The following is a 72,089-nucleotide window of genomic DNA, read 5'->3' as shown; positions in this document are numbered from 1 at the left end:
GAATTGAGGGATTAAAAGGAGTTTACGGCCTAGACATATTCCAAGGCTGTAAACACCTCCAAATCAAGCCAAATGATGGTTTTAATCCCCCCGAATGGCCTCATACCTCATTATAAAGTACTAGGGTTGGAATAGGGACTTAAAACTTCAATGAAACCAAGAGGGTAGGAGTTAAACTCCCATATTGTCCCTTTAGAAGCCCTAAACCCACTCATACAACTTAGTTTTGGACCTAGCAAAATTCCATCAAGAAGTTAAAGCCTTAAAACACCCTAGAAACCCCTCACCGTGAGTTTACAGCCGTAAACTCATGGGGAGTATTCCCAGGGCCGTAAACACCCTATGGTGAGCTTACTCTTGGAGAGTAAACTCCATTCCTAAGTCATTCATGCCCTTAAATGTTACCCGGGACACCCCAAACACTTAACCAAAGTGTTTTCCACTCTTTAGGGTGCGTATACTTGTTTAATTGGTATTATATATATGCTAATTATGTGTAAACATATGTTATCATATGTTAAATAGGTCTCTAAGTGTGTCCAAGTCCTTACTTGACACCGAGCACCCAACTGGCGCCTTCGTCGAATCCACTTACACCAGGTGAGTTCATACCCATGAATGAACCTTTTAAATGTTTTTACATGTTTTATAGGAGGGGAATACAAGTTAAACATGCCAGTTATCATATCAATCACATGTGATTGATAACCCGCATGCACAAGGATTTACCAAAGTGTAAACTGTTTTACCGAGTAGGATACTGTAAATAGTTTTCTAAAATGTTTTCACTTGTTCAAGCTCTTACTTATACTGCTTTATCAAAGTTTATTTTAAACTGTTTTATGAAAGGTTCCCAAAGAAATTCTAAAGGTTACAAACTTATTTTACCGAAGAATACCCGGTTGTAATTTTCTTAAGGATAAAGGTTTTTCCAAAGGTTTTCATCAAAGTTCTCTTTCATGTCGTATACTTTTACTTTTACTTTTTAGGTACTGCTACTTCGTTTTTACCTAGTTTAAACTCCTACTCGATAACGTTTCCACTTCGTGATACACTTATACTTGTTAGACGCTTATACTTGTTCACACTCTTACTTAGTGATACGTTTCTACTTCACTTATACTTGATATCGCTTCTACTTCACTTATACTCGATACGCTCCTACTTCACTTGTTGTCGCTTCTACTTCGTGATACACTTACATTTGGTACGCTTATACTTCACGATTCGGTTATTCCACACTATACACTTATACTTCACGATATGAATCCACTTGTTACACACTCAAGCGTAGTTATATGTATGTCTGTGCTTGTTTAGATGCATATAAGTAATGATTGAAGGACTTAGGAAGGCTTGTCCGCCCTATTTCCTTTTCTTCGTTGAGATGTGGTCTGGTGGGATCGGATGGCCGTCCGAAGGTTGCTTGATTCATTAGTTATATGTTATGTGTATGAGCATAGACATATAGGTTTGCTCTAGTCAGTTCAGTTATGAGTCTCTACCTCTAGTTCAGCACTTACATATGAAACCCACTACCCACTCTTTGGGATGCATCTTTGGGACGCGGCCTTCTCCGTCGTCTAGTTGGTAACCAGAGTCTCCTGTAGGGAGAGCGGATATTGTGTGTATAGATCTATACGGGATTGACACCCCCGCACCCTGACTGCTAGCTACAGTCCACGGCCCACCAAACCAAGGGGTGACAAATGTCATATTTTATAGACGCTTGTAGGGCGTCAGGTACTCTAGTGTCGGTTAGTATGGTTACGAGTATCCCAGGTTACCTTATAATTCATGGCCTTAAGGTAATGGTAATTCACTAGCAATTTACACTGTATGCTGGAAACCCACTCTCGGAGTCACACTGTTTTAGACCTTGCTAGACATATCATTCATTTTATACTGTCTGGGGTCTGTATTCACTGTATCCACTGTATTCACTATATTCACTGTATTCACTATATTCACTGTATTCACTGTATCCACTGTATTCACTGTATTCACTATATTCATTGTATTCACTGTATTCACTGTTTTAGACCTTGCTAGACGTATCATTAAGTTGATACTGTCTGGGGCCTGTGTTCACTGTTTTAGACCTTACTAAATGTACCTTTCATTTGGTACCGTCTGGGTTCTGTGTCTCTTTCTGTTAGACTGAGCCAGGCGTGTCGTTCATTCGATACTCTTCTGGAGTCTATGATTCCTTTAGCCTTAGTCAGCAGTCCTCACTGCTGAGGCATATGTTATTTTCCCTGATATTCTCCGACTTTCTTAAAAACCAAATTCCGAATTTTTAAAAATGAAAGTGTTTAAGGGAAAACTACTTTTACCACATAACTCTGACCAGTCTTGGTAGAAGACTGTATTTTAAATAGAAAATATAGGATTTTCTGGAAAGGACACTATTTCACTGTATACTTGAAAACTACTACTTATATAAAGTTATTTGAATAAAATGTCACTAAATGCTTATGAACTCACCAGCATTTGTAAAAATATTGATACTCGCTTTTCAAATAACTTGTATTCTCAGGTCAGCATTAGACAGGTACAATCCAGGAGCTTCTGTTGAAGACTATTTTGTGCCAAGCTGCACTTATATTATTACTTGTATTACTTTGTTGTACTGTTATGTAAACTATGTAAAACTATTACTATTAATGTAATGTTTTGTTGTACTTTGATTACTATAATGCATGTGTTGTGATACTTGACATGACGTCATCCACCCCAGAACGTTTCAGCCATTCCGGTTTTGGGGTGTGACAGATTGGTATCAGAGCATTGTTTATAGTGAGCTAAGTATATCAATTCATAAAAGATATAGAGCCTATAAATATAAAAGGGATAAAACACTCTGACCAAGAATTATACTTTAAAATATAACCATATTTTACCAAAGTATTAGAACATCCAAAACCTAAACACTCGAACACAAGTATCACAAGAAGAACAATAATAAAAGTCTTCGGATGTTGAGCATTACCGTCAAACCTGGGCAGTTATGTAATCGTAAGTTGGAATAAATGTAACCTGATCAACTACATTTATTCGAGATGCGATGAATGTGTGCTTGGGAGTGATAGTGGTGTTGCAACAGGCCTGAAACTTACCAACTAGGAATGCTAGAGCCAAACATAAAGTCAAAATACTATAGGAGTATTTTGGAACACTAAAAGATTCACACTAATCCCAGAATCATAATCAGAAGGTAAGAAACAAACAATAAATTAAAATACCATAGAGGTATTTTAGGATACATAGATAACCTCGTGTGAAGAACTAAAAAGATCCTTATTGATATACCTACAACTACAGAGGGTATACTCCTAATGTTATATATAATAAGGATCCTATAGGCTAAGAATGTGTGGTTTCACCCTACTTCCTTTTCCTTGTTTGGATGTGGATATAGATTAGTATCACATATTCGAAGGCCTATCGGATCTAAGCTATATATGATTTGTATACCCTGTGTAATCGTAGCAGGACTCAATATGGATCACTCAGTGAAATGTTAATAATCTCTTAGGATTCTTTAGACATTTCCATTCTCGCACGAACCCTGTAGAAAACCCTATCCACTTCAGTGCTTGACAGCAGAGTTGATTCAGACCCAGAGGAGGTTCATTGAGAAGATTTCCTGTTCAGAAATAAATGAACTGGGTCGAGACTATTGAAGTCACCAAGTGCCTATATCTTCGTAGGGACATCGGTGAGAAATTCGCCTAAACTTCCGAGATTCCCAGTCACCCATCATGAGGTGATGACCCCCATAGTCAGAATTCGGAAGCAAGGCGGAGTAGAGATTCAATATGTCCATACGAGAAGAGAACCCTAGGTAACTATGCGGAGGAAACCAACGCTGATACCAGTCAAAGATACGAGGCAGACAGAGGGAGCCAGTACATGGAATCCGAGAAGTGTCTTACCCTTGTGTTCGTCACGCTAATACACCCTTAAAATAATACAATTTAGTGAGTTAGTGGTTACACTACTCATGCTATGTGTTAGGTAAATCGTCGTTTCCCGTTGCCAGTCACGCGATTAGAGCGGATCCCTGCACCTCCATTGAGAGAGTTTAGCCATAAGCCTTTGTGAGCCTCTCTTTCGCAGTTTCGTTCCGAACTGTTCTCAAATCTCTCCAGGTCGGAGAGTGAAACCTTTCCCAATATAAAGGTAACTTAGTAGGAACGACTCGCATCTTATAGCCTTTTTCCGGTACTCACACTCCTACCTTGTATACCAGGACTACATCATAGGGATGTAGGTCGACACTCAGACAACCAGTACCCAGGGCACGGGAAAAAGTTATGCCTAATACAGTCGGGACATATATGTCCAGGACTAGCCATCGTCTCTCATTCCTCTCCGTGTAGAAAACCATGCCACCGAAGAAGTGCAACCAGTCCACAAGCAAGAAACCTACTCTTTTATTCGATGAAGCTACGTTCCAAGTTGCAGTCTCAGCAGCCGTAGCAGCTGTCATGGCTCAACTGAATGCTAAAAACGCCAATGTTAGTAAGAGCCCTATCGGAAATTCCGATCCTAGTAGTGGACAGCAGCAACCAACCTCTGCATACCCAGCCGCCCAAGAACCCCACTCAAATCCACTAAAGAGAAAACTCAAGATCGAGGAGGGAAGTACCTCGGCTCAAGGACCTTCCGAAGGGCGACGAGCTGAGATGGTCAAATTCCCTGCCAACCCTTCCATCCCTACATCTAGGAGACCATACTTAGGAAACCTTCCCCATTGCAGCAAGTGCAGCTACCATCATCATGGTGTCTGCCGGGAGCTCTATTGTGCTAGGTGCCACATGTTGGGGCATACTGCTCACGTCTGTAGAACCCCGGTTGAGTTCATTACATCAACCACCAATGTGGCGACCCGTACAGTTTGCCACCTATGTGGTGAAGTGGGACACTTCAAGAAGGACTGCCCAACCGAAGGGAAAGACAAAGACACAGGAGGAGTCTAACTCTAATGCTTAGGGAGAAGCATCAAGGAACCTAGTAGATTTTGGTACGTCTCTCGATCTCGGATAACTAAACTGAAAACAATAAAATACTAATTCAAATGTAAATACTTCCCCATTAAGGCGAAAGTCGCAGCACTGTTATAAAATTTAAAATTCATTAAGTAAAACTATAATGGCTAAACATATACGTTACGGTCATGTATAGTTAAGATGGATAGACCTAGAGTGAGTGAATGTCGCCTCATTTCCTATTCCTCGTTTGGTTGTGGATTTAGGGCAGAGTCGCTCAGTCAACAATCCTCCCCACCTTAATTATACATGACTAGTATATGTTAAGCGATTATAGAAATGCCTCGTGAGAATCCATTCATGAAAAAGGTACCCTATTCAGAACACTTAGGACTCTCTATAGTTCCGCGTCGACTATATCGGTCCAAGTATCCGCGGCAGTGATACACAGGACGAAACCTGAGACGCCTAGAACTTGTGTGCCTGTCCGGCGCATGACTCTATCGATCTTCATTTTACATCATGTCGAGGTATGCCAACTTCGACGACTCTATCGATCATGGTTTGACGTAGTGCAACCATGTGTACATCCTTAGTGCTGTGTAAAAAGAACTTTCTCCGTAGCCATGTTGGAAAATAAAGGTTCTTCCGAACCTAATCATAACACAAATAAACAAACCTAATGCGATTCGTCAGTCGTCCCTCTTACCTCAAACTTTCTGAAGTACCCGAAGAAGGGTACCGCGCGCTGTCGACCGACCTCTCTTAGTCATATGGAAACCGAAGCGAAAGACACTGCAAGATACTCCAGAAGACAATGACCATCCGAAGCATACTTCGTAGATTCCCCAGAAAGACCTGATGTGTGTTAAACAAACTAGTTTTAATCCTAACAAACTCAAATGTAAACAAACACACGCAGGCAGTGTACCTATCGATAGTAGTTTAGTTTAAGCAAGTAGGGTATCGAACACAGGGAACGGTAACAATCAAATTAAATACTAGTATTACGTAACTAAAAACAATTAATAAAAGAGGGGGTTTTTCTCTAGTTTTGCAAGACTAGAAACTTAATCAATCAATTAAATTTCAAACAAAGACAATTAACAACTAAGAAGAACAAGAAAGGACAACCAGATTCAATGATAAAAGAGACTTCTGTTTAGATTCGATTCACTTATTCCTATGGTTGATTTCGTGGCAAATGCAATGAATTAATATGTCAATGGTTACCGATTCCTAATGTGATTGGGTTCATGTTCATTATTACCAATCCTTTAGTAGACAAGTTAATTCAAACAGTGATCAAGTGATTAAATTAACAAGTTTCCTAGTGTTCAGTTCGTATCAAGCAAGACTTATAATAATAGATAATTAAAATTTTTCAATTCAATCAACTCATGTATGGTTGTTCATCACACATGCTTACACATTGATTTACATATTTTATAGTTAACCCTAGTTTCATATTCACTATTCCTAGGCATACAATCTTATATTCATAAAACTATATGAATCAAGTAATCAAGAAGATGTTCATGCAACTCAATCACATATTTGTTAACTAAAAACATTTATCATCAATACATAAGGATCTTTAATAAGCTTAACAATATGAATAACCAAATTAATATCAATTCAACCACTCAATCAAACCATATTCCATAAGATTATCTCATCCAAACAGAAGTAAAAAGCTTTTAGCTCATATCTACAGCAAGTAATAACCTAAAATCAAAATCTAATGATTCAAACATGGTTAAAAACAAAGATTAAGAAAAGAAGAATGATTATTTGCCTTTGATTCTCTTCTAAATTGTTTCTTAGGTTGCAATCTCGAAAATAGCAGCTCCAAGAACCCTTCTGATCTTCAAAAGTCGCAGCTAGCCTCCAGCAAAAGTTAGGGTTCAAATGAGAAGAGTTTCTATATATAAATTCTGAAAACAGCATCAAATCGACGAGTTTTCACCAAAAACTCGTCGAGTTTTTTTCGATAATCCGCGTATACAGCGTGTACGGCAAGGCATCTTCGAATCTGGAACATTCTAACCAACTCGTCGAGTTTGTGCTAAAAACTCGTCGAGTTTCTTTTGGAATCAACATTTTCTCAAAACATGAAAGTCGTCCGAAATTGTGTCTAGTTTTCATAACATTTTGAATCTCGTCAATCGGAGTTACGGTTCATGAGATATGGCCAAAACACTGATGAGGGGTCAAGGTGTCCAGCAACATCCTTCTTTCTTCAAAATCCAAGATCCAAGCTTCCAATCACTCAATCCTCTTCCTTTCTCACCCGAGCATGTCTTTTATTGCTGAAATTGAAATATTAAGCTAATTAAGTATCTTTTGTTCATAAAATGATATAAAATCAACAATAATTAATAAGATAATGAATGATTTCTATGACTAAATAAGCCCATATCAAAATACCTTGCACTTGACTTTTGCTTGCCCCCAAGCAAAACCGAATTTTAGCACACTAATACCACATAAGACAATCCCAATCGTACCCAGCCATTATGCCAAGACCGCAACGCATGCATTTGTGTCTAAAATTTTCCTAAGGACCCCCCTCAATTCTAAATACTCACAATCCTCATAAACACTCGCCCACTTCTTTTGAACAACGCTCATTTTATGCATCCCTCCGAATCCATCCCCAGAAAACTTTCTTAACCTCAAATCATTTTTAGTTAAATCCCCAAGCACACATACGATAAAATAACCTAGAAAAGAAAATTACAAATAAAAGACAAATACAACATTTGATTTAATCTTCTGTAACTTTTCTTCATGATATTCTTCTTTGTCTTCATAGCTTTGTAGATTCTTTATTCAAACATTTCATCACTCTTTTTATTTCAACTTTTTTTTTGCAACTTTTTTTTGTTTTTCTTTTCTTTTTTTTTTCTCTTTTTTTTTCTTTTTTCAACCTACTTTTTCCACTCAACCTTCGCACCTCGCACAACAGGTTCGTGAACCCAAAGGATACAACTCATGGTACTAACCACTATAACCAGGTATATGCCTAAAGGTGGTATATAGTTGAGATCAAAAAGATTTAAGATGTGTGCTTCCCCCCTTACTCCCTGTTCCTCGTTGGGTTGTGGGTCTGGGGTGGAGTCGCACAACTAAACATCCTGCCGACCTCAATTATATACAGCCTGCATACACCAAGTATTAGTGGTTAAGCCAAGTATGAGCTCTACCACGAACCTCATAGTAAAGCTCTTCATCCTATTCCATAAAATAGGAGTTGGAGTCAAGAGAAGCATTACGGGTTGAGCCACTATAATGACCACAGATCCGAAATTTGTTGTCATACCGGTTAAGCCCACATAGTAACTAACACCCTCAGTTAGTAAAGAGATTAAAGTTCCGAGTGATGGGAACCTATACTCACTAGATTTGATCAAGACCGAGAAAACTCAGAACCTTCGGAAGAGTAGTTGCGGTAGATGCTCGCACTACTCAGACACTTCGTCCACCCTGTTGCAGACAAGTAGTGCCTATAACCCTCCACTCGCTCGCATGGAGGAAATCGTCGTCGCCCTGTAGACGATAGACTTCATTCTCCGAAGTAAACACTAGAATACTGAGAACTAAAGGATAACCTCCACGGCCAAGAATACTTGATTAAAGTGCGAAAGTAGTTGCGTTAAGCCTCATGACCCAGATCCCGAAGAGATTATAGACTTGACACCAGCCTTGGTGTTAGGCGAGGGGTTATGCAGGAGCATGCGCTTTCCGCACTATAATAAACCAAAGTCTTAGAGATTCATTGGACTACTAGGTGTTACATGAATACTATCTCACGCAGAAATAGTAGAACCACCTCCCGAGGTAGTCCAACACTCGTCTCGTGAAACCCTATCTCCCCGACCCGGAGGATTTCCGTATCTCAAGATTTATTCGTGCAGGTTCACTTTGCACAAGATTGAGATAGCCACTCTACCACAAAAAGATACCGTAGACACACAACCCATCCGATGATCTAGAAAGCCTCTACAAGCCAATGGACAGGAAACACGAAACCAAAGACAACCCGAGCTTCCTAAGAACCAACCTGAAGGACTACACTACCAGTAAGTGAGAGAACATTAGGAACTTCGTAATGACGATCACGCCAGTGATGATCTTGCCATAGAAGTACACTATGTTCTAAGTAATGAAAAGCTCTACCCTTCCGAGAGCTTAGGTCCATCTGAGAATCCTCATGGAGATTTGGTCCAACCTTTTTCAGACCGCTACTACTTTCGGATATTCCACAAGCTTAACACCCCGATCGATCCACTTCTTAGACTTGATATGTGTTTACCCGACGTCACTCTTCGTATCCCACTCATCTTGATAGAGACCATTGAGAACCCTAACCTCGTAGATACGCCAGTCGGAACCCACTTGCTACACGAGACAGAATCCGCATCCCGTACGTGAAGGTCTGTTGGAATGAAAAACACAGACTAGAATTCACTTGGGAATGCGAGGACAAACAGAATAGGAAGTACCCTCCTTCCTCTACTCGGTCATTCGTACCTACTTCCTTGCCTAGACCTGAATTTCGGGACGAAATTCCCTCTAACGGGGGGATGATGTGACAACCCAAAGTTATTCCGTTACATTACCCCGTTACCGTTAACGAAATATTCCACTGTATAAAATTTCCGTTAATAAGAGGTCGTCAAATAAATAAATGTTTTATTTATTTATATCCTTATGTCGTTATAGTCGTAATAAAGTAGATAAAAACACTTAAATTACATTTCCATAGTAATTTAGAAAAAGTAGTTTTTATTATTACGACCACTAAATCAGGTGCGACCAAAGCCTCGTATAACGGCAGTATCGGGTAGAGTCCCACTGAGCCCCAACTCGATCCCCTATATAAGGGGGAGTAGACTTCATTCCACTCTTTTCCCACTCCCATATCACCCTCTCTCTATACTCTCTCCCATAAAACTCGTTTTAGCCTCAAATCCGCGATTTTCCGCCTCCTAAACGTAAGTCTCTTTACCCTAACCTATTCTAAACATCATGACTTGTTGTTATAGCCCAAAAATCAAACTTAGAAGTTGTTGAAAAGGAGTTCACGGCCTAAGAGCATGCTTAGGCCGTAAACCCCTAAAAAGAGGCCAAAATGACCCGAACTTGTCCCATTGAGCCTAGGAACCAATTAAGCAATTTGTCTAGGAGTGTTTAATCATCAAAACACAAGATTTTAGGCATAAAAGAGAGTTTATGGCCCAAGCACATGATTAGGCCGTAAACACCTCTAAACCTTGCAAAAATGCCCCAAACACACTCCCAAACCACCCTTAGGCTTAATACATAAATTAGGGGCTTGCTATTTCGGGTTTAGAGCATTAAAACACAAGGAATTGAGGGACTAAAAGGAGTTTACGGCCCAGACATATGCCAAGGCCGTAAACACCTCCAAATCAAGCCAAATGATGGTTTTAATCCCCCCGAATGGCCTCATACCTCATTATAAATTACTAGGTTTGGAATAGGGACTTAAAACTTCAATGAAACCAAGAGGGTAGGAGTTCACGGCCGTGAACTCCCATAGGGGTGGTTCATGGGCCGTAAACTCCCATATTGTCCCTTTAGAAGCCCTAAACCCACTCATACAACTTAGTTTTGGACCTAACAAAATTCCATGAAGAAGTTAAAGCCTTAAAACACCCTAGAAACCCCTCACCGTGAGTTTACGGTCGTAAACTCATGGGGAGTATTCCCAGGGCCGTAAACACCCTATGGTGAGCTTACTCTTGGAGAGTAAACTCCATTCCTAAGTCATTCATGCCCTTAAATGTTACCCGGGACACCCCAAACACTTAACCAAAGTGTTTTCCACTCTTTAGCGTGTGTATACTTGTTTAATTGGTATTATATATATATATATATATATATATATATATATATATATGTGATAATTATGTGTAAACATATGTTATCATATGTTAAATAGGTCTCTAAGTGTGTCCAAGTCCTTACTTGACACCGAGCACCCAACCGGCGCCTTCGTCGGATCCACTTATACCAGGTGAGTTCATACCCCTGAATGAACCTTTTAAATGTTTTTACATGTTTTATAGGAGGGGAATACAAGTTAAACATGCCAGTTATCATATCAATCACATGTGATTGATAACCCGCATGCACAAGGATTTACCAAAGTGTAAACTGTTTTACCGAGTAGGATACTGTAAATAGTTTTCTAAAATGTTTTCACTTGTTCAAGCTCTTACTTATACTGCTTTATCAAAGTTTATTTTAAACTGTTTTATGAAAGGTTCCCAAAGAAATTCTAAAGGTTACAAACTTATTTTACCGAAGAATACCCGGTTGTAATTTTCTTAAGGATAAAGGTTTTTCCAAAGGTTTTCATCAAAGTTCTCTTTCATGTCGTATACTTTTACTTTTACTTTTTAGGTACTGCTACTTCGTTTTTACCTAGTTTAAACTCCTACTCGATAACGTTTCCACTTCGTGATACACTTATACCTGTTAGACGCTTATACTTGTTCACACTCTTACTTAGTGATACGTTTCTACTTCACTTATACTTGATATCGCTTCTACTTCACTTATACTCGATACGCTCCTACTTCACTTGTTGTCGCTTCTACTTCGTGATACATTTACATTTGGTACGCTTATACTTCACGATTCGGTTATTCCACACTATACACTTATACTTCACGATATGAATCCACTTGTTACACACTCAAGCGTAGTTAGATGTATGTCTGTGCTTGTTTTGATGCATATAAGTAATGATTGAAGGACTTAGGAAGGCTTGTCCGCCCTATTTCCTTTTCTTCGTTGATATGTGGTCTGGTGGGATCGGATGGCCGTCCGAAGGTTGTTTGATTCATTATTTATATGTTATGTGTATGAGCATAGACATATAGGTTTGCTCTAGTCAGTTCAGTTATGAGTCTCTACCTCTAGTTCAGCACTTACATATGAAACCCACTACCCACTCTTTGGGATGCATCTTCGGGACGCGGCCTTCTCCGTCGTCTAGTTGGTAACCAGAGTCTCCTGTAGGGAGATCGGACATTGTGTGTATAGATCTATACGGGATTGACACCCCCGCACCCTGACTGCTAGCTACAGTCCACGGCCCACCAAGCCAAGGGGTGACAAATGTCATATTTTATAGACGCTTGTAGGGCGTCAGGTACTCTAGTGTCGGTTAGTATGGTTACGAGTATCCCAGGTTACCTTATAATTCATGGCCTTAAGGTAATGGTAATTCACCAGCAATTTACACTGTATGCTGGAAACCCACTCTCGGAGTCACACTGTTTTAGACCTTGCTAGACATATCATTCATTTTATACTGTCTGGGGTCTGTATTCACACTGTATTCACTATATTCACTGTATTCACTATATTCATTGTATTCACTGTATTCATTGTATTCACTGTATTCACTGTTTTAGACCTTGCTAGACGTATCATTCAGTTGATACTGTCTGGGGTCTGTGTTCACTGTTTTAGACCTTACTAGATGTACCTTTCATTTGGTACCGTATGGGGTCTGTGTCTCTTTCTGTTAAACTGAGCCAGGCGTGTCGTTCATTCGATACTCTTCTGGAGTCTATGATTCCTTTAGCCTTAGTCAGCAGTCCTCACTGCTGAGGCATATATTATTTTCCCTGATATTCTCCGACTTTCTTAAAAAGCAAATTCCGAATTTTTAAAAATGAAAGTGTTTAAGGGAGACTATAAATCATGTACAAACTCTAAACTACACGTTTCAAAAACCCTCATAATAATTCGAATTCAAAAGAATTAGATATGCATGTTTTAAAATTTCACAAAATATAAAAATAAAGTTGAAAAACAGAAAATTCGCAGCCTTGATATCCTGACTTTGGGAGACTATAAATCAATGAATATGAAACCAAAAATGACAAAATTAAAGTCTAAAATTATGTACAAACACTATACTACACTTTGGAAAAAAACTGCATGCTATTCCGACTTCAAACGAAATAGATATGCATGTTTTAAAACTATCACAAAATACAAAAAAAAAAAAAAAAAAAAAAAAAACTGAAAAACATAAAATATCCAGCTTTGATATCCCGACTTTGAGAGACTGTAAGTCGATGAATATAAACCCAAAAATGACAAAATTATAGTCTAAAATCATGTAAAAACTATAAACTACACTCTGGAAAAATGTTGATGCCAATTTGACTTCAAATGAATGAGATATGCATGTTTTAAACTTTTCATAGAAACCGGTTTTGGCCCCTAGAACCGGTTCCGGTTCCTAACATGGTTCCGGTTCTTAAACCCGGTTTACCCAGACCCAAAGGACCCGAAACCTGGATTACCCGGAAGCCAGATAGAGCCATTCTTTAAACCCAGGACCTGGACCGGTTTTACATGTTCCGATTCCAGTTTTCCGGTTCTAAATCCCATCCCTAGCTAACAACAACTTCATTGATATATTTAAAAAACATATATTTATAAAGATTTCAAATATATTGTTGTATTCTGTGCAACACACATGTATTCACCTAGTTGGATATAAAGGGGTGAGAAATATCTATTTAAATTATAGATAATTCTTAAAGGAACCCAAATGTCACGTATGAAGTAAATGTTTCACATAAATAGTAGTTAGTTCTTCTAATCATTGCATTCAATCAACATGTTTACACTCCTAAAGCATATAAACACCAAGACGTCTCGTCCATACATGAAAATTCTAGAAACTATGTATCCTTTCTTATCTAAAATTACGATCAACATAAACTATGCAACGCCCGATATTTCTAAGGTATTTATTTAAATTTGGTTATCTAATTAAAATTTGAGTTTGTGCCTTGAAGTCATTGGACCTTTTTCATTTTGAGCTTAGGGTGTGTTGTACAATGGGTGTGCCACCCCATGTACGCAGGACGTACTAGAGTAATAAGGACGCGGATACCATGCACGTATGAACAATGTACGAGTGGGTACGCGCAGGGTACTGTCCAGACCCAAAACCCTAATATTTACGATTTGAGCACTATTTAAATAACATTATGTTCGAAGGTTCATTTCTAATAGCCTCCCTTTAGTCCCTAATCAGCCTCCACTAAACCCTAACTCCATTGTTGAGTTTTCTTGAGCTTAGAAAGTAATTTTGGGTGTATTTTGGTGCTTTTGAAGGAATGAGATCATCTTAAAGCTTCATTGGAAGAGTGAGAACTTGTAGATCCGGAACATCATCATCATTAGGCACTCATTAGATGTATAAAGCTCTGAACTTGTTGTGTTATAACATAGATCTAGTTCTAGCTTGGTTTTGGTTAACTTTTGGTCCCATGAGTGAGATTTGGCAGCTTCGCTTGAAGTGTCCCTTATCCTAGCAATAGAAGCACTGTGCTTCCTTTGGGTTTGAAGAAGGAGCAATGGGACCTTTCTTTGTCCCACTTGAAGAGGAACCATCAAGAGTCTTACCCTTCGAAGGGCTTTTCCTCTTCTTACCCTTTCCCTGCCCAATAGCCAGAACAGGGGCTGTTGAAGGAGTAGAAGTAGCAACCGCTTTACCCTTAAGGCCATTTTCAGCTGTCCTTAAGAGTCCTTGAAGTTTGCTAAGTGTGACTTCCTCCTTGTTCATACGATAAGTCATACGAAACTGATCATAACTTGAAGGTAAGGAGTGCATGGAGAATGATGTCAATCGCCAATTCCTCAGGGAAGTCAACATTGAGCTTTAGCAACCGGTCAACGAACCTCTGCATCTTTTGCAAGTGACCGGTGATGGGTTCACCATCCTTCATCTTTGAGATTATCATGGAGGAAATGATTTCATACCTCTCTTGACGTGCGCTCTGATGGTACCTTTCCATCAGATCCAGGTGCATCTCGTAGGGGTAGAAATCTTCATAAGATTTTTGGAGTTCCGGAGTCATTGAGGCCATCATGATGCAGGACACCTTGGTGGCATCCTTCTCATGTGCAATGAACTCTGCAAACTCTTCAGGAGTAGCAGTGGCTTCATTAACAACCTTAAGCTCCCTGTCAAGGACATATTCTTTGTCCTCATAGCGGGTAATCGTCCTGATGTTTCTGATCCACTCATTGAAGTTGGATCCATCAAAGATGACCTTACCACACAAGTTCATTAGGGAAAAGGAGCCTGTAGGGTTTGAGCCAATAGCGTTATTGGAAGACATCTGAAAGAAAGACAAGTTTCATTAGATTAAGAATCCTTAATAAGTCACCCAAATGAAATATTAAGCCTAGGATCCAACAAACTATTTATAGGTGGAAGAGGGATGCCGTAATCCACACTATAAAATATTTGAAGGTAGGTAAATGACGATTTACCAATTTCCACCATAAGAACGAAATATTTTATTATTAGGTTTTATTGGTTTTTGAAACTCCTAGATCTTTTGAGATACATTGAACTTTTCAATGGCATGTTTGAATCTCGATTGTGCCCTCTCAAGTTTGTGATTGGGATGCCGAGGATCACAAACAAGGTGTGAATAACCATACAAATTGACTTGGTACCCTTAACAATATTACCTAATCGATGTGCCGGTTAACCACACACGCTCCACCGATCTATAATAAAGTCAAGTTACCCTTTGCCACTCTTACTAGTCCATGTTAGTGTGCCGTTTAACCACACACGCTCCACTAACGACTTGGTAAGGTACAAAGTGTAATTTTATGGGCTAGCACCAATTTCACATTTTCCTAAAGTAACTAAGATTGGGAATTTATAATGTATAGTTACTTTATAATTCATTATACTTTTAATGAGTATTTAAAGTCATATCTTACCCGTTCGACTAACGACCCTCCACCGATCAAGGAAGCAGTGGGTGAGAGTGGACACCATTAAGTCACCATTTTATAGGCAACAACCTTATACCCCCTTGTAGACCGGCTTCGTGAATGAGGCCTACTAACGGTAAGAATGACATATTCTTATACATATCTATATAATAAAATTATAATAATAGTATAAGTGTTGATTTTTAAACCTTTTAAAAATCTAAGGTTTAATTTGGAATTAAAGTATTAGAGTGTAAGACTTTTCAAATTCCAAAACTTGAGGGCAAGAATTGAAACTATTCCAAGTCTCTTCAATTAGTAACTTATGAGTTTTAATGGTTCATAAAAATGAAGACTCTTCATTTTATGAAACCTCTTTAGTTCTTTAATCACAATTTAAAGAAGTGACTTTTGGTTATCCATAACATGAGGACAAGTTATGGACACCATCATTGCCATTAAGATCATGAATTAAACATACATGGAGGTTACACATAATTCCTATGATCTTCTAAAAACTCATAAGAACACAAATTCATGTCAAGCAATTTCAAGAAATCATATAAACATATACAATACTTGAAAATTGATAAAAGTCATGCAAAATGGGTTAACATAATCATTATCACTTTGAAAAACAGATTTTACAAGTCCAAAACAGATTGGGATAATGATTTTAATCCATTTCCAGCAACAAAACTCGAAAAACTGCCCAACACGCTCCTACTCGTCGAGTGCATGATCCTACTCGACGAGTAGGATAAATTTGTTCATGGACTCGGCGAGTCCTCCCCATGAACTCGGCGAGTCCAATCGTCAGTGAGCAGATTTTTCGATTTTCAAGCAGTTTTGCATCAAGTATACAGAAAACAATCCTAGGCTCCGATACCACTGATGGGTTTTGAGCATTCTAACACTTCCTAAGTGTACATGCAACCCTACTAACCTTGAATCTATGTTTTCTCTATATACATGCAAATTTCTTTTTCAAGGTTATTTCCTAACTAGCATGGCATGGGGATTACATAAAACATAAAACTAGTAGAAATACATACCTTGTTGTTGCTTGGATTCCTTCAAGACTTTGTGAGCTTAGAACCCCAAATGTTGTGCCTCAAATGCTTCACACAACACCACAAAACTTGGAATAACTTAAGAGAATACTTCTTACACTCAAAAATCGGTTATGCCCTCTCTAGTAACACTAGGTGCCGATTTTGCTAACCAAAGGGTCCCTTTTATAGTGGTGTCACAATTAGGGTTTCATCATGAAGACTCATAATTGTCATGACTCTTCATTTCACATGACCCATGGGTTTGTAACTCCCAGGGACTATCCATGGAGATCCAAATGGTTACATCCATAACCCATAAACCATGGATCATTAATCCACCATAAAATAATTGATGATTGTCATAATCAACCCTATATATTTAATTAGTCTCACTTTGATCACCAAATTAATACCAGATTAATACTTGATCAATACTAATTAAATAATACTATTATTAATATATTAGAACTTATAATATATTAATAATCATAAGTGCCTTATTCTCTCATTTAGTCTATCCAAGTATTGCAATGCCATGCAACCCAAATGGACCATGCCGGGTCGGGTCAAGTACATACCAAATAAAGTTATGGACTTAGACACTATATCCAACAGTCTCCCACTTGGATAAGTCTAATACCTATATTTGCAAATATGACTTCAAAATCCGACTAGCAATTGTAGCTCTTTCAAAGTCTCTCGGAACTGAGATGATGATGATACGCCATTTAAGATAAGTGATCATATAACCCTCTGTTCTCTTGATATCAGCCGGACAATCACATGGAACATGGTCTTACTTATTGTCCAGCATTTGTTTCTCGATCTCTGATTTGTTTCGACATAGAACTAAATTGAACACATCAATTAGGTTCTGACCGGGCCCGGTACATAGGTCAAAACCAAATCATCAAGGGGCCCAGATATCGCTTCTATTTGTAGAAGGAACAGATAAACTTCGACTAATATGCTTGTACTAACTAATTGTTGAATTACTCAAAAAGGCACGTTTTATAACTTCGAGTTACCAATGCGTTTTCGTACAATCAATGAATAACCAACTCATAGTCAACAACTCATATCTCTAGGTTTGAAGATTTATATGATATTACCGTCTCACGATTACTCGAGATAAATTCCATGAAGTGATGCAAGTGAGCATGGGTTGAATCCAATACTCAGCCCTTATGAGTACTCATCAATGTTGTAGCAACCATTGCATTGTCTAAAGCACTTTAGACAAATCATACAAGCCAAATTCATGACAGTCATAAATCAATACTTACTTCCAAAGTTTGACTGACTGTGGATGGTTTGAATAATAACATAATTATTCTGGAAGTAAAAACATGCAAAATTGAAACATAGTAAACAATCAACAAAAGATAGTAACACCTTACTCATAAATAAATAACAAATTTTATTTATCATCAAATGTCAATTACATTTTACAAGTTTCAGGAATCTAATTATTGAAACTAATATCATACTTCAGCCCAATGCGCCTCGCATGTTGTAAATGCTTAACCCTGCTCAGTCCCTTCGTGAGGGGATCTGTCGGGTTCTCATCTGATGATACCCTCTTTGCCACGAAGAGTCCTTCTTCTATTCTATGTCTAATGAAATGGTATTTTCTGTCAATGTGCCTAGATCTCCCGTGATCTCTTGGTTCTTTAGCCAAGGCAACCGCACTTTCGCTATCACAGAAAATTTCCGTTGGCTCCTTTATAGCTGGTACAACTCCAAGGTCTCCGATGAAGTTCTTTAGCCATATCGCCTCTTTTGCTGCCTCGCTTGCTGCTATGTACTCTGATTCACAAGTTAAATAAGCTATTGTCTCCTGCTTGGAACTTTTCCAAGTAATTGCTCCTCCATTTAGGATAAAGACCCAGCCTGACTGAGAGTGGAAATTATCCCTATCAGTTTGAAAGCTAGCATCACTATATCTTTCCACTCTCAAGTCATCACTGCCTCCGAGGGTAAGGACCCAGTCCTTAGTCCTCCGTAAATACTTGAGAATGTTCTTTACCGCTGTCCAGTGTGCCTTGCCAGGGTTCCCTTGATATCTACTAACCATGCTCAAAGCAAAGGCCACATCAGGGCGAGTACAAGTCATAGCATACATGATCGAGCCCACAGCGGAAGCATATGGTATCTGACTCATCTCAGCTATTTCAGCCTCTGTACTCGGACTCTGAGTCTTACTTAGCTTGGCATTACTCTGGATTGGTAATTCTCCTTTCTTGGAATCTTGCATACTGAATCTCTTCAGTACCTTATCCACATAAGTACTTTGACTAAGTCCAATTAGTCTCTTACTCCTATCTCTCAATATCCGTATCCCTAGGATATAGGCAGCTTCCCCAAGGTCCTTCATAGCGAAACACTTCCCAAGCCAGGACTTAACCTCCTGCAAAGTTGGGATGTCGTTTCCTATGAGAAGTATGTCATCCACATACAACACCAAGAAGCTAACTATGCTCCCACTAGCCCTGACATACATACAAGACTCATCCTCACTCTTAGAAAATCCAAACTCTTTGAATTTCTCATCAAAGCAAAGATTCCATCTGCGAGATGCCTGTTTCAATCCATAAATGGATTTCTCAAGCTTACACACTCTATTAGGGTATTCTGGATCGACAAAACCCTCTGGCTGAGCCATGTAAACATCCTCAGCCAACTTCCCATTAAGGAAAGCGGTTTTGACATCCATTTGCCATATTTCATAATCATGAAATGCAGCTATGGCTAACAACACTCTAATAGACTTAATCTTAGCTACTGGTGAGAAGGTCTCATCATAATCAACTCCTGGAGTTTGAGTAAAGCCCTTCGCAACCAGTCGCACTTTATAAGTGTGTACTTTCCCATCCATGTCGGTCTTTTTCTTAAAGATCCATTTGCACCCAACTGTCTTACGGCCTGGTACATTGTCAACCAAGTTCCAAACTTGATTTTCATACATGGACCGAATCTCGTTGTCCATAGCCTCCTTCCATTTCACAGACTCAGGGCCTGCCATGGCTTCCTTATAATTATTAGGTTCATCCAAATCTATCAGTGTACTATCACTGATAAATGTATCACCTTCAGTGGTGATGTGATAACCATAATAAAACTCAGGTGTGTTCCTCACCCTAGTGGAACGTCTTGGAGGTACAGACTTATCTATCGGCTCAACAGGAGTCTCCTCCTCAGGTTGGCTGACAGCATTTGAGGTTCCTTCACCACTTGACTCTTGAAGTTCTTCAAGGTCAATTTGCCTCCCACTGTCCCCTTGGCTTATGAATTCTCTCTCACGAAAGACTCCTCTTCTTGCTACAAAGACCACATTATCACTGGGTCTGTAAAAGAGGTAACCAAAGGATCTACGTGGGTAGCCGATGAAAATACACCTCTCGCTCGGGGTTCAAGCTTGTCATGAGTCTCACACCTTACAAAAGCTTCACAACCCCAAATCTTGATGTGGTCCAAATTGGGTATTTTCCCAGTCCACATCTCGTGAGGTGTTTTGGCAACCTTTTTAGTCGGGACTAGATTAAGGATATGGGCGGAAGTCTCTAAGGCATACCCCCAGAAAGAGATTGGTAACGAAGCTCGACTCATCATGGAACGAACCATATCCAACAAGGTTCGATTGCGTCTCTCACCACACCATTCAACTGTGGTGTTTTAGGAGGTGTCAATTGTGAGACAATCTCACATTCCTTAAGATAGTCAAGGAACTCGATCCTAAGATACTCTCCTCCCCAATCGGATCGAAGCATCTTGATGTTCCTGCCCAATTGATTCTCAACTTCCTGCTTAAACTCTTTGAACTTTTCAAAGGTTTCTGACTTATGCTTGATTAAGTAAATATATCCATATCTACTGTAATCATCAATAAAAGTCACATAATAGCGATTAGCATCCCTTGTAGCAACTCTGAAGGGCCCACACACATCCGTGTGTACAAGGTCCAACAAACCTTCACCCCTATCACAAGTACCTGTGAAGGGTGACTTTGTCATTTTTCCAAGTAAACAAGACTCGCAACTATCATCTGACTTGAGGTCAAATGATTCCAAGACTCCAGCCTTTTGGAGTTGGCCTATGCGCTTCTTGTTAACATGTCCAAGACGACAATGCCACAAGGATGCTTTATCCAAGTTGTCTGAAGAATCAATATACAACACATTATTTCCTAAATTGTCTACAACATTCACAGCTTGATATACACCATCACAAGGTATTGCTTTAAAGTAAAATACATCATTGTAATAAACATTAATAGCACCATTTTTATTATCAAATGAAAATGAAAAACTTTGTTTGTACAAGCCATGAAAAGAAATAATATTTCTAGCCATTTCGGGCGAGTAACAACACTTATTCAAATCTAACATTAACCCATTATTAAGCAATAAAGAATAAACTCCTATCTTGGTAACAGGTGATGCCTTCCTGTTGCCCATGACTAAGTTTATCTTCCCGTGCCCCACTTGCTCACTTCTTCTTATTGCCTGCAAATCAGTACAAATGTGAATACCACAACCTGCATCAAGCACCCAAGAATTAGCATTAGATGAGTTGTTAGAAAATATTGTGTAAATACATGCATGGGTGGGTTTAACCTTCCCATCCTTTACATCTTGTAGATATTTTGCGCAGCCTCGCTTGAAGTGTCCCTTATCCTGGCAATAGAAGCATTGTGCTTCCTTTGGGTTTGAAGAAGGAGCAATAGGACCTTTCTTTGTCCCACTTGAAGAGGAACCATCAAGAGTCTTACCCTTGGTACCCTTCGAAGGGCTTTTCCTCTTCTTACCCTTTCCATGCCCAATAGCAAGAATAGGGGTTGTTGAAGGAGTAGAAGTAGCAACCGCTTTACCCTTAAGGCCATTTTCAGCTGTCCTTAAGAGTCCTTGAAGTTTTCTAAGTGTGACTTCCTCCTTGTTCATACGATAAGTTATACGAAACTAATCATAACTTGAAGGTAAGGAGTGCATGGAGAATGATGTCAATCGCCAATTCCTCAGGGAAGTCAACATTGAGCTTTAGCAACCGGTCCACGAACCTCTGCATCTTTTGCAAGTGACCGGTGATGGGTTCACCATCCTTCATCTTTGCGATTATCATGGAGGAAATGATTTCATACCTCTCTTGACGTGCGCTCTGATGGTACCTTTCCATCAGATCCAGGTGCATCTCATAGGGGTAGAAATCTTCATAAGATTTTTGGAGTTCCGGAGTCATTGAGGCCATCATGATGCAGGACACCTTGGTGGCATCCTTCTCATGTGCAATGAACTCTGCAAACTCTTCAGGAGTAGCAGTGGCTTCATTAACAACCTTAAGCTCCCTGTCAAGGACATATTCTTTGTCCTCATAGCGGGTAATCGTCCTGATGTTTCTGATCCACTCATTGAAGTTGGATCCATCAAAGATGACCTTACCACACAAGTTCATTAGGGAAAAGGAGCCTGTAGGGTTTGAGCCAATAGCGTTATTGGAAGACATCTGAAAGAAAGACAAGTTTCATTAGATTAAGAATCCTTAATAAGTCACCCAAATGAAATATTAAGCCTAGGATCCAACAAACTATTTATAGGTGGAAGAGGGATGCCGTAATCCACACTATAAAATATTTGAAGGTAGGTAAATGACGATTTACCAATTTCCACCATAAGAACGAAATATTTTATTATTAGGTTTTATTGGTTTTTGAAACTCCTAGATCTTTTGAGATACATTGAACTTTTCAATGGCATGTTTGAATCTCGATTGTGCCCTCTCAAGTTTGTGATTGGGATGCCGAGGATCACAAACAAGGTGTGAATAACCATACAAATTGACTTGGTACCCTTAACAATATTACCTAATCGATGTGCCGGTTAACCACACACGCTCCACCGATCTATAATAAAGTCAAGTTACCCTTTGCCACTCTTACTAGTCCATGTTAGTGTGCCGGTTAACCACACACGCTCCACTAACGACTTGGTAAGGTACAAAGTGTAATTTTATGGGCTAGCACCAATTTCACATTTTCCTAAAGTAACTAAGATTGGGAATTTATAATGTATAGTTACTTTATAATTCATTATACTTTTAATGAGTATTTAAAGTCATATCTTACCCGTTCGACTAACGACCCTCCACCGATCAAGGAAGCAGTGGGTGAGAGTGGACACCCATTAAGTCACCATTTTATAGGCAACAACCTTATACCTCCTTGTAGACCGGCTTCATGAATGAGGCCTACTAATGGTAAGAATGACATATTCTTATACATATCTATATAATAAAATTATAATAATAGTATAAGTGTTGATTTTTAAACTTTTTAAAAATCTAAGGTTTAATTTGGAATTAAAGTATTAGAGTGTAAGACTTTTCAAATTCCAAAACTTGAGGGCAAGAATTGAAACTATTCCAAGTCTCTTCAATTTGTAACTTATGAGTTTTAATGGTTCATAAAAATGAAGACTCTTCATTTTATGAAACCTCTTTAGTTCTTTAATCACAATTTAAAAAAGTGACTTTTGGTTATCCATAACATGAGGACAAGTTATGGACACCATCATTGCCATTAAGATCATGAATTAAACATACATGGAGGTTACACATAATTCCTATGATCTTCTAAAAACTCATAAGAACACAAATTCATGTCAAGCAATTTCAAGAAATCATATAAACATATACAATACTTGAAAATTGATAAAAGTCATGCAAAATGGGTTAACATAATCATTATCACTTTGAAAAACAGATTTTACAAGTCCAAAACAGATTGGGATAATGATTTTAATCCATTTCCAGCAACAAAACTCGAAAAACTGCCCAACACGATCCTACTCGTCGAGTGCATGATCCTACTCGACGAGTAGGATGAATTTGTTCATGGACTCGGCGAGTCCAATCGTCAGTGAGCAGATTTTTCGATTTTCAAGCAGTTTTGCATCAAGTATACAGAAAACAATCCTAGGCTCCGATACCACTGATGGGTTTTGAGCATTCTAACACTTCCTAAGTGTACATGCAACCCTAATAACCTTGAATCTATGTTTTCTCTATATACATGCAAATTTCTTTTTCAAGGTTATTTCCTAACTAGCATGGCATGAGGATTACATAAAACATAAAACTAGTAGAAATATATAACTTGTTGTTGCTTGGATTCCTTCAAGACTTTGTGAGCCTAGCACCCCAAATGTTGTGCCTCAAATGCGTCACACAACACCACAAAACTTGGAATAACTTGATAGAATACTTCTTACACTCAAAAATCGGTTATGCCCTCTCTAGTAACACTAGGTGCCGATTTTGCTAACCAAAGGGTCTCTTTTATAGTGGTGTTACAATTAGGGTTTCATCATGAAGACTCATAATTGTCATGATTCTTCATTTCACATGACCCATGGGTTTTTAACTCCCATGGACTATCCATGGAACTCCAAATGGTTACATCCATAACCCATAAACCATGGATCATTAATCCACCATAAAATAATTGATGATTGTCATAATCAACCCTATATATTTAATTAGTCTCACTTTGATCACCAAATTAATACTAGATTAATACTTGATCAATACTAATTAAATAATACTATTATTAATATATTAGAACTTATAATATATTAATAATCATAAGTGCCTTATTCTCTCATTTAGTCTATCCAAGTATTGCATTGCCATGCAACCCAAATGGACCATGCCGTGTCGGGTCAAGTACATACCAAATAAAGTTATGGACTTAGACACTATATCCAACAACATCATCCCCGTAAGTAGATCAATCATTATAACGACTTGGAATTACTGATAAATCTTATTTATAGGTTCATAATAACGACTTATGACTATAAATATAAGTCACACTGAAAACAGAATAGTGTAGCTTAACTTACAAGGCTTTTAACGAAAATCGGAAAATTACGCGGACAATCCATACTCCCGGATCTATAATTGTGCCCAATCCATACTCCCGGACTAGGGACAATTAACTTAGTCTTAATCCATACTCCCGGACTAATAGCAAGTTTATCTCTTTACCTGATCCATACTCACGGATCTAAAACTAACCTATTGATCTGATCCCTACTCACGGATCTAAAACTAACCTCTTGATCTGATCCATACTCACGGATCTCATCTACCCATGTCCTACCCAACATATTTGTAGATATAAAATACATATATAGTTTAACTCATTAAAAATCTATATAGATCATCCATTCCACCAATACCTTAAATAAACAACAATATATAAACACATAGCACGTATTTTGTAGCAAATACTTCATACTTATGTGTTAGAAGAAAGTAACCACACACTCACACATATAAACAACAATATACTTAATACACTCAAACCATACTTGTATTGTTATCGTGTTTATGAAAGGTAGTATACACTCACTTGATCAGAAGATGATCGGATGGCACTACGTCTTGTAGAAGTAGTATTCTTCGGTGAAACCGGGATCACTTCACACACCGGGTTTCTCGCGGGCAAAGCTTCGGCTCGGAAACTCTTTTCTTCTCGGGATCTTCGGGCTTCGGGACTTGCTTCGGGTCTCGGGGTTGATACCGGGGCTTTGTGGGTACTTCTTTGCACGTAAATCGATGTAATATGGGAGAGAGATGAGAGAATGAGCAACCAAACTCGGCTGGCCCTTCAAATCTATTTATAGGGCAAATTTGGCCCTTGCCACGTCGTGGGATCCTTTTTCCACGTCGTGGACTTGGTCGTCATTGCATACGCCATTGCAAGTTGCATCGGGGGGACTCCCGGAGGTGTCAGGAGACTTGCCACGTCGTGGCACTGCTTGCCACGTCGTGGTCTCTGACAATCTTGGGGTTTTGCGCCCCAAACTTCAGAAATTCATAACTGTCGCATACGAACTCCGTTTTCGACATTCTTTATATCGACGCGAAGGTGAGATTATTATCTACAACTCTCATTTAGACTCCATTGGCTAATTTTGAATTTATTTTTAATATATTATAATTATATTACTTATATATTATTTTTAGTAGGCCGGGACAGGAAAACTCCGTTATAAACTCATAACTCCTTCATCTGAACTCAGTTTTCGTCTGTCTTTTTATCGTTGGACTACTATCAAATACATATTCGACTCTCGTTTAGATCACTAAGGATAGATACCTATCTACCTTAAATTCACTATTTACGTCGCATTGGGTCGCGCTGGGTCATGCCGGTTCTGTCGCGAAACTTCGACAGGTCATAACTTCTTCATTATAACTCGGATTTTGGCGTTCTTTATATGCACGGAAACCTTGTGACATATACTACAACTTGGTTAATATTAATCCTTCTAAATAATCTTCCATCAAAAAGTCATTTTTGATGCTTATCGTCTCTAATTTGACTAGCCCGGATCTACGGGCGTTACAATTATCTCCCCCTTAGGATGATTACATCCCGGAATCATCAACGAAATAGGGCTTGCATAATGATTCCACACGTTATCTCTTCATCCTAGGTAATAACCGTAACTTCTATGTTTTCCTCGATAGAGTATTTAACTCTATGGCTTTCTTGACCGCAGACGATGCCCAATCTTGCATCTGCCTATCGTACTATGTTGTACTTTCGATCGTAACCTTCAAGTTACCAAATAAGTCCTTATTGTGGACTCCTTCTTCTTCTTAGGATAAATACTTTCCTTTATCTATTGTAACAGATCGATGGGTCATGCTCTATTGACCTCTCATCGCATGATGCAACGCTTTGACTCAAGTCTCTTAGAGTCAAATTCCAAAATGGAATATACCTTCCTTCATATTCTAATGTGATATAATCACATTTCAGCATGTAGCATTTCTAGCTACAAACTTTATGAACAACGAGTGCGATACCAATGATCGCATTAACTTCAATCTCCGACTTACGTCCGATGTTACTTCGAACTTGGTTCTTTGAACCACGTAACATACTCACCGTAGTCGGACTCAATTTGAATATGACCACTAGGGTCGGATTAACAATCATCTTACTAGTCACTACCGAAACAAGGGTAATGACACACTTGAACAAAACGGAATCAATTACTAGCTTCTTGGTAACCTTGTGACTTTCCCTGATCCAAGTGCGAGTCCTGTGCTTCCGGTAGTATATGCATCTACTACCTTTCACACCTACTCATACTCGTCCCAAGTATTGTCCCGCAGTCGACCAAGTCACCATACAAGAAAATCACAAAACAATTTAACACATACGAATGTGTCCAAATAATCATAAAAAATTTCCCTAGACTCTACTAGGACTTCTTCATTGCTCAATCTTCAATCATCAACTCTACTTCAAGTCGATTGGTGATGGAAATACCAGACGATGAGACAACTTTGAGAATTTCACCAATCGTTCCATCATCCTGCCAATCGAAGGTGTACTTCAGACGTACCGTACTCCTCTAAACATACTTTTATTTCATAAGACATACTCTACAGGCAAGATACCATGCTTACGATATCTTCTGATAGGTGTCATCCACTATCATAAGTCTTCTTCATTTCCTCCATTTACTCAATTTATCTACGAGTTTTCACCATGACCTCTTGTACATCCAAGCAGACATTTGGTGTACCAAGCGAGAATTTTTTAATATAAGAAAGTTTTTAATTACGATAAACGTATAAATCGCCTTATCACCCCGAAACGTTTACATGCTAGTTCTAATTTCGTAGTCATACGCTTAGAATCCTCCAAACATAAGGTTTCCAGATCCGGTCGGCAACAGACCATAGATCCGAACAAATAATAGCATCAATATAGCTATCACACAAAACATTTAGCACATAAAAGCTTTTTAGGCATCATTCATAAAATAAACTAGTGCTTGTGTCAATTTAGGTGTACTACCTAACATATTTTAGACACACTCCTCACAATCATTACTTAACATTCTAAGTTTAAGTCTAGAAATTTCCTACAAATTCCTAGTTTGCTTAAACTAATGCTCTGATACCAACTTTGACATCCCCATTTTCACGGCCAGAAAAGACCGATTTGTTTATGCTTTGTTTTATAAAATCAGAGTAATCTTTTAAAGAAAACGGTTGCGGAATTTGTTCCCAAAACAAGATATGATAATAACTTATAAAACATTTCTCAAAGAGAATGTATTTTCATTTAATAATAAAACCTCGGGATGTCATGTTCCGATACAGACATATAAGCATAAACAGAACTTACATTCAGTTACACTAATGATTTATATCTCCTTTAAATCTCTCTGTGAAATATGTCTTCATATCGATACCTGTGATACAAAGAAAACTGAGTGGGTCAGGCTTGGGAGCCTGGTGAGCATATAGGGTTTTCATCCCACAATGTTATATCATATATTTATAAATATAGAACATTCAAACTTGTACAATTTCACCATATAAAGGCAACTCTTATCCCACCCCATCGATCCTCACAACGACACGATCTAAACTCTCGTATCTAAAATTTACCTCTTTACCTGATCCCTACTCACGGATCTAAAACTATCCTCTTCACCCGATCCATACTCACGGATCTAAAACTAACCTTTTCACATGATCCATACTCACGGATCTAAAACTACCTGATCCATACTCACGGATCTAAAACTAACCTCCTGATCTGATCCATACTCTCGGATCAATAATTGTACCCGATCCATACTCCCGGAATAGGGACAATTAACTATACCTTAATCCTGATCTGATCCATACTCCCGGATCTATAAGTGTGCCCAATCCATACTCCCGGACTAGGGACAATTAACTTAATCTTAATCCATATCTGATCCATACTCCCGGATCTATAATTGTGCCCAATCCATACTCCCGGACTAGGGACAATTAACTTAGTCTTAATCCATACTCCCGGACTAATAGCAAGTTTATCTCTTTACCTGATCCATACTCACGGATCTAAAACTAACCTCTTGATCTGATCCCTACTCACGGATCTAAAACTAACCTCTTGATCTGATCCATACTCACGAATCTCATCTACCCATGTCATACCCAACATATTTGTAGATATAAAATACATATATAGTTTAACTCATTAAAAATCTATATAGATCATCCATTCCACCAATACCTTAAATAAACAACAATATATAAACACATAGCACGTATTTCGTAGCAAATACTTCATACTTATGTGTTAGAAGAAAGTAACCACACACTCACACATATAAACAACAATATACTTAATACACTCAAACCATACTTGTATTATTATCGTGTTTATGAAAGGTAGTATACACTCACTTGATCAGAAGATGATCGGACGACACTACGGCTTGTAGAAGTAGTATTCTTCGGTGAAACCGGGATCACTTCACACACCGGGTTTCTCGCGGGCAGAGCTTCGGCTCGGAAACTCTTTTCTTCTCAGGATCTTCAGGCTTCGGGACTTACTTCGGGTCTCGGGGTTGATACCGGGGCTTCGGGGGTACTTCTTTGTACGTAAATCGATGTAATATGGGAGAGAGATGAGAGAATGAGCAACCAAACTCGGCTGGCCCTTCAAATCTATTTATAGGGCAAATTTGACCCTTGCCACGTCGTGGGATCCTTTTTCCACGTCGTGGGCTTGGTCGTCATTGCATAAGTCATTGCAAGTTGCATCTGGGGGACTCCCGGAGGTGTCAGGAGACTTGCCACGTCGTGGTCTCTGACAGTTTTGGGGTTTCGCGCCCCGAACTTCAGAAATTCATAACTTTCGCATACGAACTCCGTTTTCGACGTTCTTTGTATCGACGCGAAGGTGAGATTATTCTCTACAACTCTCGTTTAGAATCCATTGGCTAATTTTGAATTTATTTTTAATATATTATAATTATATTACTTATATATTATTTTTAGTAGGCCGGGACAGGAAAACTCCGTTATAAACTCATAACTCCTTCATCTGAACTCCATTTTCGTCTGTCTTTTTATAGTTGGACTACTATCAAAGACATCTTTGACTCTCATTTAGATCACTAAGGATAGATATCTATCTACCTTAAATTCACTATTTACGTCGCGCTGGGTCATGCCGATTCTGTCGCGAAACTTCGACAAGTCATAACTTCTTCGTTATAACTCGGATTTTGGCGTTCTTTATATGCACGGAAACCTTGTGACATATACTATAACTTGGTTAAGATTAATCCTTCTAAATAATCTTCCATTAAAAAGTGATTTTTGATTCTTATCGTCTCTAATTTGACTAGACCGGATCTACGGGCGTTACAATCTTAGCAAGGTATGCTAATTTTATCACTCTTAGCTACTTTTTCTTTTACATGCTAAAACACAAGTTTATTAAATTTTTATGGGCAGCTTTAGGAGCTGTGCTGTTCTTTATGCTGCAGTGGCTATAATGGGAGACACGATGTTTGGTGAATCAACAGAATCACAATATACCCTAAACCTCCCCACAAATTTGATTGCCTCTAAAGTTGTTGTCTGGACTACAGTATTTAATTTAACTTAAAAAACATTATCAGACTTTTGTTTTTTAAAAAACAAAATAAAAAAACTTACTTCCTGCTCTAGACCCAACGATTTAGATTACTTAAGTTAATTTCGCAAGATTTTGATCGTATCTTAGATAAGGAAGTATTTTCTGTTTTACATCTTATCTTTTCTCTGGTACCCTTCTAAAATCTTAAATTGGCACGTGTGCATATTGTGAAGCTCCATTGCCATATGAGAAATTAAGAGCATTCTTGCTACATTTGATTCCGGTATGTTATCCTTGACAGTCAGTTGCTAAGTTGCTATCTGAGAAGAATGTATCAACTGCAGAATTGAAGGCAATTCCTGATATTTAGAGATCTTCAGCAGAAAGATTTGGTGATCGGGTTGCATTGGTGGGTCCACATCATGACCCACCTACAAATATGACATACAACCAGGTCTTCACTTTTAATCTTTAAAAATTAAAAAATTTCACACATTTAACTGTCAGGAAATGAAATGTAATTCAATAATAAAAACTCTAATCAGGAAATGAAATCTAATTCAATACATTGAATTCATGAGACTACAAATGATACATATGATTATTTTTAATTCTAATTTAAAATTATAGCAAAGGTAACAAGTTTAAGTGTAGGTATTATGGCTACAGGAGCAATAAACATTATGAGAGGATCCAAATCATCTATAGAAGAGCTCTTACACATCTACACTCATTCTAAAATGTTAGCATAAAAGTTACATTACTTTCAACATCAAAGCTGAAAGAAAGCTTATAAAATTATAAATAGAATCAAATCTCCTCATGTCAACGATTTGCATTCTTTGGATAACAGTGTTGCACTTGCTGTGGATAATCCTGAATTATATCACCGGATTGCAACGGGATTTAATTCAAAGGCATCTGTTAGATAGAATGTAAAGTTTTAGGGTGTTACTACTTCCAGTGGAATTGGAATCCGAGATTCAATTCCATACTCCATAGCATGTTTTGGTGCATCTAGACTGACTATATGAATCTTTAGGTGAAAAGTATGTTTATGAACCCATCAAGTCTGATGATGTGGCTGCTCTTATATACACAAGTGGGACCACTGGGAATCCAAAAGGAGTAATGCTTACACATAGTAATCTTTTGCATTAGGTACTACAAATGTCTCTTTTGCCCCTTTCAGTTGATCAGATTTTCATGTTTTTTAAGATATTATTATGTTTTTATACTTTCTTAGGTTAATAATTTGTGGGACATTGTCCCTGCGGGGCCCGGGGATAGATTTTTAATCATGCTTCCACCTTGGCATGCATATGAACGTGCTTGTGAGTATTTTATATGTGCTTTGGAAATTGTGAATATTCCTTTTATGTAACAAGGGGCAATTTGGTCAAAAAAAAATTCATTACCGACCATATTAATAGCAATATGTAACAAGGGGAAATTTGGTAAAACAAATTGTCCAATAAGTCATTAAGACCAGGTACATCACCATTCACCAATCATAAACGATGAACACGACAACAACATTGAACTGTCAAGGCCTCACTGGCAAAATAGTAAACAAAAACTTTGTATACCTTGTTGTGTTGTACTGTACTACTCGTAGAAATAATGCATAGATCATTTTTTTGGGTTAATAAATTATTCTATAAAATTCATGTAAAATATATTTTTTATATGATTTAAGAAACTTATTTAAGTTTGTTATGCTATGCATTTTCTTTATCTTCCAAGAGGAAATTGAAGAGCTTGAATGCGAAAATCATCTTCACAGCCAACAGGTATTTTAACTTTGAGTTTTTATTTATTTTTATTATAACAAAAATTAACAACTTAACCCACGGGAAGCTATTTTAAAGGAAGAGCTGCAAAACATGGAAAGATCACAAAAGAGGGAATGAGTGGATATGACATATCTTAAAATTTTCATACTAAAGCTTCTTGAAACAGGTGAATCTGAGCCCTTGACTGGTGAAGAGCATGGTGTATATGGTAAACAATTACAAAATAGGTAAGTTATAAACAATTTGTTGTTTTTAATTTTTAATGTATTGTGTTATGTTTATTTATTTTTATTACATTTATGTTATATGCTACACAGGGAAGAAGATTATTATACTTGAGGTTAGCAGTTTGAGGCCGACTTAAAGGAGATTAAGAAACTTCAGAGGTACAGAGACCAGATTAAGACATGGATACAATCCATCAAGATCAAGGATAAGAAGGTCATTTATGTTTCCATTTGTATTCCATTCTTCTCACTCTTCCCTCGAAAGCATGTCTCAGTTGTTGGTTACCCAATCTAGTTGCCTTATGAAACAAATTTTGCTCACCAACAATGAAGAATCATCTAAAGTTGCTTAATGCCTACTTTGCACTATTCAAAACAAGATTTTGTTTGACAATGATAATTTGAAGTACATATGCGTATGCATTTGATTAGCATCACATACCATCTAGTTTTGTCTGGTGACTAGTTCTATGCTCTGCTTAAACTTAAAGGAATATGAATATAAAAGGCCATGAGGAGTTGACATAGTGTTTCTCACTAAGAGCATCGTCTGAAGAAAAACAAGTTGCTTACTTGCTTATTGTGTTCTCTGGTTCACATACATATGCTATCTTCCATTGGTCATTATTTGTTGGCACTTACAATTTCTGTTATTGCTGCCACGCTATCTCAAATTTAATCTAGTTTTAGCTTCTATGCTAAGAATTAGATTCCTATATCTTGTTTCATCTACTGCCTTATTGACATCTGGTTATTCTTTCTGATACTTGTTGACGTAGGTTATTGCCTCTTATGAGCAGGTTCTGATGGATGCTCACAAGCTTATTGAGCGAGAAATGGAACGTTTTAAGATTTGTGAAAAGGAGAAAAAGACAAAAGCTTTCTCCAAAGAAGGCCTAGGACAACAGCCTAAAACGGTATCTATTGAGTTGCTTTTTTTTTTGCATATGATACATGGAAATAACCTTCAGTCATTATATAGTGAAGTTTCTTTGTTGATGATATTTTGTAGGATCCAAAGGAGAAAGCCAAATTAGAGACTAGAGATTGGTTGAACAATACACTATGCTACTGCCTTTATAGCATTATACTAGTACTTTAAAGGCCTCCCTTTGATTTATTATTTACATATGGATCCTCATTTAGACATTATATATGACAATGCTTATTATTGGTTAGGTGTTTGAGCTGGAATCTCAAATCGATAGCTTTGAAGCTGAGATGGAGGTGCTATCTGTTAAGAAAGGAAAAGCAAGACCTCCAAGACTGAAGTCTTTTTGCCAAAAGCATTCTCATCAGCAAAAGGTTCATATTGATTTAGTATAACATAATTCAAGCAATACATATTTTTTTACTGTATAGTCAGTCAATGTAATTACTTTTGCTCACTTGATGTTATCCAACATTTACTTACTATTGGAATGATTATTTGTATTTGACATATTAATGCAATGAATTATCTTTATTGTTTATTGTATTTTATTTTGTATTACGAGACTTTTAACGTGTGTTATTTAATTTGAAAATTAGTAAATCTATCAAAAATATATAAATTTAAAAACATTTAAAATTATGACACGCAAAAATGTGTGTCGTCTTCCTTTATGACAGGGGCTTCCTTGATACGCACTGCGTGTCATAAACGTGTGCGTCGTAAGGTTACGACACGCAAATGCATGTCGTCTTCCTTTATGACAGGGCCTTCCTTGATACGCATTGCGTGTCATAGCTGTGCGTCGTATGCGTGTCATAAATGTGCGTCGTAAATGCGCGTCGTAAACAGACGACGCGCAAAAGTGTGTCGTCTCTCGTTATGACAGGGCCTTCCTTGACACGCATTTGCGCGTCGTCTGAGCGTTTTATGACACGCATTGCGCGTCGTAAAAGGCTGTTTTTCTAGTAGTGATGTTTAGCTCTAGTTTATATTGCTTATAAATCAGATTTTGTGTGTTAATTGATCATATTAATTGCATGAATCTATCTCCTAATTATTTATGATCATTAAATAATTAGAGCTAGGATTATTCACATATTAGTTTGAGTAATTAAAGCTAGTAACTTTAACTACGTTAGAGAGCATAATTAGTGTTAATTTGGGTTTGGTTGCTTAATTGATCATAGGAGAGTAACCCATATCATTCATAGTCCAATTGTGTTATTATCAATTAAGCGTTTAACTTGTGCATGATCATTGCTTTGTCATTCATAAATTAGTAGGCCTATATATTTGATCATGATATTTATTAAATTGGTAATCAATATAATCTATCAATTAGAAATCAACCATAGGAGAAGGTGAAATCGGATATAGGCAAAAGTATTCTTTTAATTCTTGAAGTTACTTTGTTTTAGTTGCTTGCTTACTTGTTCGGTGATATTAAGTTATTATTGACACCCGACTTTCAAGAGTTATACTATAATCTGACTAGGTACACTGTCTATAGGTGCATAGTTAGTAAGAGTTTATTAGGTTATAAATTTAAAACTAAGTAGGTACTGTTGCACCGCATCAACTACCCTTATAGATCTAGGCTTTTATGCACTTTTCATCATGTTTAAGGTGGTTTGGATGGATGGATACCATAAAGTTGGCAACTTTACGGATCATTGAGATCCCTTTGTGGTTTTATGTTTCATATCTGAAGTCTTATTGAGTTTTAGTCTCATGTATAAGGTTTTGACCTAATTTTCACCATCTTTGACCTAACAAGAGTTCAAGACATGCATTAGATATGATTGTCCATAAATTAAGGATTTTTATGATGTATTTGGATGTAACCAAGCCTTTTAGAAAGTATGGATGAGTGGCTCAAGAGATTAAGAACTTAATCTATTAAGTTGATCAAAGCAGATGCCACGACGTGGTGGTTTGATCAACACGACATGGTGATAAACAGTCTTGCGACTATTTTGTTGTGAGGCTACCATGATGTGGCAAATGCTTAGCTACGACGTGGTGGCCAGTTGAGGTAGATTTTGACTGTTGACTTTGACTGTTGATCGTTGACTTTATTGACCAAGTTGACTCTTGGTCAACCTCAGGGTTTTTAGGATATATATTGAGGATGTGCATCTGGTTGTTGTATCTCGTAGCCCCAGTCTTGTTTTGTGTGAGTTGTGTTGATTGTCTGCTAGCCTGCGATGTGAGTTTTCTCACTATACTCTATACTGCAGTATGTATCCTTTGTGTATAAGATGTTAATATGATGTAGTTATTTGTTAAACTGACATATATGTTATGATTACATGTGTTTGTTTTTTATTGTTTGTTTGCATATGTCGATATATTATGGGTGGGTTGAGGCGATTTTGCTTTGTTATATCGGCCAACATACCCGGGCGGTCTGGTTACGACTATAGGCCCAAAGAGAGCAGTCTAGTTGATACTGTAGGCTTAGAAGAGCAGTCCAACTATATTTTGTAAGCTCACGAGGGTGGTCCAGGTGTATTGTAGGCCTTGCGAGGTGGTCCACTTAGACTGAAGGCCCAAGGAAAATGTCTTGGTGTACTGTAGGCCTTGTAAGGCAGTCTAGTCAGACCAAAGGCTCGTGTGTGCATGAATTGTATGTGTATTTTGTGTGAGGTATTTTAGGAGGGAACTCACTAAGCTTTGACTTACAGTTGTGTATTTAAATGTTTCAGGTACTTCTGAGGATCGGCGACAAGAATAATGTGTGACTGTACACATCATCCAATGATCTGATTTTGACACTCTGATTTTATGTTATGATCGCGAAACAATGTTTTTGGTAACTTGTGTTTTATGGAAAAATGATTTTACCTATTTTGAAAATGAAAAATTTTACTATGATTTTCGAGATGTTATAATTTTTTTTACAACTTAATAATTTAAAACTTAAAATAATTTACGTGTTCAAATGAACAAAACCAAAAATTAAATGACCAAATTTGATATTTATTATAAAAAATATAATAAAAACTATTGACTCCAATAATAAAGTTGTGCTCAAATTTGGTCATGGAACTTTTTATTGTTGGTCATAGTAATATTTTGCAAAAATTAAAAGGTTCACTTACATTTTAAAACCTAAAACAAGTTAAATAACCAAATTAACCAAAATCAAAGTGAAGTAATCAAATGCAACCTTTTATATATATATATATATATATATATATATATATATATATATATATATATATATATATATATATATATATATATATATATATATATATATATATATATATATATATATATCATGCATAATTTACTTTTAGGTTTTATATATTTAATTCTTCTCATGTAATAATATTTCATTTTACCCTCTTAATCATGCTTTATTTTTAAATAGTTTTTATTTTTAGTAGTTAATACATTCAATTAAATATTTAATAATTTTTTTTATGTATATAACGATTATATAATATTTTTAATTTTCTTTTTATTTACTATAACATATTTTAGGTTTTATACATTTAATTCTTCTTATTCTTATGTAACAGTATTTCATTTTACCCTCTTAAGTACATTTCAATTTTAAATATTTATAACTTTTAGTAGTTAATATATTCAATTAAATATTTAATAATATTTTATTTATGAAAATTTAAATTATAACGATTATATAATATTTTTAATTTTTTGAATTTTATTACTATAATGTTTCTTTCATATTTTATATATTTTAAATAAAAACTGGAAATAGTTTGAAATAGTTGTATATAAATATTAAAATATGATTCATGTTTAAAATAAAAACGACAAATTAAATGAGATGTTTTTTTATAAAACGTATTAGATAGAGATGAATAAATTATTTAAATATCAAATATTATTCATGTTTAAAATAAAAACGACAAATTAAATGAGATGTTTTTTTATAAAACGTATTAGATAGAGATGAATAAATTATTTAAATATCAAATATTATCGAAAGAGACTTAACCCTTTAAAGAATGCATTAATATAATGGTTAAAAATAAAATAAAAATAATTATAAGTTATGATATAAATTAATTGTCGGAGACGAAGAATAAAAAAAACTTATGAAAAACTTTTATTACAAATGTTCTTAGTTATTAAAAAGTAAAAAATATAAACGGTAAAAGTTTTAATCTAAAATTTTAAATCTAAACAATTTATATTTTTTTAAAACTATTTTTGTGTTTTGAAATTTGAAAACTTTTTGATTTTTGAATTCGCATAGATGGAATAAATAAAAACTTGCACTTCTGACGGTCAGCGGCAGGCAAAGGATAGGGTAAAATCGTGTGTATCGCCTGACCTGCGTGTAGCCAACTCCGCCCCCTAAGAATACAGCTGTCGCCATCTCATTGGATTATTCCTCCTCACTTTCACGCGTTTCCCATTTATATAAACCCCTCGAATCCGCTTCTTTCCATTCTCCTTCGATCAAAGAGAATCACACACAAACACCTACCTACACACACTCGCTGCTGCTTGCCCTATCAATCGAGGTATTTTCTATCGCCTTTTTACTTTCTGAATTTCGTTTTGAATCTGTTTACTCTTTAATCGATGCCACGAGATTTTTGTGATTTTTTTGCGTGTTTTGATGCTCTTAATAGTGCTTTTTTTATGTGAATCTGTCAGTTTGCGATTTATTTAGCTGTTTCGAGCAATGATTTTGTATCGTAAGCTGTTAAGATCTGTAAATCTTGTTGTATTGGATCTGCAACTGTTTGAATTAGCGAAAGACTGTGTAGCTGTTTAGTTGTATTTTATCAGTTTATAGCAAATCGTGGTAAAGGTTATATGTTGATACGTGTACGGACCAAAAAAGAAAACAATCAGTGGAACGAGAAATTGTTTCGTCTCAAACTTGAACATTCTGCATCAGTACTTGTACCGTACAATCCACGATGCGTAGTGCGCGAATATTTGACCAAATGTATCTAGCGTCATTGGCAGTTGCCTAAAAATCGATTTGTTTTGGTGATGCACAAACTTGTATAAGTTAATTTAGGAAGAACACAAGTTTATAGTTTGAATCGTTTCAATCTAGACGACTAGATCTAGGAAAAACACATATTCACAACTGATCTGATGTTTTTTCTTTTGATTCAGGCATATACTAATTAAAAATGGCATCTGAAGCTTCGCGTGAGGAAAATGTGTACATGGCCAAGCTTGCAGAGCAAGCCGAAAGGTACGAAGAAATGGTGGAGTTCATGGAGAAGGTCGCAAAGACTGTAGATGTTGAAGAACTCACAGTGGAAGAAAGAAACCTTCTTTCTGTCGCTTACAAGAACGTGATTGGAGCAAGAAGGGCATCATGGAGGATCATATCTTCAATTGAACAGAAAGAAGAAAGTCGTGGGAATGAAGATCATGTTAAGCTAATCAAGGAGTACAGGAGTACAATCGAGATTGAATTAAGCAAAATCTGTGATGGGATTTTGGGTCTCCTTGAATCACATCTTGTCCCTTCTGCTTCTTCTGCTGAATCAAAGATCTTTTACTTGAAGATGAAAGGTGATTATTTTAGATACTTGGCTGAATTCAAAACAGGTGCTGAAAGGAAAGAAGCTGCTGAAAGCACTTTGTTAGCTTACAAATCTGCCCAAGTGAGTAATTCGTAATTAGTAATTACTTTTATTATATACCATGAATCTTGATGTATTTCGTGTTGACTTTCATTGACTTTTGGTTATTACAGGACATTGCTTTATCTGATTTGGCTCCTACTCATCCAATTCGACTTGGACTTGCTCTTAACTTCTCAGTGTTTTATTATGAGATCCTCAATTCACCTGATCGTGCTTGCAACCTTGCCAAACAGGTAGTTTTTTCATTTTTTGTATATTTTATTTTATTTAATATATTCTGATATAAATATAAATATGTTTATATATGTATATTAGGCTTTTGATGAAGCGATTGCTGAGCTGGACACATTAGGTGAGGATTCATACAAGGACAGCACACTTATCATGCAGCTTCTCCGTGACAATCTGACTTTGTGGACATCAGATATTGCGGTTTGTGACTCTTTTTTCTATTTATTTTTTTGTGGAAATGTCCAAAATGCCCTTGAACAAGAATGATAATTTGGTGTTTTTGAATGGTGTACAGGATGAGGGTGGGGATGAGATCAAGGAGTCTTCAAAACCTGAAGAAACACAGTGACATTGACATACACAAATGGGATTTGGTAGGAAGATTAATAGTTTGTGTACTACTATTACTACTACTACTCATTAATCAAAAATTGAAAAGCTTTGATTAAGTACTTATGGCTTGACAATTGTTATGTGGCTTTAGGAATTGAAGTCGTTTTTTTTTAATGGAATGCTGCTGGATTTTATTTCGGGTCATTATGATTTTGTTGTTATTGTGTTTCTGAAGGTATTTTTATTTTTTGTTTTTATTGTTATTATTGGAGGTTAGTTGATGTAGCCTCTACAGGATGTTTTGTTTTTGTACCCCATAAATAATGAGTGGTTGAGATTTTCCATTCCAGCTCTTATATTTATATTTGGATTTTGGTTTTGTTTCAAAAGGGAAAAAAGCTCAACCATGTATGTTTAAAATGTTGGTAGAAACTAAGGTGTTTTTTGTTTTTTAAAAGGTAAAAATTTGCAATTCTTTCTAATAAAATGAAGGTTTTTAGTCATTTGTCATGCTCTTATTTAATTTGTTAAATATCATTTTATAGTTATTTTGAATTAATTTTTTTTTCACATGTCATTTTATTAGTTTTTTTATTTTATTAAATTTCATTTAACATTTTCATGTAATAATTAAAATAAATATGATAATAATTAAAATAAATGAAGTAATAAATTGATATTAATTTTATTAATGAATTTACTTTTTAATTTTAAAATTCTCAAAATTAAAGTTCGTTAATTTCTTTTATTTATTTAAATTATTTTTTTTAATTTAAAATATAAAAAACATTTTCATTATAATAATTCATTATTTTTCTTATAAACTCAAAATTTTCAAATATTTTGACGTTTATATTTAACTTTATTTTTTAAATTAACTTATGTAATACATGAGTCTCATAACTAGTGCATAATATGTAAAAATTTGTAGAAGAATAGGCCTACAAAAACTGAAATTTAATTAAATTGCTTTTTTTTTACTTAAAAAGGTTTTTCAATATTGAAATTTATATAATTTTAGTTTTATAATAGTAAAACATAATTTGTACAATTGTAATTACAATAAAAGAACATTCATTCTATTAATAAAAAAAAAAAATATTAGTTCTATGTATTTCATTGATAAGTCAACGATTTCATCCTGTAAATAAGATATATTCTCGGTTAGCTGCGATGTGCTTCAATCTCGTTTCATCATCATCAACGTGCTAATGATTGTATTGAAACACAGTTGGTTGATCGTATTAAGAAAGAATTCATCATTTAAACTCTCTTTTTTAATAAAATTATGAAACGCAAACATGCAATTGTGATGTTTTTTTTTGTGTAACCAACGAAAATTGTGTCATCCTTTTCAATATAGAGAAATGTGTTTCAAGACACCAAAAACACGTTCAATAACGTTGGAAAGTTTTGCATGTAAATGATTAAAATTTTCTTTATTTGTCAATGCATGTCTGCAATGAAAATCTTCAATCTCATATGTGCATACACAACATCACAAAGATAATATTTAACTGTAAAAATAATCAGATAATTAATGTTTAATATATAAATAAATACACATACACGCGCACACACACACACACACCTGATAGTGGAAACAAAACTTGTGCATTTGGATATGCTAATGTTTTTTATAACATTTTAGAATCATGTGTTACCTCTTTCCAACCAGTCACAACAAATGTAAAAATCATGTTGAAGTCCCAAATTGTCAATATCTTTTGATAACACTCGGTATTCCCCTTTCAAAAACCCTTCATAACCTCCTATTATGTCATGGAATATTTGGATTTTTATTAAAATAAGTTGGTACTATCATTTCTTTTGCGAAAATCATCATTTCATCCATTCATAAAAAAAATGTATATAAATTATTTGTTTAGAGTGTTGAAGTATACTCTTGACAACTACATAACGTTGATTCAAGCAATAATCATAAAAAAACATAGTCATCTTTTCTTCAATTGATAGGTATTTGTTATTATTTAAGCAATAATTACTCTAAAATGTGTGTACAGTTGTACAAAGGATTAAAAGGACGTGAGAAGTAGCTCTATACATCGTTGGTTATTATCTTTCAATAACTCCAGTGTAAATTGATGTCGGCGCTCTCGTGCTATTATCTCGCTTTCATTTCATATTTCCATTAAAAAACGATAACACAAATACATAAGAATTACGTGCAATAATATTTTGTCGTAATTCATTATGAAACTATTAAAGCATTAACATGCGTTAAGAAAATGCAATTGTTTCCACCATAGGCTAGCAAACACTTGCCAACAACATAAATAAAACTTAGAACATCCATCAAAAAACATAAATTTTTCCAACATGGGCAAAAAAAACATACAAACTTTTCTAACATGAGCAAATAAACAATGTTTCCAAAAGCAAATAAAGTTGTTTTCAAAAAAGCACATCCGTACTTAAATAATCTCAAACTCATAGCGACCATCTTGATCTATCGTTTTAAAACCTATGAATCGGTGACAATACAATTCATGTGTTTGATGGGAAAGTGGATAAGTTGAAGCACTACCAGATGGATCAAATAAAAGGATCAACAGTTGGATCACGAGTCTGATGAGAAATGCTTTCTTCATCTTTGGTGTTTTCATAACTTGTGTTTTCTGACAACCCAGAAAATCGTCATCAACCGCCATTGGGATTTAACGATGTTATCAACACTTAACTAAACTACTTTGTAACCATTTGGTATATAAATAAAAATATCCGATTTTCGCCCTTAAACACGACAACATATAGGCTCAAAATTTAGTGCACGACAAGTCATGTCATCTACGACCAAGTTAGCATTATAAGAGTGTATACCTTACCACAAACCCAGAAATATAAACTTCGTAAAAAATCAACTTAATAAGGAAGAGTTGGTTTTTATAGGAAATAAAAATCTACCGCGTGCAAAAAGTTACAACTTCAAAAACTACGAAGAGAACGTTTGACTTTTCGCAAAAGTCGCCAAAAGGAGAAACATAGTGCTAATTAAAGTAAGAATTGAGAGACAAAAAACAACTAAATCGGACAAATGAAAAAATTATGATTTTTATAAAATCATAACGGTTGTAAAATATAGACTAAAAATGAAAGTTGGAATTAGCCGAAACGAACAAAATGAAAGTTATAGTATACGTCGAGACCTGCACGGATATATATATATATATATATATATATATATATATATATATATATATATATATATATATATATATAGGATATAGATCCGGTAAGAAATTTTTTTTGGTAGGAAGGTAAGAAGTTTTTTTTCTACATATTTTTTTGTCGAACAAAAGAAATAAATCACTAGATGATTCATTTGTAAGATGATTCACAAGAAAAAATTCCCAAAAAAACATCTTTATGATTCATTTTTATGTAAATTAAGAAAAAATTCATTTTTGTGACAATTTTAGTGAATAACAACAAAATCATAAATGAATCATCGAGATGTTTTTTTGAGAATTTTTTCTTGTGAATCACCTTACAAATGAATCATCTAATGATTCATTTTTTTTGTTCGCGAAAAAAATATGTAAAAAAAAACTTCTTACCTTCTTACCAAAAATTTCCTTCTTATTTGATCTTGATTCTCTCTCTCTCTCTCTCTCTCTCTCTCTCTCTCTATATATATATATATATATATATATATATAAAAGTTGTTAAAAACGGAGCTCGTATGCAACAATTACAAATTTTTGAAGTTTGATAATCACGTTCTCCTGCACATGCGTGCGGCGTGTATTCTGACACCCATATTCGTCTAGATTTGGATGGCATGGCACCTTAAGAGAGGGAACCGTGTTAGCTCCATGGGTGGCTCACGCGCAATTGTGCGGCATGCACTGCACGATGTGCACCCAAAAATGCTTTCTAAATAGTAGGTCCTGGCATTTCAATCCTTCACACCCTAAAAACATCTTCTCTCTCGATCATTGTGTCACTGATCCCCAAGCGCCTTCAGAGTTGTGGGCTCTCGAATTCTACCCTTCATCAATTGTTTCACGCATCAAATGTAAGTTCACTGTCCCACTTTACTATTTCAAACCTTTTCGGGGGAATACATGTTATAAACTATCGTTTTCATAAATATTGCTAATTGTATAACCTTAGTAATATGATTATGCTTAGAACACTATGATGATATTGTATCCGGTAGATACTTTTACAAACTTTTAAGGATAATATTATGCCTAGTTGTTATGCTAACTCACACCGATAAAAAACATCATACTTAGTTGTTATGTTGACTAATTGCCAGGAAACGTCGTTTATCTAGTTATAACCATAGTCAAGCTTAGGATAAGCTTAGTACATTGTGGTTACTCTACCCAAATACCCGCTACGCAAAATGCTTTAACTTAGTTATATATGTATTATATATGGTTATGATTAAATGTGAATCCCAAGTATTATGTGAATGTGTGACCAAATTATGACCATTAAATTTAAATAAATGCATGGTTGTGATCTTAAAGGTACATATTATTAATATGGGTTGAAATGCACTACATAATTACTTTAATTAATTTAAAATGAAATATGACTTTTTATTAAGAGAGATAAATGAGAATTAGCTACATTTTAGGCAACTAAATAAAATTAATTAATGAAAATCAAATATTTTTTTTATTCAACACATTTAAATAAAATTAGATTTTTTGAGAATACAAAGTCATTCAACTCCTATGATTCCATTCAATATTTTCATTTTGACATTCTTAAAGAACATATATTTTCATTCTAATATTCTTAAAGAATAAAATTTCATTCAATATTCTTTTTATTCTTTCATTATTAAAGAATATGATTTTGTAATAAATAACAATGTTAAAGAATATACCTTATAAATTAGACAATAATATGTTATTCTTAAAGATACATGTATTGCAATCTAATCAAGAATATACACTTTAAAAATAAGAGTCATTATTATAACATAAAACAACTATATTTACAACAGAAAACAAGAATATATATATATATATATATATATATATATATATATATATATATATATATATATACCTTATAAATTAGATAATAATATATTATTCTTAAAGATACATGTATTGCAATATAATCAAGAATATACACTTTAAAAATAAGAGTCATTATTATAACATAAAACAACTATTTTTACGACAGAAAACAAGAATATATATATATATATATATATATATATATATATATATATATATATATATATATATATATATATAACATTTTGAAGAAAATACACAACCTTCAATAGTATATTATTTAAGAAGCTATCATCATTCTTGAAGAATAAAAAAATATATGATACATACTACATTCTTCAAGAATTTGTCTTCATTCTTTAAAAATATGCTTTCATTATTAAAGAATCTGTCTTTTGTTTTTGATGGTTTTCTCACGCATCTATCTTTACCTCTTCAGTTTTGAACCTAAACACGTAATTCTTTCAAATAAAACACACAAAAATACATGAGAGATATATGTATACATCACAAACGCATTTTGAACAAACTACCATTTATCTTTCATGGCGAAGAGTGCTTTCCATTAATTGTTAATTAAAATAAAAGTTACATGAAAACATTGAACAAAAAAGACTCTACAAGAAAATCACATATACATACATGCACTTACATTTTCATCCCAAGAAAACAATAAAGTTTATCTCTATAATCACTCTTATTATTTTCTTACCAAAATATGATTATTTTTATCTCAATAAAAATATAACTTTTATTCTAATCCAATAGTGTATTGTCTATGCCTACCAATTAATACAAATATTATCATATACATAGACACTAATTAAAAAATAATAATAATAATAATAAATAACAAGCTACATGTAGCAATTAGGGATGGACATATGTGATTCATGCACTTTATTGGCATTTTCTATCATATATTATATCTATATAACAAGAAAATTATTCCAAATTCAATGCATATTAAATATTTAAGCAATAAAGTTAACAAACCACTAAAAACACTAATTTTTTACCTGTTTCTTGAAGCCTCGTGTTTGTGAGACTAATTGACAATAATTTCATATTAAACATGTAAAACAAATACTAACATCTTAAGCAACTTTCAGATTAAACAAATTACTAACCAAATACCAACAAACATATTCTACAAAATTCCAATAGCATGGCCGATTCCGGATTAAGCATGATTTAACACATTAAATTTAATTCATATTTCAAATTCATCACATGAGGTTGTACAAAACCATATTAAGAAAAAAGCTGGCAACAGATAAAAAACATTAACATTTAGATCAATTATACACACAGGAAACACATAACAATGAGAGCCAACACCACCAACAACAACTAATTAGGCCAAATGTATGTAAGATTTACAAAATAAAGACACAAAATTAGGTTAAACTTACTTGATAGTTGACATTTGGGAGGCGAGCGGCGAGAGTGGGAGTCAATCAATGCATATAGATCAAAGAGGGAAAGAGACCAGGAATGAGAGAGATCGTTGTTGATCTTCAGATAACCCTTAGGGATAGATCCTTTAATCTCTCAGTGCAATGTGTCTTCGTATCGATACCTGTGATACAAATAGACTGAGTGGGTCAGGTTGGGAAAACTGATGAGTACATAGGGATCTCAATCCCACGATGTTATATCATATATATTTTTTTAACTCACAAAATATACAATTTCACCACATATAAGAAACTTTACCCTACCCCATCGATCCTCACAACAACACGATCTATAATCTCGGATCTAATATTAACCTATTTACCTAATCCATACTCCCGGATCGAGTATATCTGATCCGTACTCCCGGATCAATAACTATGTATATTCCATACTCTCTGACTAGGGACAATTGTCTATGTCTTAATCCATACTCACGTATTAATAACAAATAACTATGTCTTATCCATACTCTCAGGCTAAGGACAACTGACTAAGTCTAATCCATACTCTCGGAACAATGACAAGTTTTAAAGTTATTCCCTCCATGTATATCTCACTCGTACTACAAGGAGATACTACCCAATATCCCTCTTAATTTATTTAGGTCTACTTTGTATCCTAAATCATCACATATTTATCAGATATGCTTTTAACATGTATTTTAGGCAATATCAAATATTTCACACATAAACATATAATTTAATACTTGTATTAAAATCATGTTCATGAAAGGGACTATGCACTCACTTTAGTGGCGTGATTGGATAGAATCGAACTAGAAATGGTCGGCGATTCATGATCGTCAGGCTCGGGAAGGGAAACGCCTTCATCAAACGAGAAAGAGAAAGTGAAACATCTCAAAAATATGGTCCAAAAATTTCATTTTAAAAATCATTAATAAAACCATAAATATCATCATCGATAAAAAAAAAACATACATCAAGTATCTCAAAAATATCATAACACTATCAATGTATCAAAATCACATGTCCAAATATCATACTGAAAAATTTCAGGCTGAAAAGTTGCGGTGTGTGTCATGCAGTCATCTTGAGCTCTTCCCCTTGCTAGTGGAGGCTCCTAAAACCAAAATTGAAAACTGTAAGCACGAAGCTTAGTGAGTCCCCCAAACCAAAACATACCATACACATAACTTTGGGACTCCGCCTAGCTGCATCTAGTCGAACCTAGCATCGGCTTACCCAACATCGGGCTCCTGCCCGGCATCGGGCTTACCCCGGCATCAGATCGTGTCTGGCATCGGGCCTCGCCCGACATCGGGCTTGCCCCGACATACATACAACATATCATATAATATAAGTATATGATATAAGCATATAACATCGATCGGGCTTGCCTCTTGTCACACCCTAAGACCGGAACGGCGGAAACGTTCTGGGGCGGAGGATGTCATGTATAGTATCACAACAATGCATCATAGTAAACAAGCAACAACATCATCCATTGCATTAACAGTATAATTCAATACAAGTGTTCTGTGTATAGTCTATAAGACACCAAAAATGAATAATCAAAATAAAGACGAGTCTGGAAGCTGCTCCGTCTTCTCAAAACTTGGCATCGGTACCTGTCTAATGATGACCTGAGAATACAAGTTATTTTGAAATAGTTTATCAGCATTAAAGCTGGTGAGTTCATAAGTATTTTAGTGTCGTTTGTTTGTATAAGTTTGAAGCAATGTTTGTAAGAGTGTGAGGTAAAAGTTTGTAAATGTATGTACTTCCTAGAAAATCCTATATTTTCTACTGAAATGCAGTCTTCTACCAACACCTGACTGTTCTGTATGTTTGTTCTCTTGTAAAAGCGTGTATTTTCCCAAATATGACTATCATTAACAAAATATAGTTTACATTATCGGTTATGTGAGAAGATCACAAAGTGAATGCAATAGGTGTAACGCCCTGATTCTCAGGTATTGCTTAAATATGAGTTATTGGGTCAAGCTCTACTCGACGAGTTGGTTGACCTACTCAACGAGTAGCAGCGGGATGGATCGTGGGTTAAGTGACCTACTCGACGAGTCCATATTGGGACTCATCGAGTAGGAGTTGGCAAGTGAAACCCTAATTCCCAGGGTTTGCACCCCTATTTAAAGGGACCTTAGCCTCCCTTGGACCTCTTTACGGTTCCAAAGAACCCTTGAGAGCCTTATCCGTGTGTGTGTGCCTTGTGAATGTGTGTTTGAAGCTTGAAAGAGAGTCCTTGGAGGGAGAAGACTTGGAGGAGAAGGAGATTGAAGCAATTGGAGTGTGGAAATCAACACTCATCTCAGATATCAACTTCAAAAGGTACCCAAACCGTCATTCTCCTTATATATCTCCTTTGTTGGGTGAGTTTTAGGGTTTTCATGGAATATCAAGTTGGTATGATGAGCTATGGGCTAGATCTGAAGTTGTAACTTCAGATCTGGACCCTCTTTGGATTCTAAAAGCATAAAGTTGCAGCTTTAGTCGTGATTGAGGTCCCCTCTGTGCATGAAGACCCATCAATAGCTTAGATTTGCCATTTAGAGCCTTTAAAGTCATGCATGCACATAAAGTTTGAAACTTTACGTGATAAGCATGCCTTACAAGCTTGGATCTGTGATTTGGAGTCGCTTCATGGCTCAAAATGGATCTTCATGGATAGAGGACTGAATGGACTCGGCGAGTCGCAAGGTTGACTCAGCGAGTCGCATGAAGAGGGCCGTGAACTCGAAGAGTTGGATGAACAACTCGGCGAGCCTGATGAAGATGGCCATAAGACTCGACGAGTTGAAGAACAACTCGACGAGTCGGATGAGTTTTGACTAGGATGTGTTTGTGGGTATGTCCGTCGAGTTGCAAGGAGGAAACTCGACATGTGGCCTTAAGGTTTGATCGAGAATCGAAGGAACTCGACGAGTCACCCCAATGACTTGGCGAGTTGGAATGTGCTTCAAGGGACTCGACGTATAGCCGAGTGTACTCGGCGAGTTGAGGTCAACATGGACTGTTGACCTTGACTGAGGACTTTGGCCTTAATCAAAGGTTGACTAGTGGGATATGGAGTACCTTACAAGGTTAAGGACTTATGAGTATATTGAACTATGATCAAAGGTGGTGGATCCTGTGTTGAGTGATCCGAGAGTTGGAGTTTACCTTCCGAGTCGACATCTGCGAGGTGAGTTATCCTCACTATATCGATAGGGTCTACAGTACCAAGGCCGACCCTTTTAGTTGTTATTGTTATGGTATGCTACATGTGGTTATGATCTATTTAATTGGAATCAGGGTAGACAGTATGTTATGCTTTTATGATCCGTAGGGATTGGTATGTTAGTGACCTGCTAGGTCGGTGTTCTAGAGAATTCTATGATTGATGATCAGTAAGATAGATATGCTTGATGCTTGTATATGCCCGTATATGATAGTTATGCGCACATGGTTATTTGCTTGTTGGTTGGGTTAAGGCGGTTATGCTTTGTGTTGAAGGCCAACATACCCTATGAGTGGTCCGGGGAGACTGTAGGCCCATGTGGCGGACCAGTCATGCCGAAGGCTCGAGTTAGATCTAGATAGACTGTAGGCCTAGTAGGTCGGACCAGTAAGGCCGATGGCCCAATATACATGTTGATTGATTTATTGTTACTGAAATGGTTTTTGTCAGTGTGGTATTGGTATTTTGGGGGTAGCTCACTAATCCCTCGGGCTTACAGTTTTCAGTTTATTGTTTCAGGTACTTCAGGAGACTGTGGCAAGGCAAAGGTGTGACCGTACCGCTCCTCATCCTTATGCCATGATTTTGGGACACTCTGATGGATAATGATTTGAAAACATTTTGTAAACAATCGTTTGTTGGTTTTTATTTATGATTAAAAAGTTTAAATTTGGTGTAAATTTTAAGGAAGTTACAAGTTGGTATCAGAGCCTTGGTTTGAGTGAATTAGAGGAACACTTGTGTGAATCCAGTCTCAAATCAAGGAGATTTTCGGAAAAGTAAAAATTTTAAAATGGTTTTCAAAATAAGGATGGAGGATGCAGAGGGTACGATCAGTCGGAGCCTGTAAGTAAGCCCCAAAATACCATACAGTTATTTGATATTCTGATATGTTAGAACATCATGCTAGTGCTAGCCTAGGGATCTTCAGGAATCGCATGATAGATTTGCCTAATTAAATGATGCCTATTAGCCTAGGGTTCTTGTATATGGAATTGACATCATAACTGTAGATGTTTAGTGTATGCACCACGACTGTGTGTAGTCAAGATCTTATAGCCTAAGAATTTCTGATTCGACCTTAGTGTAGGATCGGATATTCGAAAGTCTATCGGGTCCAGTGTTATGTGCAGCCAGTGTACATTAGCACTGCAGGGGCTGATGGAAGTTTCATAGATGTCTGAGTGGTGCGGAATGGCAGGATCAGTTGCGAGATAGTCGATGTTCCCTATTAGTGAGGGTTGAGCGCATACTATGTTGAGTATAGTATTAGGGCGTTGTGGTGATACTTGAGACAAATATGGGTAAGTGTGGAAGGTAGTATGGGCTCGTACTACTGAAAGCATAGGACCCATACGTGTAGCAAGGAAGTCACAACCCCTAGGGATTGAGGGTATTGGTCTCCCGACATTATATTGTTTATCTGATATATTGAGTGTGTTTGCAGTATGGTGGTGGCGAGACGTTTTGCTGATGGATCCGGGTCGGGATCTGGGTCAGGATCAGGGACGGGAGACAGAGGGTCAGAGGTGCCGATAACACCTGAGCCCGTAGTTCATATTGGGACTGAGGAGCTGGATGTCAGGATCCGGGAGATTTTGCACGATGAGGTCGTTGCGGATTTCCGAGCGCAGCTACCGGAGATGTTTGGGTCGATCAAGACCGAGATGGTCGAGTATTTTGATGAGCGATATGCAGCTCTGGCAGAGACAACAGTCGCTGCAGCCACTTCGACTGTAACCGCGACATGGGTTGGAGGAGGAGCCAATAGGACTTTCCACTACTGGGACTTCGATAATACGAAGCCCCCGACATTTGATGGTACCCAGGATGCGATCAGGGCTATGCGGTGGTCGTCTAACGTGGAGGGATTTTTCTTCACATGCTCATGTCCTACTGACCAGAAGGTCAGATGTGCACTGAACCTGCTTAGGCTCGGGGCAAAAGACTGGTGGAGACTGATGAGAATTTCATATTCTGATGATCAGCGGTCTGCTATTACTTGGGAGCAGTTCCAGGATATGTTTCGCGCCCGCTATGTTCCGCGCGTGGAACGGGAGCAGTTTGCTCAGGAGTTTTTGACATTGAGATAGAATGGGGAGTCTGTGACGAAGATTACCCGGATGTCCACCTTATTCCTAAGGGATCTACATCCCTAAAACCAATTATATTATAATTGCAATTCCAGTGCCCTAAGTTTAATTAATCTATTTTGACCACAAAATTAATTCTAAATTAATTCTTGATCAATATTAATTAAACAATATGATTTCTCTTTTAAAATATTATTCATATAATATATTAATAAATCATAATTAATCCTTTTTCTCTTTAATTCATCCTATCAGTTGATATGGTGAAGGCAACCCAAAAGGACCATGCTCATAATCGGGTCAAGTACATACCAAAACAGTTATGGACTTAGACACCTAATCCAACACTTCACCCCATGGAAGTCTGGTGTACCGCAACCCTTGAAGTCCCTGAAAGACAGTGTGCATGATCCTGACTGACTGGATGTCATGTCGCTCCTGAACGCCCTGAGGCGATCCTCCATCATCTCTATGATCCCTTCCTTGATCGACCCAAATATAATCGGGGTCTCCTCAAGGTTACCTCTCGTGATATATGACACGATGAACTCGCATAGTCTCTCACCCACTGGCTTGGAACCCAAACCCGAACCTGATCTTGATCCTGACCCTGATCCAAGATCCCGATCCTCCTGCTCCGTGACGTGTAATCATCATCATTCTGAAACAAAATGCATAAATTTCAGGGTCACACATAATCTCGAGAGACCTTACCCACTCTACAAGTTACTTGGTTTTATCTCAGCCCTCCTTGACTCGAGCACGAATCCTTTGCTTTCAATAGTACGGGCTCATACTACCTTCCATACCTATCCGTACTTTCCTCGAGGATTGCTTCGACTTCACCAAGTCCCTTCTACTACCGCTGCACCCTTTGCTAATCTCATCCTAGGCTTACCCTATGGTAACTCTCCAACCACTATTCACTATCAACTGCATAAGAAGTTCCTTCCACCTTTATCTAACTATCTTGCGAATACCATTACCTATCACTAAGACCATATAATTCTTTGAATGAGAGGTTTTGTCCTACAAAGTTTGGACTTAAACAAGAGCTACGAAATAGGGCTAAACCTAACCTTCTGAAATTATTCAGTCATCGCAATATGTAACATGATGTATTTGTTTATTAGTTAGCTAAAGATAGCTAGAACTCTTACTAGCACGAAGCAAGCAGCATTCAGGCATTGAGTAACCCAAACCAAACATATCCTATCTAGGCTAGCATGCAATTCAACAAGCATGTACAACAGGCATAGCAGGCATCTTCCTAGATCCTTAGCCCTATTCTAGCATGCAATTCTCATAGACATATAGTAGGCATAAAAGGCATCCTTCCTAGATCCTTAACCCTAATCTAGCACGCGATTCTCATAATCATATCATAACATAACATAACTTGTATGTGTATCTTAGGGAAAACTTACTTGATCTCGGCTGGTCGCAAGCATCACACGCCTTGTTTTGTTCAAAGGTCATTTCTCTTTTCAAGTTCTTTTCAAATTCCTTTTTTTACAAAATGATTTTCTTTGAAAATTCTCATACCAGGTCCTTAGTTTGAGTCCAGACACACTCGAGAGTGTGCCCGAATACCTCAAACCAAGGCTCTAATACCAACTTGTAACATCCCGAGATTTAGGCCAAAATTTTCATTTTTAATTAAGTAACTTATAAAGGCGTTTACTGAAAACCATTATCGATAAAATATAAGTTCGTAAACCCATAATCAAAAGTCATAAAAACGTGTCAAGGAATAATAATAACATGTCAGAGTACAATCCCATAACATCATAGTGCAGAAATCATGTGTGTGATGCGTTGCTACCGTGCCGGCTCCTTCCCCTTCGACGAAGAGGTACCTAAAAACAAAACTGAAAATTGTAAGCACAAAGCTTAGTGAGTTCCCCCATCATACCACATACCATACATAACACATAATACATGACATACCCGGGTACTAACTACCCCTTCGGTCCTATCGACCGGTATCTTGCCTAGCATATCAGGGTGCCAGCCTCTTCTTCGGTCCTGTCGACCGGTATCTTGCCTAGCATATTAGTGTCTAAGTCCATAACTATTTTGGTATGTACTTGACCCGATGGTGCATGGTCCTTTTGGGTTGCCTTCACCAAAGCAACTGGATAGGATGAATTATGGAGAGAAAAGGATTGATTATGATTTATTAATATATTATGAGAATAATATATTAAAGGAGAAATCATATTGTTTGATTAATATTAGTCAATAATTAATTGATAATTAATTTTGTGGCTAAAAGAGATTAATTAAACTTAAGGGACTGGAATTGTAATTATAAGATAATTGCAATTAGGCTATGGATTACCTTATAATATAAGGTTGGACGAATTCTATGGGAAACCCATTAGAAATCGCCCAAGGCTTGTTAAAGAAGGGTTCATGGGTTGCTAGGGCTTAAGCATCCAAATTAGGGTTTCCTTGTTAGATAACTCTCATAGCCTCACTATTTAAGGACCCCTTGGGCACCAAAAACGCGGGCAACTGAATCCTTAGGGTTTCTACATGTTTTTGGGTGTCTCTTCTCTTCTATTCTTCATCCTCTTGCTCTTGATGTTTGTGAACCATTAGAGGAGTGACATTTGTGACTCTAAGCTTTCTAAAGTCATTACAAGGAGGATTTGAGATTGTTATTGCTACATAACAATCAAGGTAAGATCTAAACCTTATTCATAAGTTAATTTGATTAATTGTATGCTAGATATAGGGTTTAAAATCTTGGATGAATTGCATGTACAATAGAGAAACCTAGATCCAAGCATTAGGGTTTGTATGAGCACATAGGATGTTCTTATGGCTAAAACCCATCAACATAACACATAATACATGACATACACTAGTACTAACTACCCCTTCGGTCCTATCGACCGGTACCTTGCCTAACATATCAGGGTGCCAGCCTCCCCTTCGGTCCTGTCGACCGGTATCTTGCCTAGCATATCAGGGTGCTGGCCTCCCCTTCGGTCCTTTCAACCAGTATCCGGGGACTATTTCACCCTTACCACTACCACATAATATCATAGCACATATGTCTTAAATTTTCTAACATAATTGGGTGCTAGCTACCCTTTCGATCCTTTTGACCGGTATTGGGGTCTAACCTACCCCTCCTATCATATATCATATAACATCATAGCATAGTAGCACATAATCATAACAGATACCAGCATACCTGATAATTGTCACAAAGACAATTATCTCTTCTATAACTCTTACTAGTGGGTCGGCCTTGGTGCCTTCTACCCACTTCTAATTGAAGGTAACTCACCTCGTAAAGCGAAGTGTCTGAACTGTCCTTGTTGTCGGGATCAACTCCTCTAAAACCCTACACATAATCATCTTCCTTAGTCACCATTTCATGGTCAACTTAGGTCAAGGTTAAAGTCAAAGTCAACATCATGGTCAAAGTCACTTTGGGTCAACTCGTCGAGTTCCATAATATAAAGTCGGGACCCTTTGCAATAGACTCGACGAGTTCCTCCTTTAACTCATCGAGCCCATCTTTATGCTAGTTGGGACATTTAGTCCTTGACCCTTTGAGTTCCTCATGAACTTGTCGAGCACATCTTCATACAAGGTGATGCTCTTAGTGTTAGACTCGCCGAGTCCATATTCATATTCTTGGGACATAACCTTGAACTCGCCAAGTTAGTTCATACACTCGCCAAGTCCCACAATTTCCAGGCCCTCCATGAGTCCAACTGACTGCGTGCTCTTCTAACTCAACTCATGGTCCTTTATCACAAATGGTTTTGGTGGGAAACTCGACCCGACCCGCCGAGTCACATGAGTGAATCACAAAGTCCCTCTATGTACAAAATTATACACTTAATTTCAGCGGGCCTTGATGCGTTCAAAACATAAATCTGACCTCCTAGAGTCCATAATACACTTAAAGTTCCAAACTTGACGTCCATCCATGGGGTTTTTTTGGCTTAAAAGGCCCTAAAATGGAGCCTACAAGATGCATGGGGTGCTTATGGCCATAAAGTTGGCACCTTTTATGCCTTAAGAACCATCTATGATTCCATATCTGAAGTCATACTCCTTTATAATCACAAAATCCCGAGTATGGCTCTATAAAAGCTTAGAAAAGGTGGAAATGAACCCTAACTAGAGATCTAAGAGATAGATGGTCAAGTTTGGAGCTTTTTACCTCCAATGAGCTGGAAATAGGAAACAACATCTGGATCTACTAGCTCCCACTTGAACTCCCAAGCTCCTTCTTGCTTCTCAAGCTTCACAACCACCACAAACACAAAAAAATGGCTCAAGAACACTCAAACAAGGTTAGGGTTTTGATTTAGGGCCTTTATGGACTAAGAGGGACGATGGAGGATGGATTGGGGAAAGATAAGGCGTTTAAATAGGGTGCAAACCCTAAATATTAGGGTTCCATATAGACAGGCCTTACCGTCGAGTCGGGGCATCCGACTCGGCGAGTAGGTTCTCCTTCCCGCGTCTAATTTTAACCTCTACTCGACGAGTTGGGGCCTCTAACTCGCCGAGTCCCATAATAAGAGTGCAACATTTTATAATTAAATTACGTACCAGAAACCGGGTGTTACAGAAGCATAAGCTATCACATGACCCCGCTGCATCAAAACTGCTCCCATGTCTGTGATCGAAGCATCACAGTAAACTACGAAGTCATCAAATCCCTCTCGCAAAGTCAGAAAGGTGCCTCGAATAACCCCTGTTTGAGGGTCTCGAAGGTTGCCTGCTGCTCAGGGCCCCAACGGAATGTCATCGACTTCTTGGTCAGTCGGGTAAAAGGAACTGCAATCTTGGAAAAGTCCTAAATAAATTGTAACGCCCGCGAATCCGGGCTAGTCAATTTAGAGGCAATAGGGGTCGAAAACGACTTTTCGACAAAAGATTATTTAGAATAAATAATCTTAACCAAGTTTTAGAGTATGTCACAAGGTTTCTGTACATATAAGGAACGCCGAAATCCGAGTTATAACGAAGAAGTTATGACCCGTTGAAGTTTCGCGACGGAACCGGCACAATACCGGGAAGCGTAAATAGTGAATTTACGATAGAGTGAGATTTAGCTTTAGCAATCTAAACGAAAGTCATAGAATATGTTAAACTAAGAACATCGATAAAAAGAACGCCCAAATCTGACTTCGTATGAAGAAGTTATGATTTTTCGAAGTTTCGTACTAGCAGTGTACAACCCGAAATTCGAATATTAGATCGAGCGGTTTTTAGCCGACATGACCTAAACGAGAATCAAAGATCTCGTTGAGAGTAGCGTAACGAGAAAAAGATGGGCGAAAACGGGTGTCGGATGAAGAAGTTATGAGGATTTAACGGACCAATCGTGTCTCGGCCCGTTAATAATATAAAATTTAAAATCGAGCCAAAATTAGCCGACGAAGTCTAAACGAAAGTTGTAGAGTACGTTCCCACCTTCGCGTGGATATAAAGAACGTCGAAAACGGAGGTCGTACGCGAAAGTTTTGAATTTTTAAAGATGGGCATGCAATTTGCGAAATCTGATCCGAGATAGATGACGTGGCCTCGTCGCAGCCGTCCATCGTCGATCAACAGAGCGCCCTTCGGATCTCGCCACGTCGCCTCGCTTCGCCTTACGCCCCGCGTCGGAGTTCGGTACGCCCAGCGTACCCTCGGTCCTTATCCTCTTCCGAAGTGCGAGCCAGCTGGTGCGAGCTGGCGACCCAATCCGAGATTACGCCCAGCGTAGCTGCTGGACGCGCCGCGTAGTCCGAGGCTGCTGGGGCTATAAATAGCATGCGAGCCATTCTGAGTTTTTCACTCCAAATCCACTTCTTTCTCTCACTAGTTTCTCTCTCTAGCTCATCTAAACCCCCCTAAACCCTAGAAAAACCCCTTAGCACCCTAGGGAAGCCCCGAGGCTCCCGGAGTCCCGAGAAAAAGGAGTTTTTCGGTTTCGAAACGCTGCTCCAATTAAGTTCCGGTTTTCGATAAAATTCGCTGTAAGTATGCTACGCTTACGCAATTTTTAATATAGCTTTCAAATAATTATAGGAATGTTATTAGGTCCTTAAAATAATTATTTGGGCTATTATTATGAGTTATATCGAGTATTATTAACGCTTAACAATACTCGGACTAATTAATTTGTCGCGGTTATCGTTAAACTAAACCCTAGTGGTATCGATACTAGGTTTTATCGAAGGAATATTGTTTTGAGAGTATCGAAGCGCTGTTCGAGTGTTGAGTCACCACCTACTCAGGTGAGTGCATGGTCCCTTTCATCTTACACATAGATATGAAGTATTTTATTATTAATTACGTGCTATGTGCGCATATTGTCTGAATACTTGCTGTCTATGCTGGTGAAAGATTTTTATATATGTTTTAAATGATGTAAACTGTGTAAAGTATTTTATATCTACATAATATGTTGGGTAAAACATGGGTAGATGAATGATGAGGGATAAAAGCTGAAATAGAGGAACATTAGTAGCATGGACCTACTGCCCTATAGGTATACATTGGCAGCAGTGGACCTAGTACCCTATAGATGAGCACTGGCAATTGCGCCACAACCCGTAGATGTTTTAGATCTACGGTAAACGTCCTAGCAGCTGCGCTCTAAGGATAGTATCGGCAGCTGCGCCTAATGGGGAGCCTTATGACCATGACAGTAGCGTTTAAAGGTCAATACCGGCAGAAGCACCTCATAGAAAATGTCACAATTCTGGCAGCTGCGCCTAAGTGACAAGATTAGCAGCTGCGCTTGACCAAAGTGTCATTGGCAACAATGGACTTCATGTTGTTTCCTTAGGATGATCCTTAGGAATGAATGAACGAGAAATAGTTGATTCTTAGGGGAGACCCTTAAAGAATAAAGAAGATAATGGGGATGGGTAATTGGGTTAACTGTTTGATGATTGAACATAATAATTATATTATTGTGGGTTGAAAACCCTATGTACTCACCAGGTTTCCCAACCTGACCCACTCAGTTTATTTATATCACAGGTGTTGATATGAAGTCACATTACACAAAGAGATTTAAAGAGATGTAGATCACTAGTGTAAATAATTGTAAGTTCTGTTTACGCTTATGTTTCTGTATTAACGATGACATCCCAAACGTTTTAAAATGAAATAAATACGTTTCTTCGAAAATGTTTTAATAACGTATTTACCATGTTTTTCTGGGAACAAATTCCGCAACATTTTTATAAAATGAAGTACTCTGATTTTTATAAAGCATAAACAAACCGGTCTTTTTTGGCCGTGATTTCGGGGATGTCACATAAATCTCCTGTAATAACCCGCTATTCCCACGAAACTCCGAATCTCAGTGGAGACCTCGGAACCTCCCACTGCATCATGACCTCTATCTTGGCCAGGTCGACCAGAATACCCTTCTAGTTGACATGATGCCCAAGAAACTGCACCTCGTGCAATCAGAACTTACACTTGGAGAACTTTGAAAAAAGTCGCTCCCTCCTCAGTGTCTCCAAAACCTCCCTCAGGTGCTCCTCATGTTGCTCCTGAGTCTTGGAGTAAACCAAGATGTCATCAATGAAAACTATTATAGACTGATCCAGCATCGGTCTGCACACACGGTTCATCAGGTCCATGAACGCGGCTGGAACATTGGTGAGCCCAAACGGACCACAAACTCATAATGACCATAGCGAGTCCTAAAAGTCGTCTTTTGCACATCATCGTACCTGACTCGCATCTGGTGATACCCTAACCGTAGATCAGTATTGGAGAACCAATATGCTCCTTGAAGTTGGTCAAGCAAATCATCCATCATCGGGAGTGGGTAACGATTCTTCACTGTTACCTTGTTCAGCTACCGGTAGTCTATACACATGCGATGTGACCCGTCCTTCTTCTTCACAATCAGGATTAGGGCTCCCCATGGCGAACTGCTCGGCCTGATAAATCCCTTGTCTAGCAGCTCTTACATCTGCATAGACAACTCCTGCATCTCAGGAGGAGCCAACCGATATGGTGCCTTGGTTATCGAAGTCGCACCAGGAACTAGGACAATCCTAAACTTAACCTGTTTCTCCAGAGGTACCCTAGGTAAATCCTCCGGGTACTCTTGCACTATCAGTACATCATCAATTGTTGCCTTACCCTTGTCCCGAGTTACCACGACATAGACGATGTATCCTGCACAACCCTGCTGAAGGTGACGCCTCGCCCTCGCTGCTGAGTTGAAAATCGGTCCGCGTTGTGGCCTCTCACCCTGGATCACTAGCCCTCCCCCACTTGGAGTGCGAAGCCTCACTAGTTGCTGCTCACAGTCAATCACTGCCCCATTGGGGCTCAACCAATCCACACCCACTGTAACCTTATTCCCTCGCAGGGGAATAGGGACCAAGTCTACTGAGAACTGCTCATCGAAAAACTGTAATGTTCATCCTCTGTGAACCCTCGCAACACTGATGGTCCTGTCATCTGCTATCTCCACATCCAGTGGGCAATCCAGCTCCCCCGGAGCTCCTACGAATCGCTTGCTGAGCGCGAGCGACACAAAAGATCGGGTGGCACCCGGATCAAACAGTACCAAAGCTGATATACAGTTCACTAAGAACGATCCTATAAAAAAACATATAAACATAATCAATAATCAATATCAATAAAGAGATAAGGGAAAGATACATACTCGTCAGCATGTCAGGAGTTGCTCGTGCCTACTTTGCAGTAAGCTGAAAAGCCCTGCACCGCGCCGTAAGCGCCTCATCTAATCCCTGACGACCATCTGTAATCCTCAATGTGGCAGGAGAAGGTGTTGTCACCTTCCCTACTGCTGTTAAACTGGGGCACTGGGACCGCTTGTGTCCCCTCTTATTACACTGAAAGAAAACCATACCTGATGTTGTTGTGGTGGTGGTGGTGGTTGTGTAATCTCGGCTCACATGAGTGGTTTGGCCGCATTTGTAACAGCCCGAACTCCTCGCCTTGCACATTCCCTCATGCATCCTACCGCATTTGTCACAACGCCTGTGGCTCTACTGGCTCCGAGATATGTGATCTGATACCATGGGCTTCTTGCCTGAACTCCCTGACTGAACCCTCAGGTTTTCTATTCCTCTCCATCTCCAAATCCAACTCTCTCTCTCTCTCTCTATCTCTCTCTCTCTCTCTCTCTCTCTCTCTCTCTCTTTCTTTCTCTCTCTCTCGCCCTAACAATCATGTCCTCCAACGTCTTGCAGCTGAAGCGGCTCACAAACTGGCGGATATTACTCCACAACATCTCATGATATTATACCTTTTTCATTTCCTCGTTCGCCATGTACTGCGGAACGAGAAGGGCCCTCTCCCTTGACATCGCGGTGATCTCGGCCACCCTCTTAGTCGTCTGTTGGAGATCGTGGAACTCCCTAGCAAGTTGTAGCACCTCTATCACATGTGCAAACTCGACCATGAACCTGGCCGTAAAGTCACTCCAAGACATAACATCAAGAGTTGCGTCATCACCAATGGCATGTCCGACCTCCTCCCACTAGTCACGTGCCATGTCCTTCAGAAGATAGGACACAAGTTGAACCTTGAGCCCCTCATGACATCTGTTGGTGCGGAATGCATTAGCGACACCCACCAACCATCTAGTGCTCGCAATGGGGGTCCCGAGCCCCATTGTGACAACCCGAAATTTTCCATCCAGTTCAATCTAACACTTCATTGAAAGTCAAACTCATTCCTGCTATCATTTAGCACAATTAGGAGTTTATTTGAGCGTTATGAGCCTTGTACACTTAAGGAATAAGTGTCGGGGTTTATCGGCTGAAGTTATAGCTCAAAGAAATGACCTTAAACACCCCTTCAAGGAGTTCACGGCCAACACATGGTAGTTTACAGCCGTAAACACCATGTGGGCCGTAAACTCTTGCTTATATGTTGATAAGTTGGTCATTTGTTCATTCCTCCCTTCCATTTGGCCCAAATCCTCTCAAGTATCATTCCGATCTTCGTCCCCGAACTTCAAATCTCGTAAGATTATCATCTTAACTAGTTGATATATTGCATGAACTAGTAATCTTACATGATTTCATCCATGAAATCAGTCCATTTTGTAGATCTTCAAGTTTCACCAAGAACACACACTCGTGTTCTTTGCCAAAACTGACCATTCAAGCTCCTAGATCGTAAGTGCTCTTGATCCAACTCATTGTGCACTAAGTTTATCATGTTTAGGACTTAGAAAACATAAGAAATCAAGGGATTCAGGGAGTTTACGGCCAAGGCATGTTCTTGGGACGTAAACCCCTTTTAAGGGTGCAAATGACACCCTAACACCCTAGTAAGCCTTGGATATTAGCATAGAACCTTACACCATTGAACTAGGGACTCCAATACATGAAATGACACTCCTTATCATGAGTTTACGGTCGTAAACTCATGGGGGAGTGGTCCCAGGGCCGTGAACACCATACAAGGTCATTTTAGGACCTTAAACCCACCCAAACACTTGGTTAAAGCTTTGGAGCACTTAACCTCTTGAACCCTTTGAGTTTTAAGCCCCTTTCGGTGACCAAATGAGAGTTTACAGCCAGGAGTTTACTCCCCTGGGCTGTAAATTCCAACACACATGGTCTTTGGACCATAAACTCCCGAATGAGGCCTCGCACTCCTTTGTTGCAACCCGATAGCCTCCTAGCACTTGACCAAAGTATTTTCCTTGTAATATGATGTTTATACATGTTTAATTAGTGTTATAATCACTAATTGTTTATATACATATGTCTTCATATGTAATTAGGATCATTGTGTGTGTCTAAGTCTTCACTTGACACCAAGCACTTATCCGACACGTCCTTCCGATCCGCTCACTGCAGGGGAGTTCATACCCCTTGAATTAACCTTTTAAATGTTTCTAAATGTTTTTAAATGCTTTATGGGGGGAATACAAGTTGAAACATGCTATTTATTATATCAATCACATGTGATTAATAACTAACATGCAAATGGATTTACTATACGTTAATTGTTTTACCAAACAGATTTCTTCAAATTATTTTCATAAACGTTTTATATGTTTAAAAATCTTTAGTAAACTGTTTATCATACAATGTATGTTTCATTTCAAACTCTTTTACAATTGTGTTTCAAACAAAGGTTTCTTTATACTTAAACTGTTTATCAAACAAATACTTTCCAACCGTTTTATAAACTGACATCAAGTCGATCTTTTCTTGGATGTTAATCTTTTTCAAAGGTTTTACAAAAATTATTTTATGATTTTATATTATCAAATTCATGCCCATATATGTATAGTTATATAAGTAATGTTTAAAGGACTTAGGAAGGCTAACTCACTTTGTTTCCTTTTCCTCGTTGGGATGTGGCTATGGGGTATCGGTTATCCGTCCGAATGTCGTCTAAATATTAGTTATATATCATGTATACATATGTAGACATAAAAGTTTTCCTTTCAGTCAGTTTAGTACCTTTGGGTAGCAAAGGCATACTTCAGGTTATACACATACATTATTAGTAACTATTATAGGTATAGTTAGGAGATACTATTTACCATTCCAAGTACAAGGAATCACATAAGATTCAGTTCATTCATGAGTCTATACTAATACATTACATATTATATGAGTACGTTTACATATATACGCTTACATGAGTACGTTTACATATATACGCATACATGAGTACGTTTACATATATACACTTACATGAGTACGTTTACATATATATGCTTACATGAGTACGTTTACATATACACGTTTACATGAGTACATTTACATAGATACGCTTACATGAGAACATTTACATGAGTACGTTGACATAGACACGCTTACATGAACACACTTACATTAATATGTTTAATAGATCCTATTACATAGAATCCGTTATAGACGTTACGGGATTTACCATTCCACACCCAAAGCTGATAGCTACAGTAGGGAAAAGGAGCATCGACAGGTGTCCGAGGTTGTACTTTTCGGCGAGTTTCCACGCCGTGATCATCCTAATGCAAAAGGATACTTTTTAGTTATTATATTATTTTCTTCCTTTACTTTGTGACACATTCACATGAACGACGAGGTAGGATATATTTGATATAGATAAACTATTTTCCTTATTACCTTTATATTGTGACTCATACACATAAACGATGAGGTATACTATAGTTTTATACTAATAGTTAAATAGGGAAAAACCATCACATTTACAGTGATGTTTACTTTCAAAACAATCCGGTCTTGGTAGAAGGCTACTTTCAAAACAATCGGGTCTTAGTAGAAGGATACTTTCAAAACAGTCGGGTCTTGGTAGAAGGCTACTTTCAAAACAGTTAGGTCTTGGTAGAAGATTTCTTTTATACTAGTAGGAATCATAGGGATTTCTAGGGTTTTTCAAACGTTTACAGTTGTTTTACAAACGCTTTCTTACTTAAACAAACTTTTCTTCAAACATTTTTCAAGTCTTTACTTTAGAGTTTTACAAATAAATGACACTAAAATACTTATGAATTCACCAGCTTTTTGGTTGATACTCGCTTTCAAAATAACTTGTATTCTCAGGTCACACATAGACAGGTACGACGACCAAGTTTTGTGAAGACGGAGCAGTTCAGACTCGTCTTTTATTTTGATTATTCATTATGTTGTTATATACTATGAAAGAACACACTTGTAATTAAAATTATACTATTAATGCAATGGATGGTGTTGTTGCTTGTTTACTACTTTGCATTGTTGTGATACTTTACATGACGTCCTCCACCCCAGAACGTTTCTGCCGTTCTTGGTTTTGGGGTGTGACTCACGCGCTACTCTCATCCTAGGCTTGCCCTAGGGTAATCACCATCCCACTCTCTGCCATTAGCTGCATAAGAATTCCCTGCCATCTTTCCCTAACTAGCCCGCGGATACTATTACATATTACTAAAACTAGATAATTATTTGAATGAGAGGTTCTACCCTACAATGGTTAGACTCAAACGAGAGCTGCGAAATAAGGCTAAACCTAACATTCTGAAATTATTTAGTCCTCACAATACGTAACTTAACATATTCGTTTACTAGTTAGTAAAAGATAACTAAAACTCCTAAAAGCACAAAGCAAGCAACATTCGAGCATTGAGTACACATAATCAAGCATATACTGACTAATCTGTACTAGCATGCAATTTGTAAAGCTGATATACATATAACAGGCACATAAGACATCCTTCCTAGATCCTTAACTCAAATCTAGCATGCAATTCTCATAAACATATCATAACATAAACTTGTATGGGTAATCTGGGAGTATTTACTTGAGCTCGACTGATTGCATGCACCACACCCTTTTATAATTTTCAAAGTTCTTTTCGCTTTTTCTAAAATTCTTTTATTTTTCTCAAAGTCATTTCTATAAAAATGGTTTTTCTTTTGAAAATTTCTATACCAGTTCCTTAGTTTGAGTTCAGACACACTCGAAAGTGTGCCCGAATCTCTCAAACCAAGGCTCTGATACCAACTTGAAACATCAAAAAATACGGTCCAAAAATTTCGTTTTAAAAATCATTAATAAAACCATAAATATCATCATCGATAAAAAACATACATCAAGTATATCAAAAATACCATAACACTATCAATGTATCAAAATCACATGTCAAAATATTAGAGTGAAATATCCCAGACTGAAAAGCTGTGGTGTGTGCCATGCAGTTATCCCGAGCTCTTCTCCTTGCTAGTGGAAGTACCTGAAACCAAAACTGAAAACTGCAACCATGAAGCTTAGTGAGTCCCCCAAACTACCACATACCATACACATAACATATAACATAACTTTGGGACTCCATCCAGCTGCATCGGGACGAACCCGACATCGGCTTACCCCGACAATAGATCGCGTTTGGCATCGGGACTCGCCCGACATTTCCACGTTGTGACCTTTATGTCCACGTCGTGAAGTCTTAACACATCACTCCCATAGACTTAACCTTGGTGAGTCACCCTTGGTCAAACATACTTTTCCAAATCGACCCTTTGGGTCTCTTAACTTTGAAATGTTAACATCTCAACCTTTAACTCTGCAAGCTTCATATCGACTAATGATATGATTATCATTTAAACGATCTAATTATGTAAATCCTCCTTTATTTGAATATCTTAATTAGTTTAAGACCCCATCTTAAAATTTAGGATGTTACATAAGCTGATGGCTCGAGAGGGGGCAATCATGTCTTATCATGTCCATATTTTTTAAAAATGAGTAGAATCTGAGTGGAATTCGTAGTTGATAATGATCGAAGAGGCGAACTTGCCCTAATGATTATTGCCTACATGGTATGAGGAGGTAAAAGGAAGAAGAAGAAGACACAAGTGGTGGAAGGGGTGAATTAGGTCATAAGTTTGGAGGAGAAACGATGGGTCAGGTCAAAAGAGGTGGGGGGTTTCAAAGTCAGAGTCTGTGTAGCAAAGAGATAACCGGCTGACCCCTTCAATTTTTACAAAATGACCAAATTGACCAGACAAAACAGTTTGTTCATTTAAAAGGTACGAAAAAAAACTTTAGTGACTGAAATGGTAAATTCAAAATACATAATAGGCCGTTGCGTCATTTCCCCTTTTAGAATCCAGATCAAACAAATAAATCACTTGAACATATTCATTATTAACAACATGCACAAATTGAAAACATTGGTATGTAATCCGGTTATTTTTAAAGATATTATTATTATTATTATTATTATTAATTTTATAAAAAAAATTAAACCAAATAAATCATATTTTACAATAAAATATCTAATAAGGCGGTTTGGATTTTGGAGTTGCCTACACGCATCAAAATACTTCCTTCAAAATTTTGGAAGAAAATCGAAAATTCAGTTGCCGCCTCTAAATTCCCAAAAACTCCAAAATTTTCCCTCCTTCATTTCCAAAACTGTAATTCGAAAATTCACCATCATCCCTCCAAAAATCTCGATTCCATGTTATAAATCTTTCAATCTCTACCGTTTTACGAGTTCTTCTAAAGTACCCCATCAAAAATTTTGCAACAATGGCGGTCGCTCCGAGCCCTAACTCCAAAGCAAGCGTATCTGCTCCGACAAAGGAGAAGAAGCGGAAGATGCTCGGAAGCAGTGTCGAGGAGGAGAATGAAATCAAGGTCGATAATTCCAGCTCAAAACCGAAGAAAAGGAACAGTAATCCAGGGGTTCGTGTCATCGGTGGACGAGTTTATGACTCTGAGAATGGAACCACTTGCCATCAAGTAAGTTTAATTTTGATTTTGTACCAGCATCATTATGTTGCTGTTTACGTTCTGGACCTAGGTTTTAGGTTTTAACGTTTTTGAGTTCGATTCAAGGCACACATGAAATACAATCTGTTACTGCGATTAGTGAAAACAGTGCTTCTCATTTTGAGTATAAACTCGCTGTTACAACTCAGTAGGGCGATGTAAGAATACGAAATGATGGTGAGAGATACGAATGAGCTATAGATCTGTGAATATGCTTTTATACACTTATCTTGTTAGGTTTGGCTTTGACGTCTGAGGTCAACCTTTTAGATCTAAGCTACTAGATTGATATGGATGTTGTTATAAATTAAACAATCAAAGATCCCGTTAGTAATGGTTGATATCTGGAGTCAATTCTTAAAAAAATTGGAGTCTATATCATGAAATTCTTAAGCATTTAGAATTAGTGTCAACTGTGTAGCTGAAATTTGTAGCTCTCAATCCTTGTCCCACTATGTGTGTTTGCAAATGCCACAAACCCCTTATACCTTATATTATCTAACTTAAAGCCTCAGATCCAACTTAAATAATATATATCTCAAGTATATCTTTCTGTTTCTTACCAACAAACTGCATGATGTTTTGAAGTGTCGACAGAAGACATATGCTGTATTTGCAAGCTGCAAGAACAAGTCAAAAACCAAGCCATGTCCCCTCAAGTATTGCAACACTTGCCTCTTGAACAGGTAACCTCCATGTCTTGTGATAATATTACATTAAAGTATGCATTGGTATTAATGTATATGCATTATCTTATAGGTATGGAGAAAAAGTTGAAGATGTGGCTTTGATGGATGAATGGAGTTGTCCCAAGTGTAGAGATGCCTGCAATTGCAGCATCTGCAGGTATGTTTATGAAGATATAATTACCATGTTTCTATATTACATTGTGATTGGTATTAACTTTGCAAGTTTATTTAGGAAAAAACGTGGTCATGAGCCCACTGGTATGCTTGCAGTAATGGCAAAGGCAGGTGGTTTTTCCTCTGTTTCCAACATGCTTGATGTAAAGGGTGCTGAGAATGTTAGTAATTACAAGAGAGTGAAAGAAACAATTGCTTCACCAAGAAAGAAAGACATTTCAGATGAGGTGTGAATGTGTGATTGTGTTTCCATCTCTTTCTTTATTAAATGTTTATATTTCTGAAGATTTTTTCTTTATCATTTTATGGGAGATCTTATGTTGTTTTTTGTGTGAAATTGAATAGGGTGTCATGGTTACTTCACCAAAAACAAAAGGGAAAGAAAATCTTTTTGATGGAAAGACAGATGCAAATGCTGATCCTTCACTCTCAATCACATCTGCTGTTAAAGAGAAACCAAAGAAGTCAAACCAAAAGAAACCCAAAGTAGAAGGGTCAAAGGAAGTAGTTTTAGAAAATGGAAATAGTGATGCAATTAAGCCGAAGAAAAAGAAACAAAGTAAGTTGAGTCCAGAAGGGTCAATTGAGATAGTTTTGGAAATAGGGGACAATGATGCAATTAAGCCAAAGAAAATGAGCCAAAAAAGGTTGAAGCCTGAAGAGTCAAAGGAGATGATTGTGGAAAATGGAAATAGTGATGCTATTAAGCCAAAGAAAATAACCCAAAAGAAGATGAAGTTAGAAAAGTCAAAGGAGGCAATTGTAGAAAATGAGAATATTGATGCAGTTGAGTCAAAGGAAATGACTGTAGAAAATGGGAATAAAGATGCAATGAAGCCAAAGAAAACCAAACAAAAGAAACTGAAGGTAGAAGGGTCAAATGAGATGATTGTAGAGAATGGGAATATTGATTCAATTAAACCAAAGAAAATAACACAAAAGAAGTTAAAGCTAGAAAAGTCAAATGGAGAAAATCCAATTTTGAAGGTTGATGGTGTTCAAAAAAAGCAAAAGGGTATCAAGAAAAGCACTGAAGAGAAGAAAATTGTTAATGAAAATGGAGAAGTCTTAGTTATTACATGTGATCAAAACACAGACCAAAAAAACAAAGTTGACAAAAATGCCCTCAACTTAACTAAACCCATTGTTGACCCCATCATTCCTTTGCCAACAGGAAGTGAATTGGTCAATGTAGCTGGAGTTGACCTCCCAAAAGAAGATGTTGGTAATGCATTGCAGTTTCTTGAATTCTGTTCTACTTTTGGAAAGGTACTCTCAAAATCAAGAAACAACATTCTACTTTTGTATTTCTATTAATTCTTTTTAATCACATCATTCTACCCACATTTTTACTTATTTGTTAATAAAGACTGAAACTTTACATCTATCTTTTCTTTTTTTAAAGGTTTTAGATGTGAAAAAAGGACAAGCTGAAGCAGTTTTAAGAGATTTAATAAAAGTTAGAAGTACAAGACGTGGGAAATGTTCAGTAGCAATCCAGTTTCACATTCAATTGCTTTCTGTTATACAATCGGAATCGGAATCGGAATCGGAATCAGAATCAGAGTATAACACTTACTCATTCCTTTATTCACCTCATTTACTTATACCACAATATTTCATTTTCTTTAATATTAATATTTCATCTTCTTTCAGATCTCCAGTATCAAAACTAACTCATGCAAATGATTCATGGTTAAAAGGTTTAAAAAACTGCATCCCTAAATCATATCTATCAGAGAAAAAAATCGATTCTTTAGATAAAAAATCTGGAGGATATGATACTTTAGACTCATCAACAAAGCTTAGAGTCTTAACATTTCTATGTGATGAAGTTCTTGGAACTGAGTAAGATTATTATTACTTTTCATGTTGTTAAAAATTTAAAGATTAATTAATTTAGTTTATTTAAAGTTGGGGAAATTTTCAACAGAAAAATAAGAAACTGGATGGATGAACAAAATGGTAAGTTTGTTGAAAGGAGAAAGGAAGCAAGGAGTAAACTTTCTGATGCAAGAGAAAAGGTATATAAAACTATAAATGGGTTTTAATTTTTTTAAAAGAAAGAAAGTAGTAATGGTTTTATAAAATTTGTAGGAGAAAAGTTTGAAGCAAAAAATGCAAGATGATATAGCAAAAGCAATTATTCAAAGAGAAGGTGCTCCTCTTACTTTAATGGAACATGATGAAATTGTTTCCAAGATTAAAAAAGAAGCAGCTGAAGCACATGCAGAGATGCTTGCATGTAAACAATTGGTCCCCATAGGTAATTATTTTTATATATAAAATATAATAGTAATGATATTATTATTTATTTGTTATTTTTATATGAATCTAACTTATACCAACTTGTTGCTTTTATGTTAATTAGATAATGAGAGGCCTGATGCTGTGAGAATAGAGCCAACATTCAGGGGCAATGATGGTCATTTTTTCTGGAGATTAAAAGGGTGTTCTGACAAATCTGGTATTCTCCTTCAAGGTTAGTGGATTATTTTTCTACTTCTACATACATTTTATAAAAAATTCTGTTTTTTATAAAAAGCTTATAATTATTGCTTAATTTACAGATATTGGAGATGGGGATCTTTCGGTTGAAACAGTTGATAAATGGACTGAATATGACGGTGAACAGATGGATTTGGTTGAGAAACATATAAATTCATTGAGGTAACTATTTTTTTATTAATAGTAATTTATTTTTTTACAATTATAATTGTTATATTTTTTAAAATTGGTTGTGTTATTGTGTAGGTTGAGAATTGTAAAAGGGTATAAAAACTATGCGATGAAGTTGGTGTAAAATGTTTATGTTTTATTTACATCTTTTATTAGGTTTTAGTTTTTTTTTAATATGTTGTAATCCCTGAATGAGACCTTTTGTGTTTGTGTTTTCTACATGTATAGGTGGAGTAGTTGCAAATGTTTTGTAACCTAACTATATTTCGGTTCTTCAAACTACATGAGTTTAATCTTCTTGTGATCATTATATTTGTTTAATCGGGTAGATTTTTTTTTTAAAATATGATACTTTGTAAGAGGAAGAAAATGAAATTAAGATGTTTTTTGGAAACAAATTATTGATATTATATTGTTATTTATTGTATTTAACTTTTCTAAAAAAGCTAATGATATTGAGCTTGATTTTAGGGATAATTGCAAAAAAGATGATTTTATTAAGTGATGTTTAACAAGTTGATCAACTTTATGTACAAAATGAGGCCATTAAAGTATTTGATACCAAAATGACAATGCAAGAACCATGTTTGCAACATACAAATGCTATTTGGAAGATGTTTTATCTTTGCAAGCAATGAACAAGAAAAAGTTTGAGAGATTTTAGATGTTTAAACATGCAAATGCTCTCCGGTGGATTCTTAATCTTTGTAGGCAACAAAATTAGCTCTTGAAGATTCCTGCCTTCTAGCATGAAATCAACAGCTTTCGAGTGTTCTTTGATTACATCATCTTTTTGCCAACCTTTCATGATGCATGCAACATCTAGAAACATTTTCTTGTAATCCTCCTCTAGAGTAGGGATGAGCAACGGGCCGGACTTGGACTGGACCGGCCCGAAGACCGAAAACCTGAAGACTGAAGATCATGAATTAACTAACCCGAAAACCGGACCGATTTAAAGTGTATCGGGGCCGGGTTCGGTTCGGTCTGGTTCTGGGTACCAAACCGGGTTTCGGGTTTTGGACCGAATTAGACTTTGGCAGTGTTGTTTACAGTTTCGGTCCGATAAAGTTTTGGGTTACAAAATGTGTTTCCTATCTTTGTTGTTTATGTCAAAACACATGAAATCATTCAACTTTTCTATTGAACATCAATACTTGTATTTTTTACGCATGTTTGTAGATCATGTGACAAAAGATGCACTTTTGGTGAACACGTTTGTAGATGTTGATCAACATCTATAATTTTCCATAAAACAGTTTGTACCAACAGTTTTCACAAAACCGACAAAACCTACGTTTTTGTTTTGAACTTTGCAAGGAATATTAACTGCAAAATCATACGTTGTAGGAGTCTACTTAAATCATGTGCAAATGAGGTGTCTACATAAAAAATTACAAACATTATTTAAAAAAAACTACATTACTAATAAAAAAACTGCATTATTTATTAAAAATCTGTATTTAACAGCTTTTACTTATAAAAATACATTAAAAACAGTCCCTTTTATAAAAACTGCACAAGTTATTAAAAAAACTGCATTTAGCAGCTTTATTTATAAAAAACAGCTCATTTTATAAAAAAATTGCACTATTTTTTGAAAAAAACTGCATTATTTGTTAAAAAAACAACATTTTTAACAAGAAAAAACTTTTTTAATAAAAAAAAACTGCACTTTTTTTTATAAAAAAAACAATACTTTAAAAAGGAAAAATAATAATCTTTGGCTTTCCGGTCCGGTCCGGGTTAAGTCCCTTATATCGGGTTCGGTCCGGGCCAAACCCGAAACCCGAATATTGATAAAAGCAAAACCCGAAAACCAGCCCGCTAACATGAAAATCCGGTTCGGTCCGGGTCCGGTCCCGGGTTTCTTCCGGTTCGGTCCGGTCCAACGGGTCGTATGCTCATCCCTACTCTAGAGTAATATAGCTTAGTTCCAATTTTTTCAAAGTCTTTGTTAACGGTATCATTTTTGATCGTTCTAGGGCATCTATCCACTCAAGCTCATTTTTACCACAAAGAAACGAACCCAAAACTTTGATTGTCAAAGGAAGACCCGCCCTATAACGCACAACTTGTCTTGATTGCTTTTCATATTCTTGAATTGGAATCTC

General features: G+C 36.9%; 2 protein-coding genes across 3 annotated transcripts; both read left to right on the top strand.

Annotated features, from left to right (window-relative positions):
• The first annotated feature begins 37,631 nt into the window (after window positions 1–37,631).
• Window positions 37,632–39,764, top strand: LOC145097382 (general regulatory factor 3). 2 transcript variants are annotated; one of them, XM_079034929.1, is made up of 6 exons: window positions 37,632–37,764; window positions 38,375–38,874; window positions 38,967–39,089; window positions 39,172–39,288; window positions 39,383–39,461; window positions 39,572–39,764. In XM_079034929.1, exons 2-5 carry the CDS (start codon window positions 38,392–38,394, stop codon window positions 39,434–39,436), a joined length of 777 nt encoding a protein of 258 aa, XP_078891055.1. In that variant the 5' UTR covers window positions 37,632–37,764; window positions 38,375–38,391; the 3' UTR covers window positions 39,437–39,461; window positions 39,572–39,764. The 2 variants fall into 2 exon arrangements, with proteins under 2 accessions (XP_078891055.1, XP_078891054.1); XM_079034928.1 differs by having other exon boundaries at window positions 39,383–39,764.
• A 26,264-nt stretch (window positions 39,765–66,028) lies between these two features.
• Window positions 66,029–70,282, top strand: LOC145097381 (uncharacterized). Its single transcript, XM_079034927.1, has 12 exons — window positions 66,029–66,403; window positions 67,022–67,119; window positions 67,193–67,279; window positions 67,355–67,523; window positions 67,642–68,565; window positions 68,702–68,862; window positions 68,953–69,144; window positions 69,230–69,320; window positions 69,394–69,562; window positions 69,668–69,778; window positions 69,867–69,966; window positions 70,051–70,282. Exons 1-12 carry the CDS (start codon window positions 66,191–66,193, stop codon window positions 70,097–70,099), a joined length of 2,364 nt encoding a protein of 787 aa, XP_078891053.1. The 5' UTR covers window positions 66,029–66,190; the 3' UTR covers window positions 70,100–70,282.
• Window positions 70,283–72,089: the final 1,807 nt, after the last annotated feature.

The sequence above is a fragment of the Lactuca serriola genome, chromosome 4 (genome assembly GCF_051521515.1).
Source record: "Lactuca serriola cultivar US96UC23 chromosome 4, Lser_US96UC23_V15, whole genome shotgun sequence".
NCBI classification, from domain to species: domain Eukaryota; kingdom Viridiplantae; phylum Streptophyta; class Magnoliopsida; order Asterales; family Asteraceae; genus Lactuca; species Lactuca serriola.
Note: the sequence above shows the minus strand (reverse complement) of the source record. Positions and strands in the feature narration are given on the sequence as shown.

Bases quoted from the DNA above. Each gene is read 5' to 3' on its own strand.
- LOC145097382 (XM_079034929.1), top strand. From the start codon at position 38,392: ATGGCATCTGAAGCTTCGCGTGAGGAAAATGTGTACATGGCCAAGCTT. The intron at 38,875-38,966 runs GTGAGTAATTCG...TGGTTATTACAG, and splicing joins TAGCTTACAAATCTGCCCAA to GACATTGCTTTATCTGATTT. The intron at 39,090-39,171 runs GTAGTTTTTTCA...TATGTATATTAG, and splicing joins CTTGCAACCTTGCCAAACAG to GCTTTTGATGAAGCGATTGC.
- LOC145097381 (XM_079034927.1), top strand. From the start codon at position 66,191: ATGGCGGTCGCTCCGAGCCCTAACTCCAAAGCAAGCGTATCTGCTCCG. The intron at 66,404-67,021 runs GTAAGTTTAATT...GATGTTTTGAAG, and splicing joins ATGGAACCACTTGCCATCAA to TGTCGACAGAAGACATATGC. The intron at 68,566-68,701 runs GTACTCTCAAAA...CTTTTTTTAAAG, and splicing joins TCTGTTCTACTTTTGGAAAG to GTTTTAGATGTGAAAAAAGG.